The sequence below is a fragment of the Rattus rattus genome, chromosome 1, assembly GCF_011064425.1.
Source record: "Rattus rattus isolate New Zealand chromosome 1, Rrattus_CSIRO_v1, whole genome shotgun sequence".
Taxonomy (NCBI): Eukaryota; Metazoa; Chordata; class Mammalia; order Rodentia; family Muridae; genus Rattus; species Rattus rattus.
In genome coordinates, this window is record NC_046154.1 from 16,726,300 (window position 1) to 16,795,551 (window position 69,252).

At 52.7% G+C, this 69,252-nt stretch overlaps 3 protein-coding genes across 6 annotated transcripts; 2 read left to right on the plus strand and 1 right to left on the minus strand.

Moving 5' to 3' along the window:
* Nucleotides 1-5,445: 5,445 nt before the first annotated feature.
* On the plus strand, nt 5,446-16,783 carry LOC116886431 (chloride channel protein ClC-Kb). Its single transcript, XM_032887919.1, has 19 exons — nt 5,446-5,552; nt 6,167-6,295; nt 6,725-6,853; nt 9,091-9,230; nt 9,619-9,696; nt 9,770-9,848; nt 9,932-10,057; nt 10,543-10,627; nt 10,708-10,809; nt 11,305-11,389; nt 11,639-11,812; nt 12,410-12,479; nt 12,641-12,751; nt 13,086-13,299; nt 13,880-14,013; nt 15,762-15,850; nt 16,000-16,083; nt 16,289-16,375; nt 16,490-16,783. Exons 1-19 carry the CDS (start codon nt 5,453-5,455, stop codon nt 16,535-16,537), a joined length of 2,064 nt encoding a protein of 687 aa, XP_032743810.1. The 5' UTR covers nt 5,446-5,452; the 3' UTR covers nt 16,538-16,783.
* Nucleotides 16,784-18,880: 2,097 nt separating this feature from the next.
* Nucleotides 18,881-33,761, plus strand: LOC116886439 (chloride channel protein ClC-Ka). Of its 4 annotated transcripts, none has more exons than XM_032887932.1 (20): nt 18,881-18,913; nt 19,497-19,601; nt 20,201-20,329; nt 20,916-21,044; nt 21,777-21,916; nt 22,299-22,376; nt 22,459-22,537; nt 23,239-23,364; nt 24,777-24,861; nt 24,953-25,054; nt 25,630-25,714; nt 25,960-26,133; nt 27,515-27,584; nt 27,739-27,849; nt 28,568-28,781; nt 29,874-30,007; nt 31,136-31,224; nt 31,357-31,440; nt 33,024-33,110; nt 33,426-33,761. In XM_032887932.1, exons 2-20 carry the CDS (start codon nt 19,502-19,504, stop codon nt 33,471-33,473), a joined length of 2,064 nt encoding a protein of 687 aa, XP_032743823.1. In that variant the 5' UTR covers nt 18,881-18,913; nt 19,497-19,501; the 3' UTR covers nt 33,474-33,761. The 4 variants fall into 4 exon arrangements, with proteins under 4 accessions (XP_032743823.1, XP_032743833.1, XP_032743840.1 ...); XM_032887942.1 differs by having other exon boundaries at nt 18,895-18,913; nt 19,409-19,601; XM_032887949.1 differs by lacking the exons at nt 18,881-18,913; nt 20,916-21,044 and having other exon boundaries at nt 19,502-19,601.
* A 422-nt stretch (nt 33,762-34,183) lies between these two features.
* Nucleotides 34,184-49,881, minus strand: Fam131c (family with sequence similarity 131 member C). Its single transcript, XM_032895166.1, has 7 exons — nt 49,700-49,881; nt 38,789-38,904; nt 38,212-38,247; nt 37,873-37,966; nt 35,817-35,999; nt 35,478-35,585; nt 34,184-34,976 (listed from the first exon to the last, which is right to left on the minus strand). Exons 1-7 carry the CDS (start codon nt 49,719-49,721, stop codon nt 34,720-34,722), a joined length of 816 nt encoding a protein of 271 aa, XP_032751057.1. The 5' UTR covers nt 49,722-49,881; the 3' UTR covers nt 34,184-34,719.
* Between the last annotated feature and the right edge of the window lie 19,371 nt (nt 49,882-69,252).

The following is a 69,252-nucleotide window of genomic DNA, read 5'->3' on the forward strand; positions in this document are numbered from 1 at the left end:
TCTTCCACAGCTCAAAAAAGACCAAGTTCCCAGACCAAGAAATGTGGCCTCTTAGGAAAGGAAGGGCTGAACCTAACTATGTCGGAATGACTGGGATTCCATCCAGATGTGCCAGACCCTTGTGTCCAAGAATCTCCTTTCTTCTCATCACCTATGAGTAGAAGCCCAGACTCTGTGGTGCTGGGCAGGACAGAAGCCAGGGGAGGCTCTTTCAGAAGGGGAACTGGCCCTCAGCCCATGAAGTGGTTTTGGAACGCACTCCTCCAAATCTTCACCTTCCCAAAGAACAACCTCCTCCTCCTCCTCCTCCTCCTCCTTCCTCCTCCTCCTCCTCCTCCTCCTCCTCCTCCTCCTCTCTCCCCCCCATGGAAGCCTCTGTTTGCTCCAGCCCACACAGGGCTCCTTCTGCCCCCCTGGCAGAGTTTTTGTGAGTTTTGAGACCTCTCTGCGGTTTCCCTCATCCCTAATCCTGAGGAGGTTCACGTCTCTCCCCATTATCCTGCGAGTCCCTGAAGCTCTGGGGACTGTGCTGCTTGTCTTTGGCCCCGGCTGCACCCCCAGTGGTTTGGGAAGTGAGAACAGGGCAGAGTACAGCTGTGGGGCAGAGTAATGACTGGAGCTAGAGGGATCTGTCACCCAGATTCCTGCTGGTACTCTAGTCTGTATTGCCTCTCCCAGCTGAAGTGTGGTTGGCAAGGCTTCAGACTCGCCAGTACTGAGGTGAGACGGAAAGAGGTGGGGGGTCATGTGGGGGGCCCTCTGGAGAAGCCTGCCAGGGAAACAAGAGCCACCAGCTAAAAGCAGACACACTGTCATGGTGCTGAGGGCCTGAGTCACTGCTGCTGGGTGTCAGCTCTCTTTACTCCCCCACACCCGCCCACCATTCCCCTCCTTTCCCCACATCCCTGAGGAGTCATCCACATAAATATTGAGTCCTGGCTTCAGTGGCCAGTCAGGACCTCAAAAGGTCATCAAGGTCATTCTCCTGATACCAGGCATGCTTCTCCGTCAAATCACAGAGACAGGAGGAGTTTCAGAGACGATCCGGTCCCTAGTTGGGTGTGACGGGATGTGCCTGTCACTCCGGGAGGATCAGGAGTTCAGGGTCAGCCTTGGCCTCATAGGAAGCTGGAGGTCATTTTTCCTGAAACCCTGTTTGAAAAACACAAAGCCAATAGCCCTAAATGACCTCCCCAAAGCCCAGGGAACATCACTCAAGAGGGGATGGGAGGACAGGGAGGGAGGTGGGTGGTGGTTGCTGTCACCTACGTACGACATGTCCTCGAAAGCATGACCACACGGCAGCTGTGGCTGTCTGCATGGGACCTGGGTAAAGAGGCACCTTCGCCTAGGAGCAGGGTGAGTTAGCAGGAGGGTTGACGTGGCACGGGACGACAGAGGGTCACAGAGTGGGGTGAAGGTGATGTCAGTGCATAGTACACAAGTATGAGACTGTCAAAGACAAGAACCTCAGGGGCCAGAGAGATGGCTCAGCAGGTAAGAGCACTGGCTGCTCTTCCAGAGGACCAGGGTTTGATTCTCAGCTATGTGGTGACTCACAGCCCTCTGGAACTCCAGGTCCAGGGGATCCAATGGCCTCTTTTGGTTTTCACAGTGAGCACCACGCACACATGTGGTGCACAGACATATTAGAGGGCAAACATTTTTACACACAAACTAGTATACATACATACATGCATACATACATACATACATACATAAAATAAAAAATAAAAAATAAAAAGATGATGGTTCAGCCTCTTACATTTGGGGTTTGCCTCAGCATACTGCTTTTGCCGAGGCCCCAAGTCTGGTTCCTAGCACCCACAATAGCAGCTCATAACCACCTATAACCCAGTTCCGGGGCACGCAACACCACCTTCTGACTTCTACCCATGCACCCACACATAGGCACAAAATTAAGAATAAAATAAACTGGGGGTTGGGGATTTAGCTCAGTGGTGAGCGCTTGCCTAGGAAGCGCAAGGCCCTGGGATCGGTCCCAAGCTCCGAAAAAAAAAAAAAAAGAAAAAAAAAAAAAAAAGAAGAAAATAAACCCTTAACCAGTTCTTTTTTTGGTTTTTTTTTTTTTTTTTAGATTTATTCCTTTTTAATTTTTATGGGCGAAAGTGTTCTGTCTGCATGTATAACGTGGGTACCGCGTGCATGCTGTGTTGCTTGCTTATGGAGGCCAGAAGAGAATATTGGATCCCCTAGAACAAGTTATAGATCGTTGTGAATTAGCCACGTGGGGGCTGGAAATCAAACAGGGGTCTTCTGCAAGAACAAGCTCTTAACTGCTGAGCCACCTCTCCAGCCCAAAATAAACCTGGTGATTTGGTAATAAACAAATAAAAACAAACAAGCAAACTGCTTCCGGTATGGACTTCCGAGGACCAGGAATCTTTTGCCCTCAGCTCTCTGCCCAGACAGCCTGAAGGCCGGAGTCAGGAATCCGTTTACAGAACACCTCCTAGAAGGTGTTTAGACCTGGGAGACTTAGATGAATGAAAGGCAGGCAGGCCATGCTACAAGACTCATGGGACAGAGTGACCGAGTACCCGAGTGAGAAAAGTTGGTGGCAGATCCGCTGTGGCTTCAGAGCTGTTGTAGCCCGATAGCTGCCTCTGTGGCTCCGGGAACTTAGGCATAAGAGGAAGACCTTCTTGGGGTAGGGCAATGGCAGGTAGGATTAATGCACTGGAGAGGGTGTTACCCTGACACCCGTCTCAGCTTCCTGGTGCTCGCAGTGGGGTGTGGACATGTGTGGCCGGCCAGCTAGTGCCAGTTAGCTGCTCGACACCGGAGACATGTTTGGGTTGTCAACAGAACAGCTAACCATCTGTCGACAGGTGGGTAAGGGTAGGTTGGCCCTGGCTGTGCAGAACAACAGGCTCCAACCCCCTTCCACATGGTGGAAAATATACCTGCTCCTGTTTTGAAGTGACTAGGGTTAGAGGCAGTTAAGAGTCTCACTGGAGGACCATGATGTTCAGAGTGGCGGCTTTGACTGGGGTGGCAGAGGGAGAGTGGAAGTTACTCCTTCCCTAGATTTTCCTCCTCCTCTTCCTCATTCTTGACACAGGGTCTCACGTCGTCCAGGTTTCACTCCGATTTGCTCTGTAATGGAAGATAAGCATCACCTTCTAATCCTCCGGCCTCTGCCTCCCAAGAACCGGGCTGCAGGCGTGGGCTATCACACTGAGCCTATGCACTGTTAGGAACCAAACCCAGGGCTTCACGCACGCTAGGGAGGCACTCACAGCCGAGCTGTGTCACCAGCCACCAAATCTTCTAAAAGTGGCACTGGGCACACGCTCTTTATAGTGTGGCCGTGGCCCTGCTAAAACCTTGGGAGCTTGGAGATGGGACAGAAGACAGACTGGGCCTGAGCTCAGCTTCTGCTGTGTGACCGTCGGTAAGAGACGCCATTTCTCTGACCTTCTACCAAGCATCTGCAAAGTGGTGTCATTACTTCAACTCGTAAGCATGTGCAGGCCGTATTGGATGGCAGAACAGTGCTTCTAATGTGTGAGCGTACACACACACAGACACACACACATGTACAAATGCACACACAAACATGTGAGTGCACATTCATACACATGCACACACATATTTACACACATACTAATGCATACATGCACAAATGTACACACAAATATGCATGCATACACAAACATATGCTTATTTACACACACATGCACAATGCACACACAAACATATAAATGCACATTCATACACATGCACACACATATTTACACACATACTAATGCATACATGCACAAATGCACACACACATAAATATGCATGCATACACAAAATATGCCTATTTACACACACATGCACAATGTACACACAAACATATGAATGCATACTCATATACATGCACACGCCTATTTACACACACACACACACACACACACACTTTCCTTTGTCTTCTCACTATGACATTTCCTCACAGAGTTTTTAGCCAGAGCCACAGCTCCTAGGAAGCATGGCACCGAGGGACAGTGTTCTGAGACTTAGAGGTTAGATGAAGAGTTCATTCATTTTCTTGCCAGGCCCTGGTGACCTCCAGCCCTTCCAATTCATCGCTCGTGCCTTCCCCTCCATCCCTGAACAAGATGAGACTGTCAATGTGAGCTCAGAGAACAGTGTGCACACTGTGGTGTCCGGCAAACCAAGGTGGGAGTCCCGGCTCTGGCCAGCATCTGGCGTCTGAGTAGTGGTCATATTGGGTACACGCCACCACTCCAGCTGACCTTTGTGATCTTGGACAAGAAGCCTCCCGGTTCTGAGATTCTGTTCCTTTGAAACAAGATAATGGTCCATCTCCCCTTGGAGCAGTTCTGAACATAATGGGTGAGCCAGCCGTGGTAACCCCATTACTCCTACCCAGGTGCCTTCTGTTGAACCCTTCCCCCCTCCTACTTTGGAACCCCTTTCCATGTTGAGCTGAGAGCCTAGACTCTGAGGTTCAGCTGCAGTAGAGGACCGTCACTATCCTGTGAGTTCAGCAGCTCCTGTTCCCAGGCTCAGACCCCAAGAGTCCCCACGGTCCTGCAGCATCAGAGCATGCTCTGTTGTCAGCCTAGTTTCCGAGTGTGGGACAGCCTGCCCCTCCTGACTCCTTGGCAGCTTCCTGGTCAGCCAGTGAGTTCCAGCCAGTTTCTCAAGGACATTCTTAATGGCTTCCTTAACCCCAGGAGAGGAGGGGAGGGGAGGGCAGAGGAGGGGAGGGCAGGGTGTTGATTGGTAGAGGGCACACCTGTCCAGGTGGACAGGCGCTACAAACAAAGAAGCTGTGTTGGAGGAGGGCCTGTTGGGGCTTCGGCAGGGCACGCTGACAGGTGAGGAACAGGTGGGTGCTGAAGGGGACACGGATCTCGGATAGCTCTGCCAGGGCCAGGACGCCACGGAGACGGAGGGTGTGGGGCCTTGAGGTATCTCCCCTCAAGGATCTTGTTCTGGACTTGGGGTCTTCTGGTCTCCTGAGAAGCACAGAGCTCTGAAGGAGGGCTACAGGACATCACAGCTGCCCATAGGGACCCCTCGGGGACAAGGCCATCTCTGCACTCTGAGCAGTAGAAAAGTCTGAGTGTCTCAGGAGCAGAGTGGTAGGACTTAAAACAGGAGGATGGTTCTGTTCAGGACTTCTAGACACAGAAGGATACTACCTTGCATGTAAGGCATAGAAGAACCTTCCAGATACCTACCACGCATGTACACAAAATCCCCATGGGTCATATGAGTACTCATGCATAGCCCATGCATACGCGCACGCGCGCGCGCGCACACACACACACACACACACACACACACACACTCACAAGACCACAGCTTTTCCTTTTACTTAAGAGAGAGAGTACATTAATTGGAATGTCCTAGAGGTGGGGCACAGGTGCATAGTGGCTCACCAGGCAACTGTCCACCTGTCGTCAGAGAAACCATGGAGGAAATAGTGGGGCTTCGAGAGGGCTCCCCCAGGAAGCCAGTGCCTCTGCAAGAACTCTGGAGGCCGTGCCCACGCATCCGCAGAAACATCCAGGGTAAGAAACATGTCCCCCCACCCCCCGCCCCTACGCAGAGTCCCATGGAGCAATGTCCCCGCCTAGGCCCAAGATCAACCTCCCTGTTTCTGTTTGCTCCCAGATGATACATTCAGAGTCTCCTGGGTGGCTTGAAGGAAGAGTCTGTGTGCTCATCGCTTCGAATCTGTCTTTGTAGCCATAGAGTAAAGAAAGCAGGGACTCCAGAAAGAGGAAAAGTAAAGGGACAGGCACTAGGGGCCATAGCCAGAGAGGTGGGGCTGGCAGCTGCTGACCTGGGATACAGATAGACATCCTTCCCCACCGGTGCGCTCTAGGATGCAGACCCTACCCAAATACAGATTAGACCTGCAGAGTCCAGCTTTTCCATTAGATCATTCATAAGTTCCCAGTATGGGAGGAGATGGAAGGAAAGGTCAAAGGCCTTCTGCAGTGCCACAGGATGGTACCCACACACCTGCCACAGACCATGCTTCACCCTTGTGTGAGGTAGAGTCTCTCTTCATCACTTTGATCTTTGGTCCTGTGGTCTCTACCCTGTCTGGCTTGGCCTTCCCTGCCCAGAACCTGAGCAGTCCCCAAGGAAAGAGCTGTGACCCCAGTGTCCTGTCCAGGGGGCCTAGAGTGGCTGAAAGAGCGGCTGTTCCGTGTGGGTGAGGACTGGTACTTCCTGGTAGCTCTCGGGGTGCTCATGGCTCTGATCAGCTATGCCATGAACTTTGCTATTGGACGTGTGGTCAGAGGTAAGGCCTCCCGGGCACGCACATAGCTCGGGGCGGTGGGATTCCTATACACGCTTGGGATGCCAGCTGGACCTCCGTGGGAAGTGAGGCATGGGGGAGCAGCTATGGGAAGCCAGGCCTGGAGTTGAACCTTACTTAGCTCATGACTTGCCATGTGTCTTTAGGCAAGCCTCTGTGCCCTGCTGGTCTCCCATCCCCATCCCCCCATCACATCTGCACAGAGAGGGTGGAGCCTCTCTTTTCTACGCTTGGTCGCCCCATTCCTTCTCTTCCACCTTGCTCTCAGCTCAGTGGTCCTTGATCCTAGGCATAGTTTTCTCCTCTACTATTCACTGGGTGGCCTTGGGTTCTTTCCTAGTCTATAAGTGGGCACCATAGGCCCCTAGGGCTGAGGCTCTGGGTGGCTCCCTGACCATTGGGCATCTCCAGCGCATAAGTGGCTGTACAGGGAGATTGGGGACGGCCACCTGCTCCGGTACCTCTCTTGGACCGTGTACCCCGTGGCTCTTCTGTCCTTCTCCTCCGGCTTCTCACAGAGCATCACACCATCCTCTGGAGGTGAGTCATGGTCACCTGGTCTCTGTCTTGTCCTGCAGTCCCCATGGGTCCAAATCTTTCCACATCCTGTATGGCTTGAGGAGGGAGGCAGGAACAGAAAACCCCATGTTAGTGCGGAGGAGGCAAGCTTGGAAGAGCCAAGCCATTTACCCAAAGTCACACAGGGAAATGGGGAGAAAGGGTTGGATCATCACCAGCTCCTCCGTACCACTTCCCAGGTTCCTCCAGGTCAGGAAGGATTGGTTCCCATTCAAGACTGTAGCCAATGGCCAAATCTTCCTGGCTGCCTCCAGCTATAGTAGTCAGGGGGATTCTTGAAGGTACATATGACCCCTAGTTTCTTCCTCTGGTGGCTGTTATGAATCCATACGGAGTACGGAATATGAGGCTGCTTTGTGACTTTTCCTGGGGAGACACAAACATAAAGCACCAATAGCAGACCAAACATTGACTCCACCAAAGTCCAGTTTAATGAAGCCATGAGTTTACTGGGCTTACAGAGCATGGGAGAGGGGTGAGTTACAGGATGCCTCTGTATCACCAAAAAGTCCAAACCTAGCACGGGTGGCAACTGATGAAAGGTGGGCCTCTGCCAATTGTGGGAACGTTGCCTCTCCCTTGCAATTGTTGCTGCTGATACAACCGGGAGGAACCTTGTAAATCCTGTAAGTTTCAGGAGTTTACTGTGCCTTGTGAGTTTATTTCTTGAAAAAAAAAAAAAAAAAAAAAAAAAAGGAGGGTTTAGGGGATTGGTGTTTTGAGACAGGATTTTTCTGTATAGCCCTGACTGTTCTGGAACTCGTTCTGTATACCAGGCTGACCTTAAACTCAGAGATCTTCCTGCCTGTCCCTCCCAAGTGCTGGGTCTAAAGACATGTGCCATCACTGTTTGGACATGAAAAAGTCTTTTTTGTTTGTTTGTTTGTTTTCGGAGCTGAGGACCGAACCCAGAGCCTTGCGCTTGCTAGGCAAGCGCTCTACCACTGAGCTAAATCCCCAATCCCAAAAAAGTCTTTTTTAAAGTTAGGGTCTGGGGTTGGGTTTAGCTCAGTGGTAGAGCACCTGCCTAGCAAGCTCAAGGCCCTGGGTTCGGTCCCCAGCTCCGAAAAAAAAGAAAAGAAAAAAAAAATAAAGTTAGGGTCTTGGGCTGGAGAAATGGCTCTACGGTTAAGAGCACTAACTGCTCTTCCGGAGGTCCAAAGTTCAATTCCCAGCAACAACATGGTGGCTCACAACCATCTGTAATGAGATCTGATGCCCTCTTCTCCTGTGTCTGAACACAGCTACAGCATACTCATACATGTAAAAGGAATAAATAATTTAAAAATAAATAAATAAATAAATAAATAAATAAATAAATAAAGTTAGGGTCTTATTATATAGCTATGTATGGCCTGCAACTTGCTACATACACCAGCCTGGCCTAGAGCTTATGGAGATCTGTCTGTCTCTGCTTGTTGATTGCTAGGATTATTAAGGCATGTACCACCATAGCTAGCTTATTTCTTTAATTTTTAATCTACCTACCTACCTACCTACCTACCTACCTACCTACCTGCCTACCTGCCTACCTGCCTATCTATCTACCTACCTACCTACCTACCTACCTACCTACCTACCTACCTACCTACCTATCTATCTGGTTTTTCAAGACAGGTTTCTCTGGGTTGGAGAGATGGCTCAGTGGTTAAGAGCACTGCCTGCTCTTCCAGAGGTCCTGAGTTCAATTCTCAGCAACCAAACGATGGTTCACAACCATCTGTTATGGGATCTGATGTCCTCCTCTGGTGTGTCTGAACACATCAACTGTGTACTCACGTACATAAAATAAATAAATAAATCTTAATAAAACAAAACAGGATTTCTTTGTAGCCTGGCTGTCCTGGAACTCTGTAGACCAGTCTGGCCTCAAACTCACAGAGATCCTCCTGCCTCTGCCTCCCGAGCGCTGGAATTAAAAGGGGTGTGCCCTTACCACCCAGTTTATTTCTTTTTTTTTTTTTTTTTTTTTTTTTTCGGAGCTGGGACCGAACCCAGGGCCTTTGCGCTTGCTAGGCAATTGCTCTACCGCTGAGCTAAATCCCCAACCCCCCCAGTTTATTTCTTGAATCTAAAGCAGCCTCTCTCTCTGGTCTAGGAGAGGCTCCACTGGAAAGTGCCCTGAGAGTGCTTATTACACAGGCATTAAAGAATTAATGCAGAATCTATCTCCCTCTGTCCTCTGCCCACCTGACCAGGGTCTGGAATCCCCGAGGTGAAAACCATCTTGACGGGTGTGATCCTGGAGGACTACCTAGACATTAAGAACTTCGGGGCCAAGGTGGTGGGCCTCTCCTGCACCCTGGCAACAGGCAGTACCATCTTCCTGGGAAAACTGGTACAGGCATGGAGGGTCCACTACCCTCCCGTCATCCCGCTCTGCCTTCTGTATTCCATACCACGCCACAGCCAGCCTAGCCTTGGGAGCCCAGTCTTAGGGGAACACATCCAGGTCCCGGAATGCGACAAAAAATATCTCAGGATAGTGGAGGAGCTAGGACGAGGATTTGATGCTGGGCCATTCCTGGGCAAGGCTTGTACCATTCTTTCCTAAGGTCCTAAGAAGGAAGGAAAAAGAAGAGGAGGAGGAGGAGGAAGAAGGGGAGGAAGGGGGAAGGGAGGAAAGTGGGGGAGAAGAAGAGAGGAAAAAGGGGAGAAGGGAAAGAGGAAGGATGGGGAGGTAGGGTCCAGTTTCCTCAGCAACATCCCATTGCCGCCCCCTTCAGGGCCCCTTTGTGCACCTGAGCGTGATGATCGCTGCTTACCTGGGCCGCGTGCGCACCAAGACGGTCGGGGAACTTGAGGTGAGTCTCACAGGCTTGGGTCTCCTTGGGGAACGCGTGTAAAGGTCAAAGCCTAGGATGCTGTTCCTCCTAGAACAAGACCAAAGAAATGGAACTGTTGGCGGCAGGAGCAGCCGTGGGTGTGGCCACGGTCTTCGCCGCCCCAATCAGTGGTGAGAGCCCCCTCGCCCTCCTGCTCTCGGTGTCCTGCAGCTAGGGTGGGGATAGAGGTCCTTCTGAGTCGTGTGCCCCCTAGGTGTTCTGTTCAGCATCGAGGTCATGTCCTCTCACTTCTCCGTCTGGGATTACTGGAGGGGCTTCTTCGCTGCCACCTGCGGGGCCTTCATGTTTCACCTCCTGGCGATCTTCAACAGTGAACAGGGTGAGCGCCATATTGGGACCTGGTCTCCACCCTTTCTCTCCTGTGACCCCCTCCCTGTTCTGCTTCCTTCTCCTTCCGGACAATCCTCCTCTCTCCCCCCTGTTCTTCTACAATGGCTTCCAACCTTCCCAGTGCTGCGACCCTATAATACAGTTCCTCATGGCGTGGTGACCCTCAAGGGTGAAATTATTTGGTTGCTACTTGATAGCTGTAATTTGGTTACTATTACGAATCCGAATGCAAACATCTGATATGCGAGTTGGGGATTTAGCTCAGTGGTAGAGCGCTTGCCTAAGAAGCGCAAGGCCCTGGGTTCGGTCCCCAGCTCCGAAAAAAAGAACCAAAAAAAAAAAAAAAATCTGATATGCAGGATATCTGATATGTGACACCCCCCTCAAGGGGTCGAAATCCTTGCCCGAGTTATTCTGAGACTGGGTTAGGGTGAGGAAGGCCGGCACAGGGTCTCCACTTTCTTCCTTCCCCAGAGACCATCACCTCCATTTACAAGACCAGCTTCCCAGTGGACATACCCTTTGACTTACCAGAGGTCTTCTTTTTTGTGGCCTTGGGGTGAGTGGGGTGTCGAGGCCCGAAAGCCACGCTCAAGCTGAGGTGGCTGGCGTCGGCTTCACTGCCACCTCCACTTCCAGGGCCATCTGTGGCATCCTGAGTTGCGGGTACAACTACTGCCAGCGGACTTTCTTATTTTTCCTCAAGGCCAATGGGTTCACCTCCAAACTGCTGGCTACCAGGTGGGCTGGGCCCCCTCAGGGAGTGCCCCACTTTCGACTTGCCATAAAGTCTCACCTCTTTCATGGAACCCCTCTTCCTACTTACCCTCCAAAGCACTACCTTCCTGATCTCACACGAAGTCCCCTGTCAGGTCCAACCGCCACTGTCCGACTCCTATGGAAATGAACCCTCTGCCTGTGTCCCTCCCATCCGTATCCCCTCCCTGTGTCCTGCTTCCTCTCCTATCCAATTCCTGCACACTTGCTTTATGTCCTAGGCCAGCAAGGCCAGCGCCCATCGAGGTGTGGCTAGTCCTTCCTCCCGGTCCTTTTCTTCTCCTACCTCTCCTCTAGGCCCCCCATCAGGTCTCCTAGTCTCACCTCATCTCTTTCTTTGGGGGGGGCATCGGAGATACCTGGTAGTTTCCTTGCTGTTACCCCTTCCTTTTTCACTGTGAACCCCAAGGCTGTGGGGAAAGAGAGGAGGCCAAACTATAACTTCCCTTCCCCCCACAGCAAGCCCTTGTACTCAGCTCTGGCTGCTGTGGTCCTGGCCTCCATCACCTACCCGCCTGGTGTGGGTCGCTTCATGGCTTCCCGGGTAAGGGGCACAGAGCTGGGTGGGAGCAGCGGAGAACCTCCATGTGCATTCCCTGTCATGTGCATTTCCCTCCAAAACCCACTAAGGAAAATGCCTGCGGGTCATTTCTGGGGACACAAGGCTGTAGCTGTGCTATGGCAAGGCCATCCTTAGGGTCCCCAGCCGGGAAAGGGCTGAGGTAGCGGAATCTCCGAGGGCAGTGGGACAAGGGTGGCTGTGCTGACCTATGTCCCGATGCCTCTGTCACAGCTGTCTATGTCAGAGTACTTGGAGACACTGTTTGACAACAACTCTTGGGCACTGATGACCAAGAACTCGTCCCCACCCTGGTCAGCAGAGCCTGATCCCCAGAACCTGTGGTTGGAATGGTGTCATCCACAGATGACTGTCTTTGGGACACTAGCCTTCTTCCTGGTCATGAAGGTGGGTCCCTTGTATGGGCAGAGCCATGACAAGTCCTGGGTGACATGAGGCTGTTTTCTGAACTAAAGCTTAGAGCACCGCCTCCTATGTCCAGGTCCCTGCTCCGACCCTGCCCACGGTGTACCTCAGAAACCCTCCCAGCCTCAATTCCCCATCCCCCATTTTTCCCCTTCACCTGAGAGGTTCAGACTCATTCTCACTGTATAGCCCAGACTCTTCAGGAACTAGTATTCCTCCTGCCTGCCCCAACCTCCCGGTTGCTGGGTGACCGTCACAACCCGTGGCAACTTGTGGATTCCAGGGACCAGACCGAAGTGGTCAGGCTCAGTACAAAAGCAGTTATCCTGCATTCTTTGAGATGGGATAGCTGTTTTTTCTTTAAAGGGCAGGCTGAGAAGAGAAGAACAAACCTGACTCATGCTTGCACACAGTGGGTGCTTTATTAAGGCTTGGTTCCTTCATCCCTAGAGCCATATGCTGCCGTGGGTTCCAGTCTGGGCCCTCTTTTCTCTAGGACCCTCCCATCCCCTCCCCGCCTTGTCCATGTCCTTCTGTGTTGCTTCTAACTCTTGTCATGTGGATCCAACCTCCCTACAGTTCTGGATGCTAATTTTGGCCACCACCATCCCCATCCCCGCAGGATACTTTTTGCCCATCTTTATCTATGGTAAGAGTTGAGTCCTGAATGTCTGAGAGGGCATAAGTGCATAGGGCCATAACTTCCCCAGACAGTCTCCCTCCCAAAGTGGTACTGGGGATGGGGCAGGGCTTGAGGGCCTGAGGGGTCAGGTCAGCATGGTAGTTCCCTTCACCCTGAATCTGTGGCAGGAGCTGCCATCGGGCGCCTCTTTGGGGAGGTTCTATCTTTCGCCTTCCCAGAGGGCATTGTGGCTGGAGGCAAGTTCAATCCCATCATGCCCGGGGCCTATGCTCTGGCAGGTAAGTGGATCTGGAACCAGCAGGCGGGCTTACCTCACAGGCTGATTGCAACAAAGAAGTTTATGGAGTAGCCTTTGAGCTGCCCATAAGAGTGGGTCCCCCTCTCCTCAGTAGGCCTGTCCACTCCCTGAGCCCTCCCATCCCCCAAGCTCTCTTTCTCTTGTTCTTCTCCCAATCCCCCACCTTTCTCCTTGGCGTGACGAGGTATTTCTGACAGTTACAGTCTGTGCTCTTTGTGCACTGCCGGACCTAACCCTGGTCACACTGTGCCCACCTTGCCCTCTGTGAACATGGCCCCTGGCCTGGGACCCCCACCTTGGCTCTGTCCCTGCAGGTGCTGCTGCCTTCTCGGGGGCGGTGACCCACACCCTCTCCACGGCGCTGCTGGCCTTTGAGGTATCCGGCCAGATCGTTCATGCACTGCCTGTGCTGATGGCCGTGCTGGCGGCCAATGCCATCTGTCAGAGCTACCAGCCCTCTTTCTACGACGGCACCATCATTGTCAAGAAACTGCCGTACCTGCCGTGGATCCGTGGTCGTAAGATTGGGTGAGCCTCCGGCTGGCTGATGGGGTGAAGATGTCCAGGGTGGTCGGGGTGGGGGTGGAGGGACTCCTGGGAAACCTTAGCACAGCTAACTTTGAACTGTAGGGTTGCAGGGGCTGATATACCCCTGCCCTCTGGTCCCCAACTTCCCCATAGTCCCATGTGCTAGGTGCAGATAGCTGGGTCTCCATCAGGCGAGGCTGACAGGAAATGAGCACTGGATGGGGGGGGGGGGCTCTCTTCCTCTCCCCTGCTCTGAGGGCCTTTCTGGTGGTTGATAACAAATGGACTCTGAGATTCTACCTTGATCAGATTGTACCCTAGCATCTTTGGTCCCCCCCTCCAAAAAAAGGCTCCAAGTGTCACTGAAGCCAAGGTCCAGCCCCAGACAAGCCTCAGTTTCCCAGTCTTTAATAGGTGTGGTTCTCATAGCTTCTCGTTCTAGAACCTATGGGTTCCTGCAAACCCATCCTTGGGAATTATAGATCTTCTCCCAGCAAGGCTCCTTGGGATGACCCCGCCTTTCCCAGGGGTCAGTATCTTCCCATTGCGGGGCCTGACCGATGCCTCCCTCTGCCCACAGTTCCCACCTTGTGACTGTGGGTCACTTCATGAACTGTACCCTCACCACACTGGCCAAGGACATGCCCCTGGAGGAAGTGATCAAAGTTGTGATCTCCACAGATGTGACTCAGTACCCGCTGGTGGAGACGACAGGTATTCCGCAGCCGTTGAGGAGAAGGTGGCTACCTGGGAGGAGAGCGTGGGCTTCCCCCTGCTTCCCTCTAAGGCACCACGGAGTATCAGGGCAGCAAGAGCAAGCGTGGTGTTAGATGTGTTTCTTAATCTAGACTCCGCAATTGGGTAGCTGTGTGACCTAGGGCAGGTTCCCTAATGTCTCTGAGCTCCAGTTTCTTCATGGAGAAAGTGGACTCAGTAGCCACTTCCCCTGGAGAAAGTAGGGCTGATGTGCTTAATGAGAAATAACGGGAAGAGCTGGGACTGGCTCTTTGAATTCTGGGACCCAAGCCTCATGGACGGACGGACGGGGTTACTGCTGGGATCTTCCAGAAGCTTCCTCTCCATATTCCCCGAATGCTCCTCCCCCTCCTCCCTGTTCCAACTGCCAAGATGAACTCGTCCTCTTAAAGGCAAATGGAGAGTATTAAGTCTTAGGGAGTGACTAACTTAGGGGGGAGAGTGCCCTTCTCCAGTTCACAGAGCACTGTATTTAAGGCAGGAAGATAACCCAGGTAGGGGAGGAGCTACCTGAACCTCCCCGGGGCACCTATGCATCCATGTGTCCCCTCCGTGCCAGCGAGGCAGGGTGCACACCCAATCCGTGTAGCACTGTGGGGGCCCGGTGCCCGTTTGCCCTTGGGCTGCCCGCTTGAGCTGTGAGCAGCACGCACGACCAAGGTCACCTCATATGCCCCACGGCAAGTAGAATAAAGTCACCGACAAGGGGAAGAACCTCGTGGAGCTATCTCTCCAGCTCTATGACCGGCAGTGAGTGTCCTTGTGTGAAAATAGGAAGGGTCACCACAGGTTCCTACCCAAATGTCTGGGCCTTCGCTCTCGCCAGTGGGCGAGATCACAGCAAACACATTTTCTACGTATTTTACATAGGGATGGCCCTTCCGAGATTCACCTCCTGGAACCAACAACGGCTTTGGCCCCCACAGAACTCCCAAAGAAACGGGCCCTGGCTAGATTCCACAGCCCACCCTAGAAACCACTGGTTTATTAAAGGGGGAGGGGCACCTCTACTGTATTATCTGGTTACCAAGTCTATGGCGGTTAGGACTGAATTCAGGACCAGCTCATGCTAAGCCAGCCCTCTGCCACCGGGCTACAGCCATGTCCAGTCCTAGGGGTTTTATGTACTGGGGAAAGATACAGGATCAAGCTGGATCCTCACTGAAGAACACCTACCAACCGTCAAGATGCCTGTAAACTCCCTCCCTGTATCCAGGCTCCTCCGACTGACTTAGCCCCAGCACTCAGTAAGGTCTCAGATTGTACCTCTGGGTTCGTTTTTTCCATTGACCTGACTCAGATTTTGAACAACTGAAGGGGAAACAGAGAAGAAAGAGCTCAGCTGTGACATCCAGATGCCAAGAGGCCAATGTCTACTGCTCCCGCCTCTTAAAATGTGGCGGGGGGTGGGAGTGGGGTGCCTCAGAATATCTGCTGGCCCCCTGGCGACCTTGCTGAGCTGCCCTCAGCTGCCATGTCTCTATGGAAGCTGAATGGTTTAGAGTAACAATTAACCCACCAGACCTCCCAGTTTCCTCTTCTGTAAACTGGGCGATAAGAATTCTAACATCACACACAAGCTTACATAGGTTTCAGACAGGAGAGCACCTAGCATGCTCTTGGCACATAGTAGGTACTTAGTGAGTATGTTTTAAATTTATAGTGTTCTATGTCCATAATGTATCTCTTTCTCTCTGTTTGTTAAGAGTCTCAGATCCTGGTGGGCATTGTAAAAAGGACCCACTTGGTTCAGTTCCTCCATACCGATCCAGCTTCCTGGGCTCCAGGCCAGCAGGTGGGTCCTCCCGCCAGATGAGGGGACCGGATGGAGTTGGTGAGCTGGGCTGTGAAGGGAAGGGAGAACTAACCTACAGGAGTTCAGAGATCAAGGTCTAGAAGTTGGTGGCTGGCCCAGGTCCCCAACATCCTTTCCCATATTCCCAGCCCTGTCTCCAGGATATCTTGGCTAACGGCTGCCCCACCCAGCCAGTGACACTTCAGCTGTCCACGGAGACCTCCCTGCATGAGGTAAAGAGAATTAGAGCGTGCGGGATGGAGGTGGAGGCCTGATGGGGGAGGCTGGATAATCGGCACCGGTCCCTGCTAGCAGAGGCTCCTCGCGTGGGCTCTGGCTCCACCTAGTGGTCAGATTTCGCATCGCAATGCGCTTGCCGGGCAAGGAGGTGGTTTGAGGGCAGAGGTGTTTTAGCATTTCTTCTCAAAACCCCGGCAGACACACAACCTCTTTGAGCTGCTGAACCTTCAGTTGCTGTTCGTGACGTCACGAGGCAGAGCTGTGGGCTCTGTGTCCTGGGTGGAGGTACTGGGGTCCTGAGGGTTGAGCAGAGCTGAGGTGGGGTGGGGGGCTCACCAAATTCCGACCAGCCTCACCTCTAATCTTCCCTCCTCCCTGTCCGCTGTTTCTCTACCACAGCTGAAGAAAGCAATTTCAACCCTGACCAATCCGCCCGCTCCCAAGTGAGTCAGCCTGGGAGTCGGCAGCCTGGCGCCCAGTCGCTCAGCTGCTGCGCGCGGATCTCGGCACAGCAGGGCATCTCCACTTTGCGGAGGAGAGGACTCCACATTCACCTCTCCCCACCCTGAAGGAGCTGGTTGTAAATGAAGACACCAATGCGTTCTGTCACATCGGGACCCTTGTGCCTTCTAGGGTTGTCTGCTGCTAACCAAGAGCTTCTGAGAAAAATAAAACTGATTTCTGGAGCCACTGGCATCCTCTCTTCTCTCTTAAGGGTGTGCAGAGTGAGGGGGAAGCTTCCTCTCTGAGTGGCCTTCTAAGCCACGGTCATTAAGAGAGCCCTCTGTTTCCTATCGCTGCAATTGTTTTGCCTGTCCAGACAATGTATACAACAGCCACATCAGAAGAGTCAGAAACTGCCTGCAACTCCAGCTCTAGGGGATCTGATGACCTCTTGTGGCCTCCAGGGAAACTTGCACACACACACACACACACACACACACACACACACACACACACACACACACACACGCCTTGCAAGCACGCACTGCATACGCATGCACATTACATGCACCTGACACACACACACACACACACACACACACACATAAATATAATCTTCCCTCCTCCCCCAGTTTTTCAAGACAGGGTTTCTCTGTGTATCCCTGGCCATCCTGGAACTTTCTCTGTAGATCAGGCTGGCCTTCAATTCAGAGATTAATCAGCTTCTGCCTCCTGAGTGCTGGGATTAAAGTGTGCCAACGACTGCCTGGCAAAAAGTTGGGTTTGTTTGGTTGGTTGCTTGGTTGGTTTTCTTGTTTTTTGTTTTTGTTTTTGTTTTTGTTTTTGTTTGTTTGTTTTTTTTTTTTTGATTCTTTTTTTTTTTTTTTTTTGGAGCTGGGGACCGAACCCAGGGCCTTGCGCTTCCTAGGCAAGCGCTCTACCCCTGAGCTAAATCCCCAACCCCTTGTTTTTTTAAGGAATGGGGAAACACTCTAAAAGTTTAAAGTCAAAGGAATCCTGAGCAGTAAATTAAAAGATGGAGAAATTTAACACGTGATCTCAAAACTACCAGTGGGCCAAATAGAGCACCCAAAAGCAAATCCAGGCATCCACAGCTGGTGGATCTCTGACAAAGCTCCTGAGAATACACACTGAAGAAGAGCCTTGCCAATCCGTGGTGTCTTCAGGGCTGGAGAGTGGCTCAGTGGTTAAGAGCACTGGCTGCTCTTCCAGAGGTCCTGAGTTCAAATCCCAGCAACCACATGGTGGCTCACAACCATCTGCAATGGGATCTGATGCTCTCTTCTGGTGTGTCTGAAGACAGCTACAGTGTACTTATAGAGAATAAATAAATAAATCTTACAAAATAAAAGCTAAAGGTTGGCAGTGGAGCTAAACCAGAGAGTCCGTACCCAGCTGCATACAGCCTCATGTCCTCTCGTCGACTTGTGGTCTCTCACTAACACTTTAATAAAGATTAAGTAACAACAACAATAACAATAAACAACTTTTTTTTTTCCAGAGCTGGGGACCGAACCCAGGGCCTTGCGCTTGCTAGGCAAGCGCTCTACCACTGAGCTAAATCCCCAACCCCTAATAAACAACTTCTTAGCTTACTCTCATCTTTTTTGCCTTGATATAGCCTCTTACTATCTCAAATATTATTCAAATTGATCCGCAACTCTGGGCTTCAAGAAGTGCTCCTACCTCAGCCTCCTGAGTAGGGGACATTGCAGGTGCATTTCAATATGCCAGGTGGCTTCTGTGACCTTGGACAGGAAGCCCCACAGATCTACAATGTCATTCCTCTCCAACAGGGTAACTGGCCATCTTTCTGGGTTTTGGAAGCTCTGAGCTGCTTTGGGAAGTGCCCAGCTCCCAGGAGTGGGCAGCCATGGAGATTCCGGTTCCCCCACACCCTCACGGGCAGCCTCTTCTGCACTCCGCATCTCTTTGCTGTGACCAGACCCCAAGGCTCAGTTTCAGACCAGACCTCAAGGCTCAGTTACAGCAGAGGAGACCCCTCACTGTCCTGCGAGTTCATCAGCTCCTACTCCCACATCTGGACCCCAGGGATCCCCCTCCCAGAGTCCTGCGACGCAGATGGGCGCCCCTCAGCCCAGCTCTCACATGCGAGATACCCCTGTACCCCTTCCTCACCTCTCAGACGCTGTGTCCTTCCTGCTCGGTTGGCTGGAGTAGTTCTGGTTGGTTTGTCTGGAACATTCTTAGTGGTCACCGTAAACTCAAGCCGGGGAGGGGGAGGGGAGGGTGTTGATTGGTGGAATGCACACCTGCCCCGGTGCACGAGGCACTGAACAAAGAGGCTGTGTTAGAGTTGCGCCAGCCACGCAGGACCTCTGCAGGGTGGACTGAGAGGTAAGGAGCCCGAGAAGGCAGGCGCTGACTTGAACTTGGGTGGGGCCTGCCGGCATCAGGGCAGGCAGGGAGGATGTAGATAGGACCAGTGAGGGCAGCTCATCACCCCTCAAGGACCTCCTTCTGGGTCTGGAGGCTTCCTGCTTTCTGTGGAACTGAGCTGAGGAATAGAGGATACTGAGGGATGGGTCTGGGGCATTAGAGCGGTCTATGGGGACAGGGTGACAGCAAAATGAGTGCCTAAGTCCCAGAAGAGCGGCAGCATGGCCACAGCCTGGAAGAGTTTCTGAAGGGGATTAGGAACCTAACCCCATCCCACCTGCTTCCCGACATGGATGGGATTTAAAAGTTCCACTCCACACAGGCAGTGCACAGGCCCCTCCTAGGTATCAGAGCCTTTGTAGAGAGGGCACAGGGAGACGGGCGAACCCTCCAGATAACACCCTACACACCGGCAACCCACGAGCACCCAACAGCATCAGCCTCTGGCTTCAGTTCGGAAGGTGGAGTCTTGCAGGAACCTAGAAGCAGGACGTGGGCACAGAGCTGCTGTCACCAAGCAGTTGTGGACCTGTAATCACAGGACGGATGGAAGAACTCGTGGGGCTGCGTGAGGGCTCCTCTGGGAAGCCAGTAACTCTGCAAGAGCTATGGGGGCCGTGTCCACGCATCCGCCGAGGCGTCAGAAGTGAGAGCTGTTCTCCCTTCCCCTCCCCCTTACCCACGAGGTTCCCTTAGGACATCAGGGAGCCTAGACTCAAGACCACCTTGTTCACTTCTGTCTGCCTACTTAGAACCTGACCATCCTCACTGTTGGCAGAGAAAGCAGAGACCCCAGAAAGTGGCAGAGCACAGGCCCCAGTGCTGATGCCTACAGCCAGAGGAAGTCATCTTCTAGGCTGGGCTGGCAGTCAGTGACCAAGGGGATAGCTGGGGGCCTGAAGTGCAGATGGTCTGCAGGCCCTGGGGGTGACAGGGTCTTATGCTTCCCTTCATGGTTGCTAAGTCTCAGACCCTAATGAGATAACAGTAAGAGGTATAGTACCAGCCCCCTTCTCTGCCACCTTGATCAACTTTCTGTGAGGTCCCAGTGTGACTGAAGTGGAGGGACACCTTCCTGAAACCTACGTCACTTTCTACGCATCCTGCTCAGCCCCTTCCATGAGCCAGAGCCCCTCTCATCACCCCAGACTGGAGCTCTGGGCTCCTAGCTTGCTTTGGCTACTCCCAAAGCAAGAGCTTGAGCAGCCTTCAGGGAAGGAGCTGTGACCCCAGTGTCCTGTCCAGGGGGCCTAGAGTGGCTGAAAGAGCGGCTGTTCCGTGTGGGTGAGGACTGGTACTTCCTGGTGGCTCTCGGGGTGCTCATGGCTCTGATCAGCTATGCCATGAACTTTGCCATTGGACGTGTGGTCAGAGGTAAGGCCTCCCGGGCACGCACATAGCTCGGGGCAGTGGGATTCCTATACACGCTTGGGATGCCAGCTGGACCGCCATGGGCAATGAGGTGTGGGGGAGGGGCTGTGGGGAGCCAGGCCTGGAGTTGGTGCTGGCTTCGCATCTCACCAGCTGTGTGACCCTGGCAAGGTTCCTTCCCCTCTCTGAGCCTCAGCCATCTGCACAATGGGAAAGATCCCTAATGCCTCTTGGGAGGCTCTACTTATGGTTACTGTCCTATCCCTGCTTTCCCTCTTTCTCCATGATGACTGCCCAGTGGGCACTCACACTTCTAAGCCCCCTTTTCGTCATTTAGGGACCCGGGGTTGGGGAGTTTGGGGAGGTGCCATCACTGGCTACTGGACAGATGGGAAACTGAGGCCCAGTCAAGTCACTGAGCTGAAGTCCCACAAACAGGAAGTTGGAAACCAGATATAGACCTAGGAACCTGGTCACCCTCAGCTCAGAGGGTGGCCTTGGGCCCTTTCCTGGTTTATAAGTGGGCATCATAGTGTCTGCCCCCAGGGCTGAGGCTCTGGGTGGCTCTCTGACTGCTGGCCATTTCCAGCACACAAATGGCTATATAGGGAGGTTGGGGACGGCCACTTGCTCCGGTACCTCTCCTGGACCGTCTACCCTGTGGCTCTTCTGTCCTTCTCCTCCGGCTTCTCACAGAGCATCACACCCTTCTCTGGAGGTGAGTCATGGTCACCTGGTCTCTGGCCAACCGACCTTGTCCTGCAGGCTCCATGGGTCCAAACCTTCCCACATCCTGTGAGGCTTCTGGGGGCGGGGGGAGACTGATCTGTAGGGGAGCAGGCTTGGAAGAGATCAGCCACTTACCCAAAGTCACACTGGGAGAGGACAGCAGACTTCCCTAGGCTCCTCTGGGCTAATAAAAAAGATTGGTGGCTGGTCACTTGCAGGAGCACAGCTCATGTCACCGCTGTGCTGAAGGAAGCAGCAGGCTCCCAGCCCCTACAGCAGCCTTTAGCCGAAGCCCAGGAAGATCTCCCAGGTGTCTCTGGGAGTGGCCTGATAATCTCTGGGTCCCCACCCTGCTGCTACCAACTTCAAGGTCCCCTCAGACCCTCTGTTCTCTCTCCTGATAGCTGAAGTTATGAAATCTTCCTTTCAGCATCTGTGAGGTCCAGGGGGTGATGCCAAAGAGTGCTGTGTGTTTGGTCTGTGCTGGGCATGGAGGTTCTTGCTTGGAATAGCAGTATTTGGGAAGTAGAAGCAGGAGACTGGCTGCCAGTTCCAGGCTAGTCTGGGCTCAGACAATGAGACCTTCTTGAGAGAAAGGGGCAGCTGTACCTTGGAGACACGCCTGACTTTCTCTGATCTTGCTAAGCAGGGTTGGTATTGGAGGAGAAGTGGGAGAGAGAGAGAATGGGACAGTGTATACATTGCCTTTCCCTGGCCCCAGGGTCTGGACTCCCAGAGCTGAAGACCATGCTGTCCGGTGTGGTCCTGGAGGACTACCTAGACATCAAGAACTTCGGGGCCAAGGTGGTGGGCCTCTCCTGCACCCTGGCAACAGGCAGTACCATCTTCCTAGGCAAAGTGGTATGAACTAGGCGGACCCCTTCCTCCCTCTGTCTCCATGCCTCTGGAAGCACAGCTAAGTCTCCACGTGTGACAAGATGCATCTCAGGGTAGCCCTGGGGTTTGGGGTTGGCCGGAGACAAGGGTGTAAATGATGGTGACTTTGTCTTTGGGCCAGGCTTGTGGCTCTGTTCACCCTGGGCCTTAAGGAAAGAGAGGAGGAGGGGGAGGAAGACGAGGGGGGAGGAGGAAGAGGAGGAGGAGAGGAAGAGGAGGGAAAGGAGGAGAAGAAGGGAGAGGAGGGAGAGGGAGAGGAGGGAGAGGAGGAGGAGAGGGGAGGGGGGAAGGACTCATTTTCCCCAGGACATGTACTCTTGTCCCGCATCAAGCCTCTCCCCCTCAGGGCCCCTTCGTGCACCTGAGCGTGATGATTTCTGCTTATCTGGGCCGAGTGCGCGCCAAGACCATTGGGGAAACTGAGGTGAGGGGGACAAGAAAAAGCCCCTTTGAGACTAGAAGGGGAAGTAAGCTAGTTCTGAACCTGGGGTTCTGTTTTCCCCCAGAACAAGGCCAAGGAAATTGAAATGCTCTCGGCGGCAGCGGCAGTGGGCGTGGCCACAGTTTTCGCAGCCCCCTTCAGCGGTGAGGGTTCCGTCCTCTCAGTCACCCGGTAGCTCCCATGGGCCTGTCCCCTCCAGTTTGATCAGGTCCCTCAGATGGCTCCTGATCCAGGCAGGAGAACCTTCAATCCTTCCATATGCGCAGCCACCCTTCTTATGAACTCATGCCTGGTTTCCTGGGCTGGAAAAACGGAAAGCCTCATGGCCCTACTGATGTGTTTATAAAAAGATAAAGAGAGGGGGGATATGTTCTATGGAGGTGTGGTAAGGTTGGGGTCTGCGGGCGCACGCTGAAACATCCCTTCCCTCACGAGGGAACAGCCACCATACCACGGTACAGTATAGAACGGTTTATTCAGGGCATGGGGAGGGGAGTTAAGAGGGTAGTAGGGGCAGAGAAGGTGGGGAGAGAAAGGTTAAAGGGAGAAGAGGGTAAGAGAGCAAGAGAGAGAACAAGAGGGGTTGGGGCAAGCAACCCCTTTTATAGTGAGTCAGGCACACCTGGTTGTTGCCAGGTAACTGTGGGGCGGAGCTTTGACAAAATGCTAACACCCACCCCATAGGTGGGGGTGGGGATATGCTGACCTTCTCTGTTTGAGTCAAGGACAAAGGCGATAGGGGGCCTCCAGTTCTCCAGGCAGCAAGCAGCAGGTCAAGGAGAAAGTGGCTCCCCACATCCTAGAGCCAAGGAAAAGGGGTCCTCCTGAGCCGTGTGTCCCCTAGGTGTCCTGTTCAGCATCGAGGTCATGTCCTCTCACTTCTCCGTCTGGAATTACTGGAGGGGCTTCTTCGCCGCCACCTGTGGGGCCTTCATGTTCCGTCTCCTGGGGGTCTTCAACAGTGAACAGGGTGAGCGCCATATTGGGACCTAGTCTCCATCCTCCCTCTTCTGTGACTCCTCCCCCATTGACTCCTCCTTCCTTCCCAACTCCATTCACCTCTTCCTTCCTTCCTTCCTTCCTTCCTTCCTTCCTTCCTTCTTTCTTTCCTTCCCTCCCCCTTTTCCTCCTCCTCCTCCACCTTGGTTTCTGGAGCATCTAGCCATAAAGTCTAACTCTCTGTGTCTGAATACTTAACTATACTAAAAGAAAAATCACGAGAGAGAGAGAGAGAGAGAGAGAGAGAGAGAGAGAGAGAGAGAGAGAGAGAGAATGAATATGAATATGAATGAGAATGAATATGAATGAATGTGCACACCCATATGTGTGTGACTTAGATGGCTTTGGGTGACACTGGAGGGATATTCTTAGTCTCTCTGCACCTTGGTCACTACAGCGTCATGGAGAAGGTTAAACAAAATCCAGAAAACACATGCATGTGAGCAGTCCTGTTTCTGGGGTCAGGACATCTTCACGCCCAGCATGGAATTTTCCTATAGGAATCTTCGTGGCTGTGACCCTCACTACAACCCCCCCCTCCATTTTTGTGTCCATTCGTCAGGCTCGAGGGCCTGGCGGTGCTGTACTGTCTCTGAAATGGTGTGTATGTTCCACTAAGAGCAGCTAAAACACGCAGGCTAAGAGAGGAGCCACAGGCCGTGTGCCCGTGAGCAGAGTACACACAGCAGCCAAGGTCAGAAGATATTGAAAATCTCCTCTGGGTAGAAGGCTGTGTTAACACGATCGGACACCTCGAGGATCTCCACGTGGTCTTTGAGAGGGACACTACAAGTGACTCCTTTGACCTTGACGTGTCTCCTCTCCCGTCCCTGAGCAAACTGTTCCTCCCAAGAACAGCGCTAAATCCCGATAGACCCTGGTCGGTTCTTGATCGTTAAAGTGTTGTCAGAGTAGCACCCGGTCACAACGGGTGCTCTGTGCTGAGACACTCACCCTGGAGAGGAAATGACATGACAGACGCAGAAATGGAGTGACAAATTTACTTATATTTTGCCCAAAACTGGTAGGGCCACAACTTGAGGAGAAGCTGAGAGAAGAGGACAGGTGCAGATATAGAAAATCTTCTGATGTCAGGGTTCCTGTTTACCGAATCTTCCTGTCGGACACTGAGTTTTCTTGGGGAATCTTAGTTGCTAGCACCTCTCTCCTTGAGCGTCTAGGTAGACTGAAGGGAGCTAGTGGTGCTGGGTTGAGAGAAAGGCTCTAAGGGTGGAAAGTGCTAAGGGTGTCTGAATGGCAGGCCCAGGTTCAGGGCCAGAGTCATTTGCTCTCAGGGCATCTTCCTGGTATGGATTATTCTGAAAGATGATTTGGGTGGGGAGGAGTGTGACCTCTGACCCCCCGCTCCCACCTTCCCCCCAGAGACCATCACCTCCATCTACAAGACCAGATTCCGAGTGGATGTGCCCTTTGACCTGCCTGAAATCTTCTTCTTTGTGGCTCTGGGGTGAGTGGGGTCTCGGGCCCTGACAGCCCAACTGAGCTCCTCCAGGCATGAACTGGGGCAGCTCCAGATTCACCCTCACCGCCACCGTCAGGTTCATCTGCGGGGTCCTGAGCTGCGCGTACCTGTTCTGTCAGAGAACTTTTCTCCGCTTTATCAAGACCAATCGGTACACCTCCAGACTGTTGGCTACAAGGTGGGTGAAGGCCAGCAGAGGACACCCACTCCCAACCTTTTGTAGAAAGCCCCACCCCTGCGTTAGTATCTTACCCACTGGTCCTTTAGGTATCTTCTATGGAACGCCTCAATCATGGTATCCATTTCTTCACTAATATCCACCCCGGCTAAGTCCCACATCTCTTGACCCACTGACTGCAAACCAAGCCCATCATGGGACCCTTCCCAGCATTCATTGTCTCCTCTTCTCTCTGAGCCTCCTCTGACCCTGGTCTTGGAGTTCCTCTTCCTCCCTCCTGACCTAGCAAGGCCAATCAATCCCCACCCTGGCCTGGCAGGTCTGTCCTCGCTGTCCCCCTCTGTCCCAAACCCTCACACTCAGCCCTCCTCTTACCATACCCCTCCCCCTGGGCTCCCCCACCTTCCTCCCTGAAGGGGGTCTGTCAGGTTTTCAGCCCTTGCCCACCTCGGTAGCTCTTTCCTCATTGTGATCCCTGGGGTTGTCGTTTTGTCTTTGCTTGGGCGCCATCTTGTCTCCCTACATTGTGGGGGAAGGAGATGGGGCCAACAGAGAGATCTCCATTTCTCTCACAGCAAGCCGTCCTACGCAGCTCTGGTTGCCCTGATCCTGGCCTCCATCACCTATCCACCTGGTGTGGGTCGCTTCATGGCTTCCCGGGTAAGGGGCTCTGAGCTACTGGGATGGGTGGTGAGCCCCATTGACCGTCTCCTCGGTGTAGGTCGGAGTCATTCCCCGACCAAACTCTCCAGGGGAGATCCCTGGGGTCCTTGATCAGCTTATATTTCAGCAACAGCAGGGCCATCCTCAGGGTCCTCAGCTGGGAGGAGGTAGAATAGTAGACTCAGGTGGGTGATGGGACAGCTGGGGACCTGCTGACCCCCCTCCCACTGCCTCTGCCACAGCTGTCCATGGCAGAGCATTTGCACTCTCTGTTTGACAACAACTCTTGGGCACTGATGACCCGAAACTCATCCCCACCCTGGCCTGCAGAGCCGGACCCCCAGAACCTGTGGTTGGAATGGTGTCACCCACGGTTCACCATCTTTGGGACTCTGGCCTTCTTCCTGGTCATGAAGGTGGGTCCCTCCTGTACACAGATCTGGGGTAGGACAGGGCTGCCTCCACGGACGGACACTGGAACACTGTCCCCTTACAACCTGAGCCTGGCCCACTGTGCTCCTAGGGAAGTCACATTAGCTTCTTTTTACTTTTTTTTTTTTTTTTTTTTTTTTTTTTTTTTTTTTTTTTTTAGGGCTGGGGGCCGAACCCAGGGCCTTCCGCTTCCTGGGCAAGGGCTCTACCCCTGGGCTAAATCCCCAACCCCTTCTTTTTACTTTTAACTCAGTTTCTTCATCTATACAGTGAAGTAGCTCGGCGTCCTTAAGGAGGTGGGCATGCTTGGAAAAAACGACCCCAGCCCTGGAGAGGTGGGCTCAGGAGGTCCCCATAGGGCTCGCTGATCTGTGTGTCCAACCAATTGGTCAGTGAGAGACTCTCTCAAAGGAGGTGTACAGCAGTTCTAAGCATAACACCAGAGCTTGTCCTCTGACCTGCACGCATGCACGTGTGCTCGCGCGCATGGGCACACACACACACACACACACACACACACACACGTACAAATTTGTACACGCACTTTTAAAAATGAAGCGATGAAGAATAATTTTTAAAAAACGTTGGGCTGGAGAGATGGCTCAGTGGTTAGAGCACTGACTGCTCATCCAGAGGTCCTGAGTTCAAATCCCAGCAACCACATGGTGGCTCACAACCATCTATAATGGGATCCGATGCCCTCTTCTTGTGTGTCTGAAGATAGTGACAGGGTGCTCACATACATACATATAGTAAATAAATAAAATCTTTTAAAAAAAACATGAGGCAATGGAGTAGTTACTCTTTTTTTTTTTCCTTTCTTTTATTTCGGAGCTGGGGACCGAACCCAGGGCCTTGCGCTTGCTAGGCAAGTGCTCTACCACTGAGCTAAATCCCCAACCCCGTAGTTACTCTTTCTACCCAAAGAGCAGGTTAAGGGCAAGAAAATGAATGACCTAACATGTACCCAGCACACAGTGGGCCCTTTAATAGGGTTTGGTTACTTCCCCTGTTTTTTTTTTTAATATTTATTTACTTTATGTATATGAGTACACTGTAGCTGTCTTCAGACACACCAGAAGAGGGCATCAGATCCCATTATAGATGGCTGTGAACCACCATGTGGTTGCTGGGATTTGAACTCAGGACCTCTGGAAGAGCAGTCAGTGTTCTTCACTGCTGAGCCATCTCTCCAGCCCTGCTTCCCCTGTTTGATGTCATCTGTAATTCCAGTCAGGACTGCAGGTCCAGCATAGGCATCCTTTTCTCTGAGAAACTCCCATTTCTGTCCCATGCCCCCCACCCCCGTTTACTTCTGCCTCTGTTGCCCATAACCTCTGCCCTCTGGTCCCCTCTCCTACACAGTTCTGGATGCTGATTCTGGCTACCACGATCCCCATGCCTGCTGGGTATTTCATGCCCATATTCATCATTGGTGAGTCTGGACCCCCGGAGGTGCAAGGGCACGGGACATAACCCCGACTCCCACATACCATCTGTCTCCCAGGGTGGTACGAGAATGAGGCAGGGTTCGAGGGTCTTGGGGATCAGGTCTGCCTGACTGCTCCTTCACTCTGAGTCTATGGCAGGAGCTGCCATTGGGCGCCTCTTGGGAGAAGCCCTGTCTGTCGCCTTCCCAGAGGGCATTGTGGCTGGTGGAGAGGTCAACCCCATCATGCCTGGGGGCTATGCTCTGGCAGGTGAGTGAACTTGGGCCCTTTGAGTGGGAAGACCTCCAGGTCTAGCATATGAATGAAGGGGCTGGTGTTTGTGTATGGCGTGGAGTGAATTGTACAGTGTGCCTCCCAACTTCTAAAGCCCCGTCCACTCCCAAAGTCCCTCTCTCATCTCTCATCTCTGTCTCTCTTCTCCATGTCTGTGTCTCTGTGTCTCTGTCTCTCTCTGTCTTTCTGTTTCTCTGTCTTTCTGTCTCTCTGTCTCTGTCTCTCAGTCTCTGTGTCTCTGTCTGTCTCTGTCTCTGAGTCTATGTCTGTCTCTCAGTCTCTGTCTGTCTCTCAGTCTCTGTGTGTCTCTGTCTCTCTGTCTCTGTCTCTCTGTCTCTGTCTCTCTGTCTCTGTCTGTCTGTCTGTCTCTCCCCCCCCCCTCTCTCTCTAGGGTTTCTCTGTATAGCCGTCCTGGAAGCCATTCTGTAAACCAGCCTCATTGAACTCAGAGATCTGCCTGCCTCTGTCTCCTGAGTGCTGGGATTAAAGGCATACGCCATTTTCTTAGCTCTATTTCCCATCCCCCAGCCCCTCTGTATCCCTTCTCTCCTGCCATGCCTGGGCACTTTAGCAGCTTCCAGCGTATGCACTTCAGACATTTCTGCCTCTAGCCACAGTCACACTATACCCACCTTGCCCTGTGGGTGAACCCTGCCCCTGGCCGGAGTCACCCACTGTGGTTCTGACCCTGCAGGTGCTGCTGCCTTCTCGGGGGCGGTGACCCACACCATCTCCACAGCACTGCTGGCCTTTGAGCTGACCGGCCAGATTGTTCATGCACTGCCTGTGCTGATGGCCGTGCTGGCGGCCAATGCCATCTCTCAAAACTGTCAGCCCTCTTTCTACGATGGCACCATCATGGCCAAGAAACTGCCGTACCTGCCGTGGATCCGTGGCCGACAGATTGGGTGAGCCTGGGCCTGAGCAATGGGATGTCCAGGATGGTGTGGAAGTCAAGGGACCCCCCCCCCAACACCACTGCAATTGTCCTCAGCCCTTTATCTGGCCCTTGACCTCCCCAGAGCCTGATGGGCTGGGAGAGAAAGCCAGAGCCTGACAAGTCTTACTTCAGTCACATGAAGGTTGAGCACCAGCTAGAGGAGGCCTCTCTCCTCCCTCTCTTGCTCCACTGGCTCAGCTAGGTGGTCAGGAGCTGGGATACAGATGGGGTCAGAGGTCCTTCCTCACCCGGCAGTTTCTGTTCTCAAAGCAGCCATGATTGAGGTTCAAGCTCTTCTGGGTCTAGATCCAGCTGCAACCTCCTGCAAGCTTCTGTCCTGCTTCAGACCTGTTACCTCGCTGTCCTGTGAGAGTGACTTTTCTCATGCTCTCAAACCTTCTATTAACTTCTCTCAGGCACGAGAAAAAAGCAAAACTAAAATAATAATTTGTTTAAGGCAGGATTCTGTGGGGCGATTCAGCTGCCACTGAAGCTGGTGTTGAAGGACCGGGGAACACAGAATATTCCCATTAATGAATCTGTCTCTCTATGTTCTTTCCCATCGCAGAGTCCTAAGCATTACTCATTCCTTCAGTCCCCCTGGTCTTGCATTCAGAAACCAAAAATATTTGTAACGTTTCTCCTTGGTACAATAAAACACCCAACAGAAGCAACTCGAGGAAGTCTGGGTTTATGCTGGCTCACAGTCTGAAGGGTGCACAGTCCATCGTGGTGGGGAAGGCATGGCGGCAGGAATGTGAGTCAGCCGGTCATATTGCGTCTACCAAGCAGAGAGAGATATAAATGCTGGTGCTCACCTCGTAGTATTAAGTCCAGGACAATAGCTCATGGGATGGCACTGCCCACACTTAGGGACAACTGACGCAGCCTAGAAACTATTTTGCTGAGGTCTCTTTCCCATATCTTGCTAAGTGGAAGGTAAACATTAAGCTATCGGCTATCACACGTGGGTACTCTCCCAGCAAGGTTCCCTGTCTTGTCCTGGGGGCCAGCACCCCTCCCACTTCAGAGCCTGCTACCTGCCTCCCTCTGCCCACAGCTCCTACCCTGTAACTGTGGAACACTTCATGAACTGTAACCTCACCACGCTGGCCAAGGACACGCCCCTGGAGGAAGTGATCAAAGTTGTGACCTCTACAGAAGTGTCTCAATATCCCTTGGTGGAGACCAGAGGTATTCAGCTGGGGTGGGAATGGGGCATTGCGTGGGGGGCTGGGCGGGGATTCCCTCTAAGTATCAGGGCAGCAAGGGCAGGCAGGGTGTTAGATGTGCCTCTGAATCCAGACTGTTGTGTGACCTGGGGCATGTCCTTCGCTTCTCTGTGCTTTGGTTTATTCGTGGATGAAATGGATATGATAACTATGCTAACGTCCGGGTGTTTAGAGACAGGAAGGCGTTGTAAATCAGCCTGGGATTCTAGTCGAGGATGATACAGTCAACCACTGCCACCAAATATCCGTGTCTAAAACTCAGTTCCAGGAGGCAGGGCAGTTACCTGCTGGGCCTCTCAGCCCGTGTTTCCTCATCTGTAAACCGGGTGAAAGGTCCTAGGAGACTGAAAATTCTGTAAATTTCCTCTGACACTTAAGAACACCTAGCATCATATGTAACAGGGAATAGCCTTGTTGGGGCACCAGTGGAAGAGGAAAGCCCTTGGTCCTGCCAAGGTTGGACCTAGTGCAGGGGAATGTCGGGGGTGGGCGGTGGCGGTAAGGGGGTGAATAGGGGGAATACCCGTATCGGGGAGGGGGGGGGAGGAGATGGGAGCTTATGGACAGGAAACCGGGAAAGGGAATAACATTCGAAATGTAAATAAAGAAATATATCTAGGGGTTGGGGATTTAGCTCAGTGGTAGAGCGCTTGCCTAGGAAGCACAAGGCCCTGGGTTGGTCCCCAGCTCCGAAAAAAAAAGGACAAAAAAAAAAAAAGAAAAGAAATATATCTAATAAAATTTTTTTCCAAAAAAAAAAAAAAAAAAAAAGAACACCCAGCATGAGGCTGGAGAGAGACCGCCTAAGATCGCGGCTGTTCTTACGGACCTGGCCTTAGCTCCCAGCACTCTCATGCCATCTTACCATTCTTAACTCTAGTTCTGTGGACTCTGGCGCCATCTTCTGGCCATTGTGGGCACTGCACATAATATGTGTAATGCGCTTATACAGGCAAAACCTTCATACATAAAATAAAAACAACCATCAAATCTTTACAAAGAGGCACCCAGCATGTTCGTGGCACATAGTAGGTACTCATATAATGTGACTTCCATTTTTATAACAAGTCCCTTCCTCTGCGCTTCCTAGAGTCTCAGACCCTGGTGGGCATTGTGGAACGGACCCACTTGGTGCAAGCCCTCCAGACCCAGCCAGCTTCCTGGGCTCCAGGCCAAGAGGTGGGCACCCCTGCCAGGTGTGGGGACAGAGTGTGGGTGTGAGCAGGGCTCTGAAGGGAGAGAGGAGCTCGGGGGTCAGGAGGCCGGGAACTGTAGGCTGGCTCAGGCTCCATTGTCTTTCTCCAATCCCAGCGCTTTCTCCAGGACGTCTTGGCAGGTGGCTGCCCCACACAGCCAGTGACCCTGCAGCTGTCCCCAGAGACCTCCCTGTATCAGGTAAGGGAGGAAATGGGTGGAGAGGGAGGACCTGATGGGGGACTCAGGCTCCACATCCTCCCTCTATGAAGGGGTGTACACACACACACACACACACACACATACACACACACCACATACACACATAACACATAACAATACACACACACCACATACACACATAACACATAACAATACATATACACACATACAACACACAATACACATACATATATGCATACATATATGCATATATACACATACAGCACACATATACATACATTCAACACACAATATACACACATTTATTCACACTACACATATACACATAGACAACACACACATATATGTACACACATACATACACATCACATATACATACATACAGACAGCATACACATGTACATATATACACAACACATATACACACATAGAACACATATACACACATGTAACACACACAACATATATACACACACAGCACACACAACACATACACACATCACACACATACACACACCACACATATACACACATATTACACGCCCATACACATACAACATATATATATATAACACATGCACGCACACACATACACACACCACATGTACATACACACAACACATATACACATATACAACACACACAACACATCACATACACACACAACACATATACACAGTACATCTCACACACACACACACACACACACACACACACACACGCACACACACACTCACCTGTAGACGTGCCCAGCAGCCCCAGCTTGGGTCGCTGCCAGGGTTCCTGAGACAATACAGAGGTATAGAGGAGATCGGGACCTGAGAGAGCTTGGGGAACACGTGCTTGTGGGCAGACACCCATGCTGCTAGTCAGAGCATCCCGTGGAGCTGGAGAGATGCCTCGGCTTTAGGAACACTGGCTGTTCTTCCAGTGCCAGGGTTCAATTCTCAACAAGCACATGGCAGCTCCAGTCCTAGAGGAGTCAGCACCCTCTTCTGGCCCCTAGAGGCACGTCATACATGTAGTACACAGTCATTCATGCACAAAACACCCATGCACATAAACAATATTCTGGGCATGGTGGCACACACCTTTCATCCCAACACGTGGGAGGCAGAGGCAGGAAAATCTGTGTGAGTTTGAGGCCATCTTGGTCTCCATAGTGAGTCCCAGGACAGCCATGGCTACATAGAGAGACCCTGTCTAAAAAACTAAACAAACAAAAAACTTGTAAAGAAGGTTTTTAGCATCACGCAGGGACCCGGATTTGAGGCCCTTCCCCACACTCCTGTGAGAAAGCTGCGAGATTACCTAGCCTCTCAGAGGACACACTTGGGGTGGAGGTGGGGTGACAGTCGAAGCCTAGGAACCTAGCTATGGCTCCAACTTTTTTGCCAGGGTCTGATGCCCTTGAGGTCCGGGTAACCTGGACCAAAGGATTCCTTCTGCTTAAGGCCTTGCTTCTTTTGTGGTGTCTGGCTCCCTCTAGTGGTCAGATTAGACACTACGACTGGACTCGACTCTTCCACTCACCAGGCTAGAGAAGGATGTGTGGGCAGAGGGGTCCTTGACTCCATCATTTCTTTTCAATCCCCCTGCAGGCACACAGCCTCTTTGAGCGGCTGACCCTTCAGTCGCTGTTCGTGACGTCACGAGGCAAAGCTGTGGGCTCTGTGTCCTGGGTGGAGGTACTGGGGTCTTGAGGGTGGACAGAGCAGGTGGGGGTGGAAGAGTGGGGGGGGAGCTTGGGGAAGGGATGGGGGGGCACCAACGTTCCCTTTTCAAAGCTACACAGAACTCTGATGTATGCCCTTCCTTGGACTAAAGTGGCCACTGAGCCTGGGTCGTCAGTTACCAGCCTGCCACCTCCTGGGTTCAGAGTCCCTTATCTGTGTGTTGGGATAGGCACCAGCAGTAAATCTTCATCATTATGGGGGTGCTCTGGATAGAGACCAGAGGGGTCTCCACTACCCCCCCACCTTATCCTTTTCTCTCTCTTGTAGCTGAAGAAAGCCATTTCCACCTTGATCAACCCACCAGCCCCCAAGTGAGCCAGCGTTGGGGTCGGAACAGGACCCCAGCTAAGGGCTGCAGAGGCTGCACAAGCCCCACCCCTTTTCCCTCCCTACCCCCACCCATCCAGCCCAGCTCTGCTCCCCAATGCCTCAGGCAGCTCTACCCAGCTGAACGGGACTCCGTATTCATCATGGCCTACACCGAGAGCACAACATCTCTCTGGTCTGGAAGGGACAAATCTTACCCTGGTGCATGTCCCTTCTGGGATTATCTATCCACAACCAGTAGCTCCTGAGAAAATAAAAGTAAAGCTGGTTCCCAGAGCCACTGTTCACCCATTTTCTCCCTCAAGAGTTTGCATTTGGTCCCTTGGGTTCTAGTGTTGGCCTAGGTTAAGCTCTTGGGGCATCGCCGGCTAGGCCTGGGGCCCCTCAGTCTCTGCACCTTAGCAGGCAGACAGAAGGGTGAGAGAGTCCCTACCAGGTCTTCTGATGCCTGGCCTCACGTGTCAAAGGACCTTGTATGCGTGTGGTCCTGCCCTCCAGACTCAAGTCTCCCTGACTGTGGTACAGTTGGTAAAGCAGGATCCCTGGGTGTGGCACTTTGCAACATCAAGACAGACCTGGCCTCCTCCATTGAGGCCTCTCAGGTGTTTGTGTGTGGAGGTAGGAGCCATCCCTAATCCCTCAGACCCCCATCCAGAACTCAGCCACCAGCCTCCCCCAGGAAGACCAGGTCAAGTTCATCCAGGATGAACACACTACTTTAATGTCACATGAGAACCCCGTGGGAGAGGGAGGGGGTGTGAGGGAGAAGACGCGGGTCCTCTTGGCTGGGGAGTATGGGGGAAGTGGTGGTCACAGAGGAACCAGGTAGGAGAGGAAGGACAGACAGACAGTCCAGAGACTGAAGGAGTCCAGGAGAAACTGTCCCACCTTCCATGAGGCAGATGCTCAGCCTGAATGTGGAGGGCTGCGCCCAGGTCAGGGTTGGCTCCCCAGACCCTCCCTCCAAATGATCCTCTTAATCTTTGCATGGGGTCCCCCTGGGACCCCGACTGTCAGCTCTCCTGGGGCTGGTTGCCCTGGCGTCTGCTTAGAGTCCTGGAGCCGGCTGTGGGCAGGTCCACGGAGGCACTGAGTGGTCTACAGGAGTTACCAGCCACCATCCCTGTCACGCTCCACCCTGCGTTTGTACTGAGGAGTCGGGAGATGCCCCGCGGTACACTGCTGCAGCTGGGCTCCCAGCAGGATGTGCGGACAACGCACTGGCCAGGTTGCCTCAGTTGTAAAACACCTCATCCTCCTCTTCTGAAAGAGAGCCACTGTCCACCGACGCCAGCGAGCCAAGCATGTGGGCCCCGCTTTCAGGCCCACGGGCCCCTGGCAGCCGCTGCCGGTGCTGCTGGGTGGGGCTCGGGGGCTCCTCTGGTGAGGGCCAGCCATCATCCAGGGTGAGGCCAGGGGAGCAGGCTAGGAGACTGTCATCCTGTGAGGGGCCACTCAGGAGGCTGTCCTGAAGGTAGATACTCTCGAGGTCTAGGACACCGAAAGGGGGTACAGAGGAAGAGACGGAATTCTGCATCCTGTGCCCTACCTCCCTGCGTGCGGGAGGTCAGGCCAGGCCTGCTATGTCATTGCTATGAGACCTCAGGCAGGTCTCCAAATCTCTCAGCTCAGCTTTTCTCCCCATGACAGGGAGCAGAGAGGGTAAGAGCAGGAAGCAGGTGTTGTGACAAGGGGTTCTCCTTCTGGTCCTCTGTCCCTTACCCTCCCGGTCATAGGGAGAATCACGTGAGATAAACCAAGGGAAGCTTACCGGGACACAGGCTTGGGAAAGCAGGATCCACAACCCACCTAGTGTGATTCAAGGCGCGCCCCACCCAGTCTCTCCTTTCTGATTGGGCAGCCCCTGGGAATGTGCGAGCCGGAACCCCCAGCCCCAGCTTACAGGGGAAGAATGTAAGCCGCCCTGCTGAGTGTCCTTGGTGTCACCCTGAGGGCTATTCCACCCACATTGCCTTGATATCCCTGCTGTACCTTGGAGCTGGAAGGCACCCTGGGTACTGTCCTCGGGCTGCAGTTCATCATCCAGAGAGGACCAGGCACTCAGAGTGGCCTCCGTGATGGCAAATTGCTCAGCGACACCTGGCGGCGGCGGTGGGGAAAAGCAAGATTAGACTCGGTGAGCAAGGAGTGGGAAGGGGGCGCGCTATGCCTATATGGGTCTCTCTGGGCTGTCCCAGGTGATAGAGGAAGCCACCGAGTGCCCCACCCGCCGACATCCTGTGCTTTTACTGCATTTTCGCCCAGGCCCACCTTCAGACTGTAGACCTCTCTCCCAGATCCCCCTGCGCACCCACTCAAACCCCGGCTCACCCGCAGCGAAGCGTGCCTCGCGCAGCTCGTCCGGGAGGCAGCAGTAATGTTCGTCCTCTGCCGGGGACAGCTCCCAGCCTGACTGATGGGCGCTCCAGCCTTTCCACTCGATGAGGTGGGCCACTCGACCGCGGGCCATGGCTGTGGGCTTTGTGATGTGGTCCTTGATGCTCTGCACCACCCCTGTGGAGCCATGGAAAGCTATCAGGTGACCGTCCCAACATAAGCCCCAGCTCATGACACCCAAATACCCCAGACCATCCTAGAACCATGGCCAATTCAGAACTCACATCCTACCCTGTGCCTTCCGCAGCTGATGGCCCCTCCTTCACTACAATGTCCCTCCCATTCGTATGCGCCCCCCCCCCCCCGGCCACCATTCCCAATGTCTTATTGAATCTGGATCAGGTTCTCAAACCACTCCTTTCTCCGAGTGGCCATGTGACCCAGCACCTTCCACTCATGATGGACAGTCCTGGGAGAGTTGCCCTGTGCTCCCAGCTCTGTGGATTGAGACTCTGGTGAGTGGAGGAGCATCAGGGAGTACTGCCTGGAGGAGGTGGACTGGAATTGGGCTCTCTGAAGGCCTATTGGGATGGGACAGTTGGTGGCCAGGCTGGCAGGAATTCACAGAGGAGGTGACATTGAAGATACAGAAGAGCTGGCTCAGCACCACACAAGGGTAAGACACAGGGGCAACAAGAGGCCAGACAGGGACTAGAGAGCCAAGGTGAAGACTTGGTATTGTCTATACAACGATGGAAAGCCACGCCACGGCACAGCCAGACAGGAACCAGGGAAGAGGTGGGTTAGATCTGTTGCGTGGGATGTCAGTTGAAAGACTGGAGTTCAAGGGTGGAGATGGGGCAGTCAGGGACCGTTGTAGGGACCCAGCAAGAGGCAGGGCCAGGGCTAGACAGGAGAAAGGCTGGGGGAGCTTACGGGCTGACTGGTTGGATGTGGGAGATGATGGAGACAAGGAAGCCATAACAGCTTCGCATCTCCACTAACCGAGGAGCTGGGGAACAGATCTGGGCGTCCCCAGAGTCCCTAAAGCCAGGCAGGCAAAAGGCCTAGGGGAGCCCGAGTCACAAGGTCAGGTGACACTGGCACAGGAATGAGGGACCAGGAACTTGGCAATGATGGAGATGAGGAGGAAGGAGAGACCTGCTCGCCCAGTGTGGTGCTGGCTGCAGACTGTGGAGAGGTGGTGTTTCTCAGGGCAGGGAAGGGGGATGGCAGGAGTTTCAGGAGGAGGAAGCTGCAGAGACAGAGGTGGAGGGAGGCAGCCAGGCCTTCTGGGAACTTGGAAGGATCTGGTGTGGTGGAAGCGTACAGTTTGGGAAAGAGCTGTGAGGGGAAGCTGATGGGCCAAGCAGCCTGGTAGGTGGCGCAGAGGGCTGCCTGGAGCCGAGGTGTACAGCGGCCTGGATCCCCTCTCCAGCATGCATGCCCTTCCCTTAGCCACTGCTGCTAGGTGCTCCTGGCTTCCTGGTACATCACATCATATTCAGAGAATTACCATAACTTTAGGGGTAGCCTCGCACCCCCCCAAGGTGACACCGTCCTCATGGGCAACCGAGGACTGGACAGGGAGCAAAATGAAGCTGAGACACTTGGTTTTAAGTGCCGTTGAGCCTTCAGGCTACCATGCTGCAGGGCTTCCAGTGGGCAGAGGCAGAGAGAGTCCCACAACTGTAACCAAGTCTCCACAGAGCAAAATCCTTCAGCTTCCTTCACTCCCCAGGGATCCGCCCAAGAGCAATCCCCTGGGGGACACAGTCCCCACCTCAGGTTCTGCTTCTAGGGAACGAGACCCAAGGTGACGTGGGAGACCACGCGGTCAGACACCCACAGCCTGCACCCTCCCCTCTGAGCCACCTCCGGGGCTTGAACACTCAGCAGTTCAACTCCCGAGAGAAGGAACCCAGCTTGAGGTCTGGCAATTTAGAAGAACTTAAACCCGGCATCCCTGTGTCCCTTTGCCTTCTGTAGCACGTCCGTCCATGGAAGAGCGTACTAGCTGTAAGGATTGGAGGGGGCTATCCTGACCTACCCACAAGGGATGAGGTGGCCAGGGCAGCCACGCTGTAGTTGCTGGGGCAAGCTCTGGAGTCAGATATGTAGCCATTGGTGGTCTGGAAGCACCTCTGTAGAAAAAGGAAAGGGAGGGTAGGTAGGAAGGAAGGACGGACAGACAGGCAGAAGACACCCCTCACTCCCCCGCAGATCATTCTTATGATCTGCTCATCAGAAGCTGGCCAGGGGTCAGACACAGAAAGGTAGGGAGATCCTCTCCATTCCCACAAGATTTCCTTCCCCGGGCTGGCAGGACTGTGGACCTGGGCTGAGCACAGGAGAGGAAGGGACAGTGATGTCAGCTGGGCACACTGACCTGCCAAGGATCCCAACAGAAATCCATCTGCTTGTCCTGAAGCAAGAGGAGAAAGGGGGATGATCAGTCAGGGCCGGGGCGCCCGGGGTGGGGGTGGGGCGGCTTGCACACGGCTGTGTCCTGAAGTCCTTCAGGGCAGGTAGGTCCAGCTTGTGGTGCTCTGAGAGGTCAAGATGTGGCCACCTTACAGGACCCCTTGCTATAGCAGGACCTCTCTCTACACCTTCCAGATCTACGTGGAGGCTCTTCCTGCTTGTACTCTTGAGAAGTTCGGGACAGATGCTAAGTTATCCTAGGTTTGTAGCAGAACCTACCGTCTGCAAGGTTGAGTTACTTTGGACAGGAAGACCTTTGGAGTGGGGTTGTGTTTTCTAAGTAAGCCTGACCCAGTCCCTGATGTCCAGCTCCATGCAGAGCCCTCATCCAGCTGAACACTGATCCCTCGGTGCCCTACTGCCCAGGGAGAAGCTGGAATTGGCAAGAAAGGAAGGAATTGGGAATGATTTCTGTTTGCTTCAGGGAAATAAAAGGGCAGTTGGAGTCGGGGCAGGCAGGAGAGTGAAGGTTGGCCAGTTACCTTGCCAGCAACATGGTCCGGAGCAATGGCGGGTGGCTGGCTGGAGGGCAGGTCCCGATTCAGGAGGTCTGTGCCCTGGGGCCTGGGGCAGTTCTTGTGGGCACTTGTGAACAGATCTGGAAATAGTGACAAGAGAAATTTAGAAAAATCTATATGGGTGGCGATATGGAAGGAAAAGAAATGGGCTTTTGAGCGGGGGAGGGGGTGGGGAAAGGTGTCAAACCATCTCTGCTTTATGTGTGGAAAAAAATGGATTTGACCAAAAGATAGCTGAAGGGATAAACTAATCAGTAAAAGATACAGAATGAACATTCAAAACCCAGTAGTATTATAGACAAGCCTGGGTTACAATGAACTCCTATTGACCCAGCTATGAGGGGAAGCAGGAGAAACATTGAATCCCAGGAGCTGGACCAGCCTCAGCTACAAAGTATCATATCCATTGCATATTTATTTTGGTTTTTTTTTCTTCCTTCCTTCCTTCTTTCCTTCCCTCCCTCCTCTCCTTTTTGAGACAGGCTTTCTCTGTGTAGCCCTGGCTGTCCTAGAACTCACTCTGTAGACCAAGCTGGCCTCAAACTCAAAGATCTGCCTGCCTCTGCCTCAGTAGTGCTGGGATTAAAGGCGTGCACTGTCCCAACCTGGCTGAAATTGTATACTTTGTTAAGACAGACAGACAGACAGAAGACAGACAGGACTGGAGAAATAGCTCAGTGGTTAAAAGCACTGACTGCTCTTCCAGAGGTCCTGAGCTCAAATCCCAACAACCACATGGTGGCTCACAACCATCTGTAATGAGATCTGATGCCCTCTTCTGGTGTATCTGAAGACAGTTACAGTGTATATGTGTGTGTGTGTGTGTGTGTGTGTGTGTGTGTGTGTGTGTGTGTGTGTATACATATATATATATTAAAATAAATCTTAAAAAAAAAAGGAAGGAAGGAAGGAAGAAAAGGCCAGTGGGTAGAGTATTTGTGTAACATATCTAACAACCAGCAGCAGTCCAGGGTAAAGTCAGGCAGATCAGAAGTTCAAGGCCATCCCTGGATATGCAGCAAGTTTGAGGCTAGCCTGAGCTACATGAGACTTCATCTCTGAACTAATATATTAAATAAATAAACGCAAGGCTTCTGAGCCCTTCTCCTCTCCTGCCATCCATCTTGGGATGGAGACTTTCCATGTATAGCCCAGGCTGTCTTTGAGCTTCTTGCCCCAGCCTGCTAGGCAGCTGGAGCTATAGGTCTGTGCCAATGGACCCCCTCTATTGTAAATTTTTTTACTTATATATATTTTTTAAAGATTTATTTATTTATTATATATAAGTACACTGTAGCTGTTCAGACACACCAGAAGAGGGCATCAGATCTCATTACAGATGGTTGTGAGCCACCATGTGGTTGCTGGGATTTGAACTCAGGACCTCTGGAAGAGCAGTCACTGCTCTTAACCACTGAGCCATCTCTCCAGCCCCCTACTTATATTTTTGATCCAGGGTCTTACCACGTAGCTCTAACTTGCCCTGACTGGCCTAGAACTTTCTATGTAGATCAGCTGTCCTTGAACTCACAGAGATCCACCTGCCTCTGTCAAGTGCTAGGATTAAAGGGGTTCGCCAAGTGGTGGTGACACACGCCTTTGATCCCAGCATGAGGAAGGCAGAGGCAGTCCGATCTCTGTGAGTTTGAGCACAGCCTGGACTACAGAGTGAGTTTGGAGATCTGGAGAGAGGGCTCGGCAGTTAAGAGACTTCCAGAGGACCTGGGTTCACTTCCCTGCACCCACAGCACAGTTCACAGCTACCTGTAACTCCATTTCTTGAGGATCCGACGCCCTTCTCTGGTCTCTGGGTATCCATGCATGGTGTTTAGACATTCACGCAGGCCAAACACCATACACATAAAATAAGACTTTTTGTTTGTTTTGGGTTTGGGTTTGGTTTTTCAAGGCAGAGTTTCTCTGTGTAGCTATGGCTGTCCTGGAACTCACTCTGTGGACCAAGCTGGACTTGAGTTCAGAGATCCATCTACCTCTGCCTCCTGGGTGCTGGGGTGAAAGGCGTGCACACCAGCTCAGCTATAAACTTTTCTAATGTTCTTTGTAAAGATCTCATTACAGATGGTTGTGAGCCACCATGTGGTTGCTGGGAATTGAACTCAGGACCTCTGCAAGAGCAGCCAGTGCTCTTAACCACTGAGCCATCTCTCCAGCCCATTTTCCAACTGAACGACCCCCCCAGCCCTCACTCCGTCACAGAAGCCCCAGCACCTGCCCAGCACACAGCAGGCTCTCATCAGGGGCTTCTCAAAGGAAGAAAGCAGGGGCTTCAGACATCAGTGCAGCAAGCCGGCTTTAGTTAGAACTCCAGAGGGATTAAACAGCTGGGCTGTCTCCAGCCATGCCTCCAGCCACAGACAGGTCAGAGAAGAGAGGGGTCCCAACACAGGGAAGTCCCCAGAATTAACACCACAGGAACATCCAGCCTCGCTGCAGGGAGGAAGGTGAGTGTAGGCCTGCGGTCAAGGTGAGAGTTTTCAGCCAAATTACATTCTGAAAGAGCCCAGAGGATCTGGGACCTGCCCAAGGCTGGGGTGCGCAGCCAAGGGAGAGAGGCTGGAGCCAGGCTGTCTGGGACACTATGGAAGAAGGCAAGGTGATGGCCGGTGTCCTCTCCTGACCCAAAGTGACCCAGACATAAGGAGGGCAGGGTGGAGAGGACCACATGGGTTCTGAGAATGAGGGATGAAACATGTGTTCACACTCACGGTGCCCAGCAGTCTGCTGAGTGCCAGTCCTGGCTGTGTGACCCTAAATTATCCTTGCTCTTCTCTGGGCTCCAGCGCCCCCCAAGTCTACAAAGGAAGGACTCCATGGGGGGGCTGGGGGCCGTCCTTTAGTAGTCATGCAAGCTATTCACTAGGGTTATTTCTCATTTATTTGTGGCTTTTTTTTTTTATTTGAATGATCTCTAGCTGGAAATCACAACCAGGGCCTTATGCCTGGTGGGCAAGCACTCTGTCACTGAACTACATCCCCAGCCTGCTTTTCACCAGGAAATAAAATAAGAATGGAAGAACGGAAATTATCTGAGCCAGAAGCAGCCTGAGGCTCAGCCTTGTGTCGTGAAGAAGCTGTGTGTCATGTGCACACAGGCATGTACTCCTGTCTGTGTGTGTGGGTTGGGGGGTTCCCACAGGTGAGAGTTTTCTAGCTGTGCACACTGGGTCAAGAGAAAAAATATATTTGCTCGGTGGTTAAGAGCACTGACTGTTCTTCCAGAGGTCCTGAGTTCAATTCCTAGCAACCACATGGTGGCTCACAACCATCTGTAATGAGATCTGGTGCCCTCTTCTGGTGTGTCTGAAAATAGTTACAGTGTATGCATATACATAAAATGAATACATCTTTTATATGTGTATACACACACACACACACACACACACACACACACACACACATTTGTTCTTACAGGTCTGTCTGAGTTGTGTTTCTTTTGTGCTAAAGAGACCATGACTAAGACATCTTATAGAAGAAATGGTTAATCAGGGGGTTATGGTTTCAGAGGGGAAGTCCACAGCCATCACGGAGGGGAACACAGCAGCAGGCAGGCAGGTATGGTACTCATCCCAATACGCAAGCCGAAAGCAGCAAGAGAGAACTAACCGGAAATGGCATGGGCTTTTATAAATTCAAACCCCACCCCCAATGATAACGCTTCCTCCAGCAAGGCCACACCTCCCAATCCTTCCCAAACAGTTCCACTAGAGAGCAGTTTGGAGCATGTGGATCTGGTTCTGTTGCCTGCACAGAGTGAGAACTCACAGGGCCAGCAGAATGAGGTGTGTGTGTGTGTGTGTGTGTGTGTGTGTGTGTGTGTGTGTGTGCGCGCGTGCATGCATGCACACATGCGCCAGGAGTGGTAACTACCACCTAGTCGACCTGGTGGAGAGGACGGCTAAAAGCCTGGAGAGAGCGGAGCGGCTTGCAGACCGCATGGCAGAGTAGCAGCTGAAGCGAGCAGATCTGGCTCTCAGGAACTGATAGAAAACTTCCTTTTTTTTTTTTTTTTTTTTTTTTTTTTTTTTTCGAGCTGGGGACCGAACCCAGGGCCTTGCTTCCTAGGCAAGCGCTCTACCACTGAGCTAAATCCCCAACCCCGAAAACTTCCTTTTTAATTTTTACCGCAACATATATGAGCTATGTGGGCCATACCTTACGCCTTAAGGTATAAAATAACAGTATGGAATCTGCTCGACCAGGGTAAATGTGCCTGCTGCTGATCTGGCTTCCATCCCTGGCAGCCATAAGGTGACAGAAAGAACTGACTCCTGAAAGTTGGTCTATGACCCTCACACATATAATGTCATACGGATACACCCCTATACAAAAACATAACAAAAAGGGTCATATTAAAAAGGAAAAAGAAATCAGGGGCTGGAGAAATGGTTCAGTGATCAGAGCACCGGCTACTCTCCCAGAGGACCTGGATTTAATTTCCAGCTCCCACATGGCAGCTCACAACCATCTGAAATTCCAGTTCCAGGATTTCTGGCCTCCCTAGGCACTAGAGACACACACGGTGCAGGCAAGACACACATAAAGTATTTCTTCAAATTAATTAAAAAAAACTTGGGGCTGGAGAAATAGCTCAGTGGTTAAGAGCACTGGCTGCTCTTCCAGAGGTCCTGAGTTCAATTCCCTGCAACCACATGGTGGCTCACAACCATCTGTAATGGGATCTGCTGCCCTCTTCTGTCGTGTCTGAAGACAGCTACTGTGTACTCATATAAATAAAAAGAATTTTTTTTTTTAAAGTTTGCAAGCCGTGACGAGGTATGGTGTTGTTTCTTACTTGTGGTCTCAGTGTTGGAGACTGAGGCAGGCGGGTCAGGAGTTAGAAGCCAGTCCAGGAGTACATGGTGTGTTCCAAGTCAACCTGGATGACACTGCAACACACACACACACACACACACACACACACACACTATATACCACATACCACACAGACATACCATGCACCCCAAAGACATAGAAACAGACATACAACAACACACACCCACACCACACACACACACACAAACACTCACCACGCACAGTATGCTACAGACCCACACACACACCATACATCACATACCACACAGACACACACAGAAACAGACACAGCATATACCACAAAGACACACACAGACACACACATACATACCACACACAGACACACAGACACACACACACACCACACCATATCACACCACACCACACCACACCACACCACACCAAACAGAAAGTTCTGGAATTCTGCGTGTTGCGCAAAGCCTGAGTCTCTCTAGCTGCAGGGTGGTGCTGGCTACTTGGATGGGTGTCCGGGTGCTTCTGGACTCCCTGGGCACTTCAGCTGCAGAGCAAGGGGTGAGGGGGATGGATGACAAGGAGCCAGCACAGCAGGTGACACCAGAGGCTGGCTGGGGTGCTGGTGGGCTGGAGGCCTCCTGGCTTCAGCCCCTCCCCCGCCTGCCTGCCTTCCATCCCATCTGGGATGCAAGCGCCCTAACAAAGTCTCCCTCTGCCCCTGAGGACTTTAGCCCCATGATGTCATGGGCTGGTTGCCATAGAGACGCCAGGTAATGAAGCAGCCCAGGGTGAAATCACAGGCTGCTCTTAGTCCTGCTGGGACCTGGCCTTGGTGACTGGAAAAACACATTGTCACGCAGGGTGGGGCTGGGGGACACCCCAGGGGACCTCCAATGCCTGCTATTTTGGAAGCTTTTCCCGAGGGAGTCGCGAGGTGACACTCCCCTTCTTTTACAGCTTACACCCTACTCGTTTGACCTCAAGGTCAGAGGCTCCTTCTTGAACCTGCTCCCTCTTCCACCTCCTCCTGGCTACAGGAGTGACCACCCTCCGGTTGCCACGGCAACCTGAAGACCCCCCCCCCTTGCTCCTTCCAGGAAAGGGGTGTCATACAGAGATCCTTCCACCCTTCTGCTTCCCAATCAGACAGTCAGACTAACCACCCAGACAGTTCTGGCTAACATCTAACCTGGGCTCCTCACGCTGTAGCGCTTCCCCACCGACCTTATTTTTCCTGCTTGGTTCCTGCCTGACTCTGAGGCACAGCCCCTCAGTTTCCTCTCACTTGCTTCTTAGCTGTCCAGAGCTTACATAACTATCCACAGGGGCTCTGTGTCCCACCCTGTTAGTCACTGCGGTTGCCACCTGCACCCAGAGTGTTTCTCAGAAGCAAGAGAATTAGCCTGCGGCCACTTGGGAGATGGCAGTGCAGGCGAAGTGAAGAGGGCTCTCTCCCAGCATCGCACAGGAGTTGAAAAACAAGAGAACTGCAAGCTGGGCCTGGGTGCTGCCTCCCTGGAAGGCGGCCTCCCCAGAGGGGCTCCCGTCACCTGTGGCAAAAGGATGCACCAGGTGGTCCCTCCAGCCATGACATGCTAGCTGCCCTTGGCTCTGGGGAGAAGCGGCCTTGGGCTCAATCTCCAGACTCGGTCACGTCTTCCCCACATGTGACCCTCTTCCCTTCCATGCTGAGGGCTAAAGAAACCAACACTGCGGTGGCCAGGGCTCCCTCAGAGGAACAACCCTGTCTCAGTGCCTCAGTTTGTCTTTCTGCACACTGGGATTTCGGAGTCCTGTTCCTGGACTGGAGTCTGCCTTGGGAACCGTCTGGTCCCTACAGACAGAGACCAGAAGCGTGAGCCATTGGCCTCTTGGCCAGGAGAGCAGGCCCCGGAATTTGGCAGAGGACCATTCTCCAATGTCCTCCCAAACCACCTTGGGCCAGGATGGTCATGTAACAGTCTGGTTGGCTGAGCTCAGAGGTGCCCCAGGAATCTCTTTCTATCCCCAACCAAGGGCTTCCACTCACCCCAGCTCCTTTCCAATCTGTCTCCCCTCCTCGGTTCAGTCTACTCCTGTCTCGCCATCGCCAGGTAGCCTGCCAGGTTGGCCTAAGCCAATGAGGTGAGGTGACTCCCTTGAGGGGGAAGCCTGGCCTGGGAGGACACACTGCCTGTTTATTAAGTATCTGCTCTGGGTTAGTCACCCAGTTGGTTCCTCACCTATGATTTCGCTCGGAATCCTGCAAAGTAGGTAGCAGCATACCCATTTGACAGATGGGAAAATGAAGTCTGGGACTTATCCAAGGCACCGGGGAGTAAACGATTTGGTCAGAGCCCAAATCTTGGGGGCAATATGAAAGTCCAACCACCAAATAGTGCCCATCTCCAGAAAGGGGCCTCCGGTCATCTTTTTCTGGGGTGTGTGTGTGTGTGTGTGTGTGTGTGTGTGTGTGTGTGTGTGTACACGTACCTGCCCCACTAGATTTCTTTAAACCTAACTGGTCCTCCCCGAGGATTGAACTTTTAGAGGACATATCAGATGTTTGACTCTTCAGAAGAAAGTCTTCAGTGGCCAGTGTCTGCCGTCCTAACAACCAGTGCATTGGACACTAGAGATCCCACCCCCACCCCAGGGTAGGCCTGGAGGCTGACTGGTCAGCTTTAAGGGAGGGATATGGTAGGAGGGGGTGGATAGAGACGCTGTAGAACCAGGGGCAGAGGTGGGCACAGAGGGACCCAGAGATGGAGAGGGATAGATACTGACTTCCTATCTGTTCTGCTCTGCCCACCACTGCCAGTGCCAGCAAAACCTAGCCTGACACAAGGCCTTTGAGTGACCCCAGAAATCTGTTCCGATCTGTGAGCCACGTACAAAGTGCTTCAGGGGAGAGCAGGGAACCTTCGAGAACACATAGCGTGGAGGGTGGGGGCACAGCACTGGGGCCTACAGGGCCTGGATTTGCATCTGGGCAACCTGGGGTGAGGTTCTGCTGCTCTCTGAACCCACTTGCCTTCCGGGTCCAAGGAGAACTAACTGAGTTAGGAGAGCAAAGGCTAGCTCAGTCTGGCTCAGGATAAGCATCCAATGAGTGGTAGATGAGCTGGGGGCCCTGGGTGTGCCTCAGTTGACAGAGTGCTTGCCTAGCATGCGTGAAGCCCTGGGTTCAGTCCCTTAGCACCACACACGTAGGCGCGGTGGTACAAGCCTGTAAGCCTAGCACTCGGGAAACGGAGGCAAAAGGATCAAAAGTTCAAGGTCATCCTCAGTCATAGGGCAAGTTCAAGGTTACCTGGGCTACTGAAGACCCTATTTAAATAAGAAAAAAAAAATAGGGCAGACACCCTTGCCTAAACGTGAGATTCTAGCATTTGGGAGACGGAAGCAGGAGGATGACCTTGAGTCCAATGCCAGCCAGGCACTACCCTGACTCAAAAATAGTTAAAAGTTAAAAAAACAGAAATAGATAAGGAGTACAAACTAGTTCTTAGATGCGGTAGGCGCGTGGTCCGTATCCCACAGTCGCTTCAGCGCAAATGCTTGGCACTACTGCTTCCTCGGAGGCAGGAGGGGTCCCCCTTCCTACCAAGAAGCCTGGAGTAATCGTCTGTGGGAAGGCTGACACGCTAACCCCACCGGAGAAGAAGGTACTGAGTTGATGGCAGTTGATGGTCAGTATGGGTGATTCTGGTGACTTCACATGGAAACCCCTCCCCCACCCAATGCTAACACTCCCACACCACTCCCATCCCCAATCAACGCTACGATTACACACTGGGGAACAGTGGGGCAGGGACTGGGGACTCTTGGTGCCCTAGCCCAGCAGCAGAGGCTGACAGCTGGGTAGGGTGGCCTGGACCTGGAGTGGGGGAGACCGGGTAGACCGAGGTAGTTGCAGGCTCTAGGCTCCCTGAAACATCAGGACAAACTTCATGACCCCTGGCCTCCACTTCGGGCTCTGCACATGGCTCCCAGAAACCCTTGGCAGGTGGGGACTTTGGTCAGCAACTGGTACAGGTGTGCAGAGCTGAGAACCGAGGATCCCAGGGTACCCTGAGCTCCACAAGGCCAAGGGCTGGCTGCGTGGTGCTGTGGCTGATGACCCAGCTGTGGAGAATTTAGACCCTGGTTGTGGCCCTAGGCAAGGTTTCCTAGTCTTGTAAAATGGGGACTAGGACAGTGTTTGACCCGTTAGTTTTCGTGCCTACGAGTAGAACCCAGTGAGGCACAATACTGTCCAAAATGACAGAAGAGCAGGTGACCTCTGCCCAGTGGGTCATCAGCTGGGTCTTTAGAAGAAGGGTTGTCCTCTGTCCTTGTACCCCCAGACCTCTCGCTTCTAAGTTGCTGGGGTGCACGTTGAGACCATCAGGGTCTGTCATCTCGGACAGAGAGAAGGTTAAATAATACTCAGGAAGCCCGGGTACAGGATGAAGAATGGAGACTGTCTCAACCAGTGTGACCTTGGCAGGCATCCTGCCGTCTAGCCTCTATCCTGTACTCGGTGGTTCCTGAGCTCACCGGGCAGTGCACTCGGGCACGGGTTGGCCAAGGGATGGAGAAGGGACCTGGTCACTAAGGAAACATCCAGACACCTCACACCCTCAACTGCCTCTGTGAGCAACTACCCATGAGTCTTTGGGGTTTACGGGGACAGCTCAGATTCTGAGTGGAACTGAAAGACCCTTCATCGCTTTCTCCTCCAGAACTGCTCCACTGACACCCAGCCCCCTGACACCCCAGGAGGTAACATGTCCTCACCAATCAGCTTGAACCAACTTCATACAGCCTGACCCCGCCCTCCCATTGCCCCCCCCACCGCGCCGCCGTGTTGACACCTTCCAGGGCCCACCTGAGTCACTTTCTTGAATACCACTTCCCACCCCACCTCAGGAACTTGAGAGCAGAACCCCCTCAGAGTCCAGAGAATGGAGAGGGTTGCTTTTCAACAGTCCCCAGACCAAGGTCCCCATGGGGTCTGTCCAGCCCACTCTAAGGCTACATTACCCTTCTCTGCCTAGGTGAATTAGGGGAGTGACCTGTGCAGTAGCTGTCTTCCAAGACCTTGGGGCTGGGGTGAGTAGACTTGACCTCTGTACACTCCCACTCCCAGCCCCGCCCCCTGCTCCCACAGCGGGTAAGAGTCCCAGGTGGGGCAATGGCCCAACCTCTTTTGGGGGGATTTGTTTTGTTTTTGACACATGCGCTCATGTTGCCCAGTTTGGCCTCAAATTCTCTATGCTGTGGATGCTGGCCTTGAACTCTCAATCTTCTGCTTTCTGAGTGATGGGATTGCAGGCTTGTTTCCACACCTCCCCAACCTCTCCTAAAATATTACTCCAAGACAAAAGCCTTCCCCTCAGCATTTATGAGAGATCCTATGGCCCCCCCATTTACAGACGGTACCCCCCAAACCCCACAGATATGGGATAGTCACTCCAGTTCCCTGGAATCACCTTGGAATAACCAAGGTGCCAGGTGAGAGACAAAGGCCCAGGGGTTACTGGGAACATCGGCTGTCCTCTGTCCTCTCCTGTCCCCTGAGCAGGGGTGGGGGTGGGGATGGAGTTAGGGATGAGGGTGGGGAAGAGTGGGGAAGGGCGAGCTTGATAACCTGTTCATCCCTACTGACCCCTTCCTGCCTTCTGGGGCTAACGATACAGGCACCCCGAGAGGGGAAAGGATCCTGGGCTAGAAAGGCCTGCATCTTGAGGAGAGGGAGTCTGTCTGTCTTGCTGGAGCTCAGTGGCCCATAAGAGGACCAGAAAGAACCGGAAGCCTCCCTCCCCTCTCAGGCACACTGCAGGAGGCGTGTAGCTGCGGGGAAGAAAGCATGGCACCGGGACCTTGCTTCATGCCACCTGCCGGGTGCCGCGTGGGGCGTGGGGTGTGGAGACCTCCGCCCGCTCTGCGTGCTGCTCGCCCCCTCCCGGGCTCTGTCCCCGTGGGGCACCGTGTCCTCTGGGGCGCAGCTGGTCCATGAAGGGCGGACACCCACCCTGGCTTTCCCGAGCTGAGAGCTGGTGCTCCCGCCCCTCGCCGCTTCCCTGGCCGCCCTGTCCTCACCTCGCGACACGCAGGATCCCATCACGGGGTGGCGGGGCCGAGCCACTGCGCCTGGGGTGCGGTGGGCGGTCGCGGGCTCATGTCTCCGCGGGCCGGGGCTGCGCGGCTCGACCTCCGCTCGCTCCTGGGTCGTCGTCCCCGCCGCCGTGTCCGGATCGCCTCGCGCCGCGCCCGCAGCTGCCAAGGCCGGGCGACACCGCGGCGGGCGGGGAACCGGGGAGCGCGGAGGGGGCGGGGCTGGGGTGCGCCCCGCCCCCTCCGTGCCCGTGCACCTGTTGTCGCTAACCAAAGTACCGCAAACCAAACTAACGGGGACTCGGCCCTATAAGGAAGACTTCTAGCTTCAGATCTGAGTAGCGCCTGCTTTCTGAAGCTCAAGGTCAGGGGAGAGGGCTGGGAAGGGGGAATTCTGCAAGGATGAACCGCAGCCTACTGTGCATAATGAGGAAGACCGAGTTTTATTTTATTTTATTTGTGTGTGTGTGTGTGTGTGTGTGTGTGTGAGAGAGAGAGAGAGAGAGAGAGAGAGAGAGAGAGAGAGAGAGAGAGAGAGAGAGAGAGAGAGAGAGAGAGAGAGAGAGAGAGAGAGAGAGAGAGAGAGAGAGAGAGAGAGAGAGAGAATAGGGAAATCAAAAATCAAAGTACGGGGCTGGGGATTTAGCTCAGTGGTAGAGCGCTTACCTAGGAAGCGCAAGGCCCTGGGTTCGGTCCCCAGCTCCGAAAAAAAGAACCAAAAAAAAAAAAAAATCAAAGTACACTACTTGGGGGAGTCTATTCTTTCCTTCCACTATGTGAGTCCAGGGGATCAAACTTGGTGGTCAGACTTCCTGGTGCCACCCCTGGTGGTCAGCCACCTGATCATGGCATGATGTGACCCAGGGCAGGAGTTCTGAGAGAGGACCAAGACACTGCACTAGTGGCCTCCTGGCTGGATAAGAGGTCTCATGCAAGAAGGTAGGCTACCTCCTAGGGATCTTCCAGTGCAAAGAAATCTAGGCAAGTTCCACCTAGAACTTCTGTCATGGAATGGCTGGCACTTGCGTGGCTGTGTGTGTGTGTGTGTGTGTGTGTGTGTGTGTGTGTGTGTGAGCACGTGTGATCCTCCTCTCACACATATGCACAGTGTGCATTTCCAAGCACTCATTCAGGATCTTGGAGAGAGTGACCAGATGTGCTGTGGCAAACCTTGTCAGGCCCGGAGTACCTTGTGTCTGAGGTAAATGTCACCTCACTCCACCCTTGACATTCCTGTCTCCAGGCAGAGGAGTCATTGGGTCTGTTTACTAGACATGCATCACTAGAGACAGCCCTGGGGGATGACTATGGCTTAGAGCTAGGGTCTGAAGATCCTGTGCAGAGCAGAAGCCAAGCCTGGTGGGGACTGCCCAGGGCTGGGGAGCTGCGCTACTGAGTAAAGTCAGAGTAGAGACGGTTCTATGCCGGCCCTTGTGTTGTCAGACCTAGGTGTGAATGCAGACTCGGTTCATACAGACAGTGTTACTTACACACAATTGAATCTGAAAGGAACTCGTGTGGACATCACTGCTCCCTACACAACACAGCACAACAGCATTCATAAGACAGCAGGTGACATGGGTAATCCCAAGACCGGTGACTTACAGCGGGCAGGAGCAAGAGTGAGCTCACTTCTACAATGCCAGTACTTGAGAGGTAGAATCAGGGGGATCAGAAGTTCAAGGTCATTCTTGATTACCCAGTGAGTTCGAGGTCAGCCTGGGCTACCTGGGACCCTGCCTCAAAAAAAAAAAAAAAAAAAAAAAGAAAAGAAAAGAAAAGGGAGAAGAAAAGAAAGTATGCGTAAGGTTGTGCCTGGATTATGAGGAAATACCGTATTGTTCTAATAAAGGGCTAGAAGCCCTGGTGGCCAATCCCTCGAGGACCCCAAAGGCTTGTCGTTATGACAACAGCAACACAAATGACTACAACCCCTATATTCACAGAGGGAACTGAAGACCAGCATTTGTATGAATCACCAAATACATGCACGTGTGAACCACCTTGAATGTCTGTTCTCCAGTGTTGCCCAGGGCCTGTGTACTCTGCTCTCCAAGCCTGGCCTCGCTGAGGTGGCTGTGAAGGGACCATCCTTTATCATAAGGACATCCAGGTGGCTCACTTGGTGTCAAGGGTGCTCCCGGGCCTGTGTAGAGAAGGAAAGACAGATCTGCCTATGGCCAAGCTCTGGTCCCATCCCAAGCATGTGACCTGGTACCGAGCAGGCAGATGTGTCCGCCTTTCTTATCCCTCTCGAGAATGAGTGGATGTGGCTTGGAGGCAGGGCTCTGACTCACCATGACGGGAGAGCAGGGGCTGATCACAGGGGCTGATGTTTTTGCTGGCAGCCTCAGGGCTGGGGTGGGGGTGAAGGAAGAGGACCCTTGAGAAGAGGAGAGACAGGGCAATGCCCAGGGTAGAAGGGTTGCCTCCAATGGGGAAAGGTGGACAGGATGAACAGAACTGTTATCGGTGCTTCCTGTCTGGTCAGCTCAGGGACACAGGTGTATGTGTGTGTGTGTTGGGGGTGGGAGTGAGGACAGATGCTTCTGCCTACCCCATGTATTTATACTGCTTAGCTTCCTCTGATTCAATCTTGTACCATCCCGAGACCGGGCCATACTGGGGGAAGACAGGTGGCTCTTCCTTGCAAGTCCACATTCACCTTCCCAGTCCTTGGAATTCTGCTGAAGCAGACAATGTCCAGACAGGTCCAAGATGTGTGGCTGCCCTCCCTGGGACTGTCTGTCCTTTCCCACTTCACCCTACAACCCATCTGCCCTGCGACCTTCCCCTGACCGTCTCGGGTGCCCTCCCAACACACCCACTCATGGGAGAGAGGGAAAGACACTTGGGAGATCCGAGCTAGGAGGTGCCCGTTACCCCTCATGTTCTGTTCTCCTAGCAGGAGTTTGAGGTCCCAGACAGAGCCCCCTCCCACGGCTGTCCATCAATGGGCAGACATCTGCAGCTCTGAGAGCCTGCCCTGCTGTGGGTACTGAAGCACGGAGAGGGGACATTGCAGGGCTGGATGGGAGGAAGATAAATCTGCAGGAGTCACTCCAGTGGTGAATCAGACCAGTGCCTGCCGGGTAGTCCCAGGGTCAGTGGGGACACTGTGAAGAGAGCCATGCGTGAGCCGAGCTCAGGGTCGGGATGGAGAATGCTACCTCCATAGCCAATAAAGCCTGAGATGACAGTTCCTGCCAAGGTCCAAGGGGACATGGGGACAGCTTCAAGTCTACGGTGACCCCAAAACTAGGCATTGAAGGTTGGGTGGAGTGCGGGCAGCTAGAACTGGGGGATGGCTCTCTGTACGCAGAGGTTTGAAAACAGGAATGCACTGGGGGCATTCTGGGCACATGTGATACCCCTCCCCCTCCCCCTCCTTCCCCTCCCTCCTCTCCCCCCTCCCCTCCCCTCCCCCTCTCCCATCACCGGACATTGTAGAGGATTCTCTATTGAGCACAGTAGCAGCCACCTTCACCAGTTTGCCTGCTTACAAAAGGTCGTTGAGTTGCTGACACTAACTCCTCTCTCAGAGGAGAGGATGGGAGGGAAAACCATGGGACCCTTGCCTGGGATTCCAGACCCTCCCCTCAGCTCTCTGATTGTAAGTCTGCCCTTAGCAGTGGCTAGAATATATACACTAGGGAAAGCCTATCGAAGGTGGTTGCATATATGAGCGCTATATGGAAGCCGTCATCCGTGCTGGGTGAAGTACCGGCTGCATGCTTTGGGGTCTCCCGGGGTCTCCTGCACGGAACTCTTCACCCACACTCTGTCAGAGAACTCAATAAATTCTCTGGCTCCCTGGGATGGACTGTAATGGAATCACGCTTGAGTTTGTCATGAGAGCTGGCGAGGAGTCTCTCCAAGAGAGGCAAAACCTGATAGCAGAAGGATCAGCAGAGGGCCTGGCAGACATGAGTGGGCCTCCTGTGGATGGGAGTTTCCTTAGTAGGTGCTCAGTTAATAGGTGGTGACTGTCCTAGGTCTCAGGTCCAGAAGATGGATCGTGGCTGAGACACCGTCAGCCTGCTCCTCACCGGCGGGCACTTGCTGAGCCCTGATGTGTCAGGCAAGGGCTGTCTGTATTCTGTAGAGGCTCCTGCACACTGGAGCCTACAGCGTCAGTGGAGGAACTCAATGGCAATATCTCTCCAGCAGTGACCAGGGTCCACTTGGAACCACAGTCCTGGCAACATAGGGCAGGTAGAGCCCTTGAAATGGAGAAAGGACCTGACCTTGTCTGGGGCTTGGGAGTAATGAGGGTAGAGACAGCTGCCCAAGAGCATATGTGACTTAGAAGGGCAGAGAGAGAGGGAGAGGGAGAGGGAGAGGGAGAGGGGGAGGGAGAGGGGGAGGGAGAGGGGAGAGGGAGAAGGGAGAGGGAGAGGGGAGAGTCTGTCAGTGGTCTGGGGGGTGGGAAGAGGGACCCAGGAGACTGAAGAAGAGGCAAAACTCTTGGAGGTTCCAGCAATCAGAGCTTGAAGCCTTTCTAGAAAGATCTAGGATTAAGGCAATGGGCCAGCCTTGAACTGTATCCATTCTCACCTGGGCTGAGGTTTCCAACTGGACTCATAGGTCAGAAGTCTCCCTGCCCCCCCCCAGACAACAGGTGAACTGGGGGGGGGCATGCACACTCTCAGTGTGAACGGGGAGACAGAGTCCTGAGGGAGCTCAGTTTGATCAATCAGCCGCTGTCTGTGCTGAGCCCTGGGATGCCAGGAGAGACAGAGAAGCCTTTATGGAAAAAGAATATTATGGAGTAAAGTCGTATATTAAGTTCATTTCTCAAATGTCTAGTGTTAGTCAGTGATGGCTGCTTCACAACAGGATCCCTTTCTCAGAGTCCGGGGATTGGTGGTGAAACTCAGAAGGTCCTGCTAGAACCAAGGACTAGATGTTGTACATGTCATGCAGCAAGTGGCCACCAGGGGGCAGCCCGAGACGGCATCATTCTAAATAGTTTTCATGTTCCTTTTTGCCCTTGGCCAATTGACACAGAAAGTACCACGCTGGCAACACTGACCCCAGCCAGGGCTCAAGGTTGTGCACACTGTGATCTGAACTTGGACCTCGGTGAGGGGGAGGGACTGAAACACTGTCACTGGGTCCTGGGGTTCACCATGGACGTCTGCGTGTGTCTCTCGGCCAAGACTACAAAGCTGCACCCCCTCCCCCCAGAAGGGAGCGATGTTCTAACAGAATACAATCCCCTCGGTCTGAGATCGTCCTGAGCCCATTGTGCAGACATGGAGGCTGAGAGCCAAGAGACCTCAGGATCCGGTGCGCATATGGGGTCGGGGTGGGAGTGGCTGCATGTGGCTAGGTGCTACTTTTGAAGACCTACCTATCTGTAGGTCCCAGGAGCCACCCTCCCTCCTCCCCAGGAGCCTGGGGAAGCCATGACCTAAGAAAGCCACACTCAGCTACTCAGGAGCAGGGGACTTCCAGTAAGGGTCAGATGTCAGAATCCGCACACATCCAGGCAGGAGAAGTGAACAAGAGGGGTCCCAATATGGCAGAGGGTTGGCAGAACTGTCAGGGAGTCCCAAGTCTGATGGAGAGACACAGCTGACTGCTGTACCCCGTCCTGAGCTAACATTGACATGAGGTTAGCCAGCCTAGCAGCTCATAGGTGACACTTGATCATGAGGATGGCCCTTACCATTAAGGCCCTGCTGAGCCAACCAGATGCGACCTTGGTAAGACTTAGTGGGAGGAGGGCAATTCAGGAGTTTGGGTTAATAACATCATGGTGCACTGGATGGCATGAGCCCATTTAACCCTGCAGTAGCCCAAGAGGTGAGTCCACACCATGGTCCTAGAAACACACACCACTCAGCTACACCCCAGCCAGATCCCCTTTGTCATAACCTGTGAGATGACTCCAAACCTGGACACTCCTGGAGGCTCTGGGATCAGCAGTGCCCTCTCTATTCCTATCTCTGGATATTTGTGCAAGCCATACATTCCCCACCCCCCACCCCCCGAGCCCTGCTCCTCCATCAGGCCACACCATACATGTCTGTGAAGGGGCTTTGAATCCTGCCCTTTCACCTCCATCTTCATTCTCCAAACTACCTGCAGGATGCTTTTCACCCCCACAGTGGGATGCTGAGGGGAGAGTGCAGGCCAGAGGGAGCCAGCGGCCCTGGCGATGAAAAGCTAGGATGAAAAGCTAGTGTTAGCTAACTCCGGCCCACAGCTTGTTTCTATAAATAAAGTTTTATTTAAACACATTCACGCTTTTTCATTCACCTATTTTCTATAGCTGTTGTGCTTTATAATAGTGGAGGTGTGGCAGACAGAGCATGGCCCTCAAAACTGAGAATGGAAATGTTTGCCGGCATCTGGCTGAGGGGACACCAGGCTCAGAAGCGCCAGGAGAGGCAGAAAGAGGGGTGGGAATTGAGATGGTGACTCAGACTGGTTGATTTCTTTTTTTCAGGTGTCTGAGTGGGCTGGCCGGGGCAGATGGGGGCCAGAACACATGGCTTGGCCTCTCTGAAAGTCAGGCTGGGTCTGTAATCTCCTCCCCAGCTATCGTTCACACAAAGCTAACGGATAGTCCTGCTGGCATCTCAGGAACAAGACAGACAGACAGACACGGCGACTCCTTTTCTGGGAGCTCACAGGAAATTGTGGAGAGATGTCCAAGCCAAAGTCCAGATCAGAAGTCAGAGCCAACGGGATCTGTTCTTCCTCTCCTCCTCATGTGGCTTCCAACCACTCATGAACCATCCCCCGGTTGTCTGGGAGCGGGACGTATACCTCGCCCATACAGGTTAGCAGAGACCTGTGGTGTTTGATGAACCAGCCAAGTCCGCAGTCCATGTCTGCAGGCGAAGCTCCAATTGTCGTGGGAAAGCCCCCGATGGCATTTAGGACAATGGGTTCTAGCCCAAGACTTATTTGGGCAAGTCTGTCCCTGCTGGGCCCCCGGTGTGGTCGTCAGGAAGCAGGAGGGCTGGGTAAACGCACCTGAAAGATCCTCCGGCTGCACACGCCAGGGCTCGCCTTCCTCCTCTCAGGCCTCAGTTTGTCTTCTGTAAAATGGGAACATGAATGATGTCCCTCCCACACTCTTGCAGCTGGTCCCAGTCCAGGGAGATCACAGATGGGAAAGCACTTTGAGCTCCGTGGAAGAAAGGAATTCTATAAACCTAGGGGGTTATTATGCTGCGGATCTGGGAGCGGGCATGGGCTCGTACCCAGAGGCCTGCGGGAAGTGTAGTCTGGCCAGTAGAGGGCACTGTGGAGCAGCTGGGTGGGTCTTGAACTTGAATCCATTTGGTCGGTGAGAGATCAACCTAGACAAGCCTGCGGTGAGAGGTGTGGGGACATGGCTGTGATTGTAGGGAGCCTAAGATGCTTCTGTATAGTGGCGGGGACTGGGTAAGCACATGATGCAAACTCGCCTTAACCCAGTGAGTTGGGGACTGGGATAGGCACTAGACGGGCGGGCATAAAGACCCTCTTGCCTGGGAGCTTATGGAAATATGAGAAGATATGTCAAGGCTGAAGCCTAGGTCAGAGAGAGGTTCAGGCTCCAGAAGCTCCATCCAAGAGAGCGTGGAGAAGTGACACCTTTGAGTCCAGGATCAGACTGTGCCACGTGGGGCAAGTTCCTTACTTCTCAAGGTATCTAGTCCTCACCATAAAAGGAGAAACATTATGGCCTCCGCTTCCAGAGCTGCTATAGACTGACTGACCAATCCCTGAATGACAGCTCTTAAAACAGGGCTGGACTCTTCAGACCCCGTGCTGTCATCATGGGCTACTTCATGGTCTAAATACTGGTCATAGGCCCTGGCCATTCTTGTCTTCCCAGCCCTGGAGAGAGCCAGAGCCCCTGAAAAGTGTTACCTCAGCACAGGTGTGGGAGGGGGAAGCAAAGGGATCTGGTGGGCCTTAGAGAGGCCCCAGGACCAGGGTGGGAGCTGATGGCTGTTCTCTTGGGGGGGTGAGACACTGGTTATCAGGATCGTGTACTGGGAAGACCTTTCCTACCGAACTTGTTCCCTACCCGGGTTGGTCTGGAGTGGTAGGGACCATGTTGAAAGCAAAATAGAGAGAGAGGCGGAGGCTCAGAGAGGAGGATGCACAAGTTGGTAGGGAGTGGGGAAGAAAGGGATTTGAAGGAAGACACAAACCATCCAGTCCTACCCAGCCAACCCTCCAGCATCCTCTGGTCTGAGATCCCCTCAGAGCCGCTGTCTGCTCCTCTGTGAAATGGAGACGAGTAGCCCTTGGGTTACAGGGCTTCCAAGACTCCATAAGAGATGATCCTGGATCTCCACAGAGTTCCAGTGACCCCTAGCATCTAGGGTGAGGCCCCTCGGCTCACAAAGGCCCGGAGCTGGCTCTGTGCCTGCAGCCACCAGACCTTTTGTGTAGAAGACCAGTTTATGAAGAAAACTCCCAAAACAAACAGAGCCCAGCTGGCCTCCCCTGCCCAGCCTTGCCCTGCCCAGCCATGCCCACTCCTGCCTTCCCAGCCCTGGATAGGGACGGGTAGGGAGGGGAGCCAGAGCCCTGGGAAACTGTTTTCCCAGCACAGGTGTGGGAGGCGGGTAGTAAGGAGGTCAGGGTGGGCCTTCTGGGGGTCACAGACATGGAAGAGAATGATGGATTGTCCGAGAAGAGGAGACAGTGGGCATTGGGAATCTTCCTCTGGGAGACAGGTTAAATAAGCCAATTCTAGAAATTTCCTTATGTCTAAAGAAAGGCACAGGTCTCTCTGGGAGAGTGACCTAGGAGGTGACCCACAAGGTCCCTCAGTTGGGCTTAGAGACCCCTGGGAAGGACAGAAGCCAGTTTGGGGAGGGGCCGATCACTCTGAGATTGTAGATACTTACAGGGTCTAACAATGGAACTAAAGAAGTCAGAAGTGCCGGAGAATAGGGCACATGGCGAGCTAGTAAGAGAACACAATTAAAAATCAGAACCCTGGTCTGGAGAGATGGCTCAGTGGTTAAGAGCACTGGCTTCTCTTCCAGAGGTCCTGAGTTCAAATCCCAGCAACCACGTAGCGGTTCACAACCATCTGTAATGGGAACTGATGGTCTCTCCTGTCGGGCGGGCATACACGCAAATACAGCACTCATATACATAAATAAATAAATCTTTTTAAAATTAGTATCCCGGGGCCCAGAGAGACTGCTCTGCAGTTAGGAGCATCGACTTGCCCTAACAGAGGACTCAAGTTTGGTTCCTAACTCACTTGGCAGCTCTGAACCTTCTGGAACTCCAGGTCCAGAGGATCTGACAACCTCTTCTGGCCTCTTTGGACACTAGGCGCGCGCACACACACACACACACACACACACACACACACACACACACACAGTGCACATGCAAGCAAAACGCTCATGCACATACAATAAATTAATAAAAATATTTAATTACAATTCTTGCAGGGGTGGTGGCATTCGTCAGCAACCCCAACACTTGAGGGGCAGGGTTACTGCAAAAAAGCCCAGGCCAGTCTGCTGCACACTGAGAGTTCTAGGCCTGTCAGGGCTTCATAGTGAGACCCTGGCTCAATAAACAAACAAACAAACAAACAAATAAGCAAACAGACAAATGCCCTGGTGGCAGTTGGGATGTGGTTAGGAGCCCATGAGCTGCCAAGGGTTGCTAGGATCTGGAAAGAAGAACCACAGGACTCTGGACCCACAAAGTAAGAGCAACCCAGGAGCTCAGGCTCAGGCTGGGAAGCACGATTCTCCTGAGGAACGCTGTGCAGATGGATGAATTGAGGTTCAGAGTGGAGTTCTATGTGAGGAGATGTGTAGGGAGAGGAGAGGAGAGGATCTGCTGGGGCCCCTGCCTGGGTCGGGTTCCTCTTGGGACCTAGAGTTTTGCAGATATTGCAGGTCTTTGCTGGGCAGAAAGGGGCAGGTCAGGAACTGAGCTGGGGCAAAGGAGGGTCCTGGAAGGCTTGGGTGACAGGTCAGGCTCCTAACGACATGGCTGAAGAGGAGGGAGCTGCGTCTCTGGGGATAGTCATATTTTCTTTCTCTACCCTGGGGAGCCTCAGGCAATCCAGCCCCTCAGCATCTCCCTAGCTGTAGCTGAAGACCTGCAGGGCTCCAGAGAAAGCCCTGTTTTGGAGACCCTGTTCTGGTGTTGTATGTCCAAACTTTTCGCAACACACGGCTGCTCATCCCAGATAGGGAACCCATGACAGATCAAAGTACAGACACCACCAAGGCCAGCCTGGTGAACCAGTGAGTTTTATTGGGATTTCCTGCAGGAATGTAGGTGAGGGGTTACATAGAGAAGCAGGAATGACTCGAAGACAGCTTGGTCACCAAAGCCAACCCCAGTATGAGCGACAACTCACAAACTGGAACAAACTGCACAGACTGCAGGCAGCTCAACAGGTCGGAGTGTCTCAGTTGATCTAAATTACTCTTCTGGGTAGCTGATCTGGTCCCCTGGTCTTCTTTGCAGCTCAGTTTTTAACCGAGACTCTGAGCTTTTATTGCTTCCTCTGGCAGGGTGGGGACTAGTAAATTTGGTCAGTTTCAGGAACTTCCTGAAGCTATTTTGAGTTGCTTAACTTCTCTGTTCAAAGGGTTTTCTGCAAGATGGAATGTTTCAATCTAGAAGGAAACTGTTAAACACCATCGGGAACACCCTGTCTTGAATTAGACACCATGTCACAGTCACGTGCTCTCAGAAAACACTTCCCAGAAATTTCACCTCAGTGACCTCAGTGATGCTGGTCTCTTCTTAATCACCGCTTTTTTTTTTTTTTTTTTTTTAGCTCTAGGTAACCAGCATTAATTGTGTCAGTAGTTTCTTTTATTCTTGACTCCAAAGCCAGAGACGTTTGGTCTAAGCTGCCCAATTCTGCCTCTTGCTGGGTCTGGAACATGGTCTCCTTGCTCTATTACATTATCACCAGCTTTCTGTTTTCCCGTTCCTTCACTGCCAAAGCTTGGCTGTCCTGGAACTTGTTCTGTAGCCTGACTTTGAACTCAGAGATCTGCATGCCTGTCTCCAGGGATTAAAGGACTGTACCACCATGCCTGGACTTAAACGTCTCTTCAACAAAATACTCCAAAAACAGTCTCTAGGCCACATACTGAAATTCTTTTCTACTGAAACCTCTTGCCCCAGGTCTGCATACCTCAGAGCCATTGTCTTCCATATTCCTACTAGGATAGCCCATTAAGCCTGACTTCAAGCATTCTACTGCTTTCCAAAGTCCCAAAATCCACATTCTTCCACACAAAAGCATGGTCAGGACTATCAAAGCAATGCCCCAGTCCCTGGTACCAACTTCTGTCTTAGTTTGGGTTTTACTGTTGTGAAGAGACACCATGACCAAGGCAACTCTTAACCGGGGCTGGCTTATAGGCTCAGAGATTCAGTCCATTATCATCAAAGTGGGAACATGGTGGCATCCAGGCAGTCATGGGGCTAGAGGAGCTAAGAGTTCTATATCTTGTCCCGGAGGCAAACAGGAGAAGATTGGCTCCTAAACGGCCAGGAGGAGGGTCTCAAAGCCCACCCCGACAGTGACGCACTTCCTCCAACAGGGCCACACCTCCTCTAACAAGGTCACACTTCCTAGCACTGCCAAGCACACCTCCCTGGGTCAAGCATTCTCAAACCACCACATTCAACATTCACCCTCTGTCTCTCTAGAACAAGTAAATCTCCTTCATACCGAGAACTTGGTGCTGGGGTCCTGAGCCAATACTGAGCCCTTCACAGTCAGTGCTCTTAATCACTGAGCCTTCTCTCCAGCTCTAACTGAAGTCTATTTTCGACTCTTGGACCTCCTTCCTCCGCCGCCCGTCATTGTCAGCCCCACTGTTCTGTGTCACTAGTAGGGGCAGGCACCCTCTGACCTAACTGTACCTCCCACCACTTCCTTCTGTGTGGCCCCAGCCTAGAGAGTGGAGGTTTTGGGGCTGCAGAGCAGAGGAAACACCTTTCTGAGTAAGAGTCACAAGAAACTCAGAGATGTTGAACTGAATGAGTGAGGTTAGGGACACAGCTCAGTAGCATAACACGCAGAAGGCCCTAGGTTCTGTCCGCAGCCTTTACAAGCCAGACCTGGTGGTGCAAACCTATAATCCCAGTGCACAGGAGGTAGAGCAGTGGGCTACAGATGGCTCAGTGGTTCAGAGCACTGACTGCTTTTCCAGAGGTCCTGAGTTCAAGTCCCAGCAACCACATGGTGGCCAACAGCCACCATGCCCTCTTCTGTTGTGTCTGAAGACAGCGACAGAGTACTCATGTACATAAAATGAATAAATAAAATCTTAAAAAAAGGGGGGGGGTTGGGGATTTAGCTCAGTGGTAGAGCGTTTGCCTAGCAAGCGCAAGGTCCTGGGTTCAGTCCCCAGCTCCGAAAAAAAGAAAAGAAAAAAAAAAAAAAAAAAAGGAGGTGGAGGCAAAACGATCAAAAGTTGGGGCTGGAGGGACGGTTAAGAGCACTGGCTGTTCTTCCAGAGGTCCCGAGTTCAATTCCCAGCAGCTATATGGCAGCTGGCAACTGTCTAATAACTTGAAGCCTGATACCTTCCTCTGGTGTGCAAATGTACGTGTAGACAACACACCGATATATGTAAATAAATAGGTCTTTAAAAAAGGATCCCCAGTTCAAGGACCTTGACAACATAGCCAGTTTGGGCTTTGCCTGGGGTACTTGAGATGTTATCTCAAAAGATAGATAGATAGATAGATAGATAGATAGATAGATAGATAGATGGTGATAAACAGCAATAGATGGTAGAGAGATGACAGACAGACAGACAGAGTAGATGATAGATTGATTGATAGATGATAGATAGATAGATGATAGATAGATAGATAGTGACAGACAGACAGAGCAATAGATAGGTGGTAGAGAGAGATGACAGACAGACAGATAGACATGAGTAGTAGATGGGGGGTTGGGGATTTAGCTCAGTGGTAGAGCGCTTGCCTAGCAAACGCAAGGCCCTGGGTTCGGTCCCCAGCTCCGAAAAAAAGAAAAAGGAAAAAAAAAAGAGTAGTAGATGGTAGATTGATTGATTGATTGATTGATTGATGATGATAGATAGATATTTAGATAGATAGATATTTAGATAGATGATAGATATTTAGATAGATAGATGATAGATAGATATTTAGATAGATAGATAGATGATAGATAGATATTTAGATAATAGATAGGTAGATAGATAGGTAGATAGATAGATAGATAGGTAGATAGATAGATAGATAGATAGGTAGATAGATAGGTAGATAGATGGTAATAAACAGACAGAGCAATAGATGGTAGAGAGATGACAGACAGACATAAGAGTAGTAGATGATAGATTGATTGATTGATAGATGATAGATAGATAGAAAGATAGATAGATCGATTGATAGATAGATGACAGATAGTCTGAGGAAACGGCTTAGTGGGTAAAGGTACTGCAACCAGGAAGAGAACAGACTCCACAATGTCGTCCTCCGCCCCCCACACCAATACTGCAGCTCGTGCCCCTCCATCACATACACGATGATGACAATTGAGTGGGGGCGAGTTAGGTGGCAGCCGGGTGCCTTGGTGTCCTCCTGCTCTTGAAGGATCTGACACGTCCCCAGCACTCAGGGAAAGTTTGCAGCTGCTGTTATCGGTTGGACCCATTCTCACCCCCTCACTTCTCATGAGGGACAACCAAGCCCAGAGAAGGTGTGGCCCCGTCCGAGGTCACACAGCAGTCGCCTCCTGCCAGAGACTTCTGGGCTGGCGCCACCCCAGGGTGGGTCCCTTGGGGCGGCCTCCATTGTGTACTCTCAAGCAGGAAACCGCTGTGCTCAGCAACCTGGGCAACAGAGAGGAGGAACAAGTTTGGCTACGTGACTGGCAGGCCCTAGAGGCTGAACCAGACCTAAGCCTGGAAAACAACCTGTAGAAGGCCTTGGGTGGAGGCCACCCTGCCTGGAGAAAGGAGTGGCTGAGGGCCGCTTTTCCCCACACAAGGCTGGGAGGCTCAGGGCTGCTTCCCTGCCTCTGAGCAGGTGGCTGGAAGGATCACTGTATGCCCAAGCTGCAGGGTTCTGGGAAGCCGCGAGGAGCGTGGGTGGGCAGTGAAGCCAGTGGGCGCACGTAACCCTGGGATGACCCGTGTTCGATCCTGGCTCTCTTAGGCCCTGGTGTGTGGGGAGAAAGGCTCGGCTCTGCCTGAGGACTGCTGGGTACATTGGTGGCTTCGGCTACGGAGGCTCCAGGCACAGGGGCTGAGGTTTCCCTGCCCTGGAACTCAGAGCCAGGTGATAGCCCCCTGGGGCCTCACTGCTATTGGCAGCCTCTGCTTGCTGGCCTGACTGAGAGCCAGGAAACTAACCGTGAAAAGGGCCTGAAGGCCCTAGGAAGCCAAGAACCACTGAGAAGAGATAGATTGATTGCCAAAACTACCAGGGGGCAGAGGGAAGCCATTGCTAGCACAGCACAGGGGAAGGTAACAGGTGAGGCTCTGGGACTGGAGACCAGAAGCCAGATACAGTGGGGAAGACCCAGGTAAGGAAAGAGAGACTATTGGGGCATCCATGTGGAACTGGAGGAAGACATAGCAGGGGTGTGCAGGCATAGCAGGGGTGAGGTGGGGTGGGGTCCTTGTTTGGGCTCCCTGGGGATTTCTTCTCTTTGCGGCTGCTAAGCACACCTCATCCCTGATGACATGCTGATCATTTTATGCATGAAGACACGGGAGGGTGGAACTGGTGGAACTCTCTCAAAGCCTAAGGGACCTCCCACCACCTTCCCTGAACACTCCAGCGCTAACTGCTCTAGGCAAAGGGCACCCTGAACCTGACACAGGGCACAGCTACAAGGCTAATGTCCAAGCACCTGCTTGTCTGGACATCCAAGGGCCAGCAAGGAAGCCGGACTTTGGGGAAGGTCCAGGGGCCTGAGGCAACCCTGGGAGCTGGTCATGGTGGGCACGGGCAGACTATGAGGCAGTGCATAAGAGTTCCCATGTCCTTAGCCGTGGAGGCTGACTCTGCCATGTGGTTTGAGGAAATGAAAACCAAAGGAAGGGTGACCAGGAGAGATTCTCTGCCAGGTCCTAGGGTTGCCCAAGATGGAGGTGTCACTGCTCTATATCTGCAGCCACACTATGTGACTGTGCCCAAAGGGAGACGCCAGCACCAACAAACCCTGCTTTACCTGGGTCTCTCTGGCTGCGTCCGCAGTTACTTGGCTATAAAATAGGGCTTGCTTGGTTGGTTGGTGCTGCTTCAAGGGACTAATGGCAGGAATGAGAGAGTCTGAGGCAGGGGCGTGGCATATTGTATTTTTTTCTAAAGATTTATTTATTTCGTGCATATGAGTACACTGTCACTGTCTTCAGACACACCAGAAGAGGGCATCAGATTCCCATTACAAGTGTTTGTGAGCCACCATGTGGTTGCTGGGATTTGAACTCAGGACCTCTGGAAGGGCAGTCAGTGCTCTTAACCGCTGAGCCATCTCTCCAGCCCTGGCATACTGTATGTTTGACAGCAAGCAGACACCGCTTGCCTTGAGCAGCCCCAAGAGGCAGATAACAAAGGAGGAAATTAGGGTTCTGATGGGTTAAGGCAGTGGTTCCCAATCTGTGGCTCGTGACCCCTTGGGTGGAATGACCCTCGAACAGGAGTCACATGCCAGATAGTCTGCCTATCAGATGGTTACATTAAGATTCATAACAGTAAGGGGTTGGGGATTTAGCTCAGTGGTAGAGTGGTTGCCTAGCAAGCACAAGGCCCTGGGTTTGGTCCCCAGCTCCGAAAAAAAAAAAAAAAAAAAAGATTCATAACAGTAGCAAAATTACAGTTGTGAAGTAGCAACAAAAATAATTTTTGGTGGGGGGTGGGGAGGTCACCACAACCTGAGGAACTGTTTCGAAGGGTCCGCGGCATTAGGAAGGTTGAGAACCACTGGGCTAAAGGGATTTAGGATTATCCTGTGATTTTTTTTTCTTTTTTTCTTTTTTTTTCGGAGTTGGGGATCGAACCCAGGGCCTTGCGCTTGCTAGGCAAGCACTCTATCACTGAGCTAAATCCCCAACCCTATCCTGTGATTTTTAAGTCCCAAGCCTGGTGTCTTAGTCTACTATTGCTGGGGCAAAACGCCATAACCAAAAGAGACTTGGGGAGGAAAGGGTCGATTTCGGTCACAGCTCCTTAGAACAATTCATCATCAAAAGCAGCCAAGACAGAAACTCAACCAGGCCCATGCAGAGGCCATGGAGGGGCTCTGCTATTGGCTGGTTCTGTCTGCTTTCCTGTAGACACCAGCCCAGGGATGGCACCTCCCACAATGGGCTGGGCTCTCCCCCCATCACTGATAAGAAAACGCCTTATAGTCAGGTCTTATGGAAGCATTTTGAGGTCCGTTCCCTCCTTCAGATAACTCTAGCTTACTCCAACTTGACATCAAAACTAGCTCGCACACTTGGACTGTCGGCACTGAGAAGAAATGGCCACATGGATGGGAGCAGGATATGTATGGCCACCTCGTGGCTTGAGCCCTCTCCTCCCATCTCTTCTGGCCTCTCTTCCCATCACACCCTCACCAGAGGCAGGCATCAAGAGGTATCAGGCCCCCTCTCTTGACCCCAGCAACCATCCTCGCCACAGTGACCCTCTAGGGTCCAACCTGGATTCTTCCTATCCAGTGATAACCGTCTGCCCCACCAATGTGTATGAAAACCTACCAACCCCATTTCTACATGCCTCATGCCTTATGGCCCAAGGGTGCCCTGCTCTGCCTGCCTGCCCTGCATGGCAACTGCAGCATGCTCCCTGCCACACCCAGTAGGTCTTCAGTGGACCCACTCCGTTCCCCTCTGGTGTCCACACCCAGCGGAACAGGGTCTCGAATTCTAACTGGAACCGGGCAGAAGGCAGCCAGCCCGCCCTGGCACACCTGGCCAGGTGAGAAGACACCGAAGCCAGGAGACAGCTCATCGCTTGAGCGTAAACAGCGGGGAAGTAGGAAGCTGGCAGCTGCCTCCTCACCCTTTCCCCAGCCCCCTCCCTGGGGCCCCACCCTTGGGACAGAGGGCGTCCCAACTTGTTAGAGGAGTTTCCATCCCACACCTGTACCCACACTGAAGGGGGACGCGTAGGGGGGTCATGGATGGCCTGGGGGTGGGGTAGACCATCATAGTCTTCTAGACCCCAAGTTGACCTAAGCTGGGGTGGCCCCCAACCCCCCACAAACCTGGAAATCTTGGGTCACTTGTTCCACATCCCACCCCCAGATAGAACGAGGGCATTATGGGAACTGGAGCACGCCCTGAGGGGGAGCCTTCTGGTTCTTAGTTCCATTTAGAGATGGGATATTAATAACTTGTCTGTTATTGCGCGCCTTGGGGTGTACCTGATTTTTAGTTTTGGGGTTTCGTTTATCTTTTTTTTTTTTTGGTTCTTTTTTTTTCGGAGCTGGGGACCGAACCCAGGGCCTTGCGCTTCCTAGGTAAGCGCTCTACCACTGAGCTAAGTCCCCAGCCCCCGTTTATCTTTTTTTTAAGATTTATTTATTTCATGTATGTGAGCACACTACTGTTGTCTTCAGACACACCAGAAGAGGACATCAGATCCCACTACAGATGGTTGTGAGCCGCCATGTGGTTGCTGGGAATTGAACTCAGGACCTCTGGAAGAGCAGTCAGTGCTCTTCCCCCCCGGAGCTGGGGACCGAACCCAGGGCCTTGTGCTTCCTAGGCAAGCGCTCTACCACTGAGCTAAATCCCCAACCCGCAGTCAGTGCTCTTAACCACTCTCCGTCTCTCCAGCCTATTTAATTGTTGTTTTAAGATAGCATTTCTCTGTGTAGCCCTATCTGTCCTGGAGCTCTCCCTGTAGACCAAACAAACCTTGATCTCACAGAGTTCTGCCTGTCTCTGCTTCAAGTGCAAATAAAATACTTAGGATTTTTTTTATTAAATATTTTTTCAGATTTGTGTGTGAGTGTTCATGAGTGAACATGAGTATGTGTGTGTAGGTGTGAGTGTGCATGAATGTGTGTGTGTGTGTGTGTGTGTGTGACATTTGTACACAGGGGCCAGTGGCAATTGGCTCCCTGAAGCTGGAGTTGTAGACAGTTGTGAGCCTCCTGATGTGGGTCCTGGGAACCACACTTGGGTCCTCTGAAAGAGCAGCCAAGTATGAGCCATCCGTCAGCCCAGTCAAGGTACAATTGTGGAGCAGATGAATAAGGATCAGAGAGGGCAATTGACCCGGCCAAGGTCACACAGCCAAGAAAGAGCCCAAATAGAAACTGACTCGGGCCAAACTTGAATTTCCAACCCAGGCCCAGGTACCAAGGCTGGAGCTCCACACATACTAAGTATAGGCCCCCACCCTCCTGCCAGAGTGCCACCCCCCCACTTCTACACCTACCCATTCAGGGGCACAGCGAGTACCCTCCCTGCCCACATCATGCAGGCCCCTGTCCTGGGCGCTGCCTCTGCCATCTCTAACAGATACACAAACTTCCTTCTATGCTGGTTGCTCTCACGCTGTCCTGTAACCGCCCCCCTCCTCCATGCATGCAGAGGGCAGGATAGCACATGCCCTCCCTCCGCCCCCACAGCCTGTGCCCTCTATGCCTCTGGGCCCCAGCAGCTCCCTGGGCTGTGTTTGGAGAGACTGGAGAACCACAAGGAGTCAATTCTGCCAGGCCCGTGGCGTGCAGAGGTGGGGTGCGGGTTAGAAAATGCCCCTCCTGGGGTAGTGAACCCTGGGCTTCAGTGGTGTCTACAGGGCAGTTTCAAAATATGGGACCCCCTCTTCCAGCTATGTCTCTGGTACAGTCTTTGGGGTAGTTAAAGGGAAGTGTGGACCTGAGGGGCCAGGACCCTGGGACCCCCAGCCTGGTCTATGCAGCCCAGACTTGTTCTCCTGTGTCACCTCCTCTTTGCCTCTCTGTAATAAGGTCGATATATAATGGTAGGGACCAGCATGGTTCCAACTTGACACCCAGTGTTTAATCACAGCAATTCTGGGCAATGCAACAGGCCCTCATCTACCTCAGGCACCAACCTTGTTCCCATTTCCCAGAGAGGTAAACTGAGCACTGAGAACTAAGGCACTGGCCTGAGGCACTTGAATCTTGGTATAAAATGAGTGTTCCTACAATGTTCACGAAAGAGTAAAGACGCAAGGCCTGTCCGGGCGCGAGCCTCATCTGAGGGAAAAAAAAAAACTTCAGGATTCGAACCCAGGTCCAACTTCCTTTGCAGCCACAGAGCAAGCCTGTCTACCTGGCTGGGACCTGCTCCTCACTAGCAGCCAGTGTAAGGCTGCTGGCTCTCCTGTCGAATGGAAAATACCAGAAGGGTTCCCTGAGAGCCCTTCCTAGATGCCATCCCTGGACACAGAAGCAATCCTGTCGCTTGACACATCAAACAAAGTCACAGTAGGACCATAATGCACCAAGACTCTGCCATGTCACGTCTGAATGCAAATTAATAAAAGTACATCCTAAAGTCCAGGAGGACCCAACATCCTGGCTGGACGAAGGGAAGTGGCTTTAGCTTCAC

Coding starts and splice junctions, on each gene's coding strand:
- Fam131c (XM_032895166.1), bottom strand. CDS start 49,721: ATGGGATCCTGCGTGTCGCGAG. Junction 38,905..49,699: donor GGGATCCTGCGTGTCGCGAG/GTGAGGACAGGG, acceptor CACTATTTCCAG/ATCTGTTCACAAGTGCCCAC. Junction 37,967..38,211: donor TCTGTTGGGATCCTTGGCAG/GTCAGTGTGCCC, acceptor CTTTTTCTACAG/AGGTGCTTCCAGACCACCAA.
- LOC116886431 (XM_032887919.1), top strand. CDS start 5,453: ATGGAGGAAATAGTGGGGCTTCGAGAGGGCTCCCCCAGGAAGCCAGTG. Junction 9,697..9,769: donor AGACGGTCGGGGAACTTGAG/GTGAGTCTCACA, acceptor TGTTCCTCCTAG/AACAAGACCAAAGAAATGGA. Junction 10,810..11,304: donor TCCAAACTGCTGGCTACCAG/GTGGGCTGGGCC, acceptor TTCCCCCCACAG/CAAGCCCTTGTACTCAGCTC.
- LOC116886439 (XM_032887932.1), top strand. CDS start 19,502: ATGGAAGAACTCGTGGGGCTGCGTGAGGGCTCCTCTGGGAAGCCAGTA. Junction 20,330..20,915: donor CATTGGACGTGTGGTCAGAG/GTAAGGCCTCCC, acceptor GGCCATTTCCAG/CACACAAATGGCTATATAGG. Junction 30,008..31,135: donor TCCCTTGGTGGAGACCAGAG/GTATTCAGCTGG, acceptor TGCGCTTCCTAG/AGTCTCAGACCCTGGTGGGC.